The sequence below is a fragment of the Apium graveolens genome, chromosome 6 (assembly GCF_009905375.1).
Source record: "Apium graveolens cultivar Ventura chromosome 6, ASM990537v1, whole genome shotgun sequence".
In the NCBI taxonomy this organism is placed as follows: domain Eukaryota; kingdom Viridiplantae; phylum Streptophyta; class Magnoliopsida; order Apiales; family Apiaceae; genus Apium; species Apium graveolens.
The window spans coordinates 24,287,706-24,359,794 of NC_133652.1; the positions used below are offsets into that span (position 1 = coordinate 24,287,706).

Sequence of the window (72,089 nt, forward strand, 5' to 3'; positions counted from 1 at the left end):
TGACCTTAATTACTGTGATATTTTGTTAGCATAATAAATGTCCTTATAATCATGATACAAATTGTATAGTTTAAGTACATGACTTGAACTTGAGATTATATAATATATCATATTCTTAAAGGTCCCTAGTCGAGTATTATTATATAGGACAATAATAATACATAGATAGACTAGTATGTTGTTTGACAAGATAACCACATCTCATTGGTTATAAGTATGGGGATACTAAAGTCAATACATAGGTACATGTGAGAGTACATGGTACTGGACAGACCCACAGTGAGATTCTTCATGTTTAATAAAGTCATAAGAAAGACTCACAGTGATAATGGTGTACCGATCCTTTGACTTGAAATCATTATATTTCTATACGAGGATTAATATACTTTGACTACATTAAAAGTTACTTTTGATCGGGTGATGATAAAAGTGGACATCGGGTATATCATGAGTCGTATGAGAAATATGAATGATAGATAAATGATTTAACCCTCCTATAATTAGGAGAGATATTATTGGCCTCTTGATTGAGTGAGATTATAAAAGCATGGCCATGCTCAAATAATGATTTGTCTCGATAATCTACTCATGGATCAAGTAAACCCGGATTAAATGTTGAAGAGGATGACTAAATACATGCCTCGAGTTTAATCTATAATATGTATGGTTAAAGGGATTATATTACACGAAAAACATTAATCACGAAAGGTTTTATCTAATCACGATTTAATTATTGTTTAATTGGGTAACAATGATGTATTACTAAATACCGCTCATTGTTTATAATTTTATTAGAGAATAAAATTATTGCCAATTAAATAATAGCCTATAGGGTCGCACAAATAGAGCACTTAATGGAATAGTTAATTTAAATTATGGATTTAAATTAATTGATGATTATTTGAATTTTATTATAATTAAGTAAGACTTAATTGAGATAATATAAATTCGAATTAAAAGGAATGTTTTTGCCCATAATAATTAAGTATGACTTAGTTATTAATTAAATAATAGAAATTTATTTTTATTATTTAAACCAATACCTACTAGGGTTGGGCTTTGCTATTATGGGCCTTTTTAATCAGTCATTATAAATAGATAATGAGAGGTTAAAGAGGCTTGTACGTTTTTTAAGAAAACCCTAGCAGTAAGGAGAGGCAGAGGCAATTCAGATCGTCAAGAAGGAGGCTAGTACATCCATTCCGTAGTCAAGTTCGTGAGACGTTCTTGAAGGTGCTCGTGTGGATACCATAGAGGTGTTTCTCCGAGAGGTAGACACAAAGCGTGATAGCTAGGATCTCCGTTGAGTTCGTGAAAGTTAATCTCTTGAAAGGTATGATTCGTTATCTCCATAATCTGCCCATAATTATGCTTAGGGTTTCGTTTTTAATTTGTGCTTATTATATATGCTTTACTTATTTATTATTCTTGATTGGATCATGATAAGTGATAAATAGTATGTCATCTTTATATGATCTATCATGTTTTTTAATGGTTACTTGAGCATGGTGCATAGTTATGGCCTTAAGACCTTAGTTGTAATGGTTTATTCTTTTGGTTTGTAATAAATACGACTTGCATGTCGTTTTTTATTTGTAGTTGTTTTATCTCGAATATAACTCGAGTTCTTTTGTAAGTTCATTAGTATAATTCTTAATGTAACATCCAAGAAGGACAAGGGAAAGAGGAGGCATCCTATGGAGGCCAAGGAGACAATGGAAGTAATAGAGAAGACATATGTAATAGTTATTTTTACACCATAGATTGACCTTGATCTTTTCATTAGCCTGAAAAGATCACATAGGATTGGGCCATAACTATTGCACGTTTGCTTTACGTACTTTTCATATGATGTATAAATAGTATGTGTAGAGTAGAAAATACATGTTTTAATTAGATTAATGATGCATGTATGTATTAGATACATCACCCATGCCATGCCTTTAAACAAGATAAAATCTGTAACGACTCAAGATTTAAAATTAACAAACGATCATGAGATTCTCGTGTTTATGAAACACAGAATAAAATACGAATTTTCTTTATTTCTGACATGGGGCGATTTTGTCAACAACGGGTTCATAGAACTTGTAAGGCTGTGGGTTTTAAGCGAGACCGATGTGACTCCTCCACTACCTGGAAATCAAACCATTGACAAGTATTGATTTGAAGTATTTTATTCAAGGAAAAATTGGGAATCTCTTTATAATGGGATCATGATCGTTCTAAATTAAAAATCCCTAAGTAAAAATATTAAGTTTTAATCAGATGCTTTCCAATGAATGAACACTCATTAAATCCTAGATCGATAAGGGGAAGGGATGTCAGTGGCAGGGGACTCCTATCTATCATGGTGAAATGTGACGAATATAAACGGTTATATTCGGACGTTGTATCATTGGGTCTAACTTAACTGAGTCATCATAATAAGGTGAATATAAACGGTTATATTCAACTATTATGAACTTAGAAGCATAGAGTTTGGTTAAAAATCTATTAGATAGATAAGGTCAATTGTTGTTCACCAAATTATCCAAGAATTATATATGATATAATTGACAACTGTTGTCTACCTAAATAATCATGTTTTAAGGATACCAGTGGTTGACTTAGAACATGACGAAATATGGATCTTGGCTCACTAGAAAGATTTATAGGATATACTTTCCTAATTAATAGTTAGGGCTATTAATTTGATAAAAAAAATAGTGGGAGATATATTACGAATATATCATAATCATATGAACATAAAATTTTAACTCAGACAATCTAATGTTTATTTTGCGCTTTTATTATTGTAGATACTGAGTAATGGCAAACAACACAAACACACTATCTGTACGTTCAGTCCTTGAGAAGGACAAGCTGACAGGAGGAAACAACTTCCTAGACTGGCAGAGGAATTTGAGGATTGTCCTCAGGCAGGAGCGCAAGCTCCATGTCATTGATATTCCTCCTTCAGGCCCCCTTCCTGAGGGTGCTACTGCTGATGAACAAGCAGCACGCACAAGGGATGAGAATGATACAAATGATGTTGCATGTCTTATGTTGGCAACTATGAGTGCTGAGCTTCAAAGACAACATGTGCATATGGATGCATATACTATCAATGAGCACTTGCAAAGCATGTTTGCAAGCTAAACTCGTCAAGAAAGGTTCAACACGAGTAAGTCACTTTTTAATTGCAAACAAGGGGCGAGTGAACCAGTTGGCCCACATATTCTGAAGATAATTGGTTACATTGAGTACCTTGAAACTTTGGGTTTCCCGATTGGTCCGGAAACTAGTATTGACCTAATCATGAATTCTTTGAACAACAAATTCACTCAGTTTGTTGTGAACTACAATATGAATGAATTTGACAAAACACCTACTCAATTGTTGCATATGTTGAGAACATATGAGACCAACATGAAGACAGCTGAACCTGCTCCCATACTGATGGTGGGAAATAAAGGTAAGGCCAAAGGGAAGGGCAAATGGAAGGGTAAGAAGAAGATTGGATCTGATTCTACACCCAAGCCAAAGTCAGGTCCCAAACAGGCTTTAAAGCCTAAAGGTGGTGTGGCCAAGGGTGAATGTCACTACTGTAAGAAAGATGGTCACTGGAAGAGAAACTGTCCAATTTACTTGGAGGATCTGAAGAAAAAGAAAGCAGTTCAGATTTCTGGATCAGGTATTTATGTTAGAGAAGTCAATTTGTCTATTTCTACATCTTGGTTATTTGATACTGGATGTGCTTCTCACATTTGTATAAATGTGCAGGGCCTGCAGAGAAGTAGAACTTTGGCTAAGGGAGAAGTGGACCTAAGAGTAGGCAATGGAGCAAAAGTTGCTGCTTTAGCTGTAGGGACTTATTATTTATCAATGCCCTCTGGGCTTGTTTTAGAACTAGAAGACTGTTTTTACGTGCCTATGATTCGCAGAAACATTATTTCTGTTTCTTGTTTGGACAAGAAAGGTTTTTCGTTTACAATAAAGAACAACAGTTGCTCTTTTGCTTTGAATGATTTAACCTTTGGTGTTGCGCATTTATTTAATGGTTTATATGTTCTTGATTTAGATAACCCTGTCTGTAATATAGAAAACAAACGACTTAAAATGAATGACTCAAATCAAACATACCTCTGGCATTGTCGTCTAGGCCACATAAATGAGAAACGCATATCCAAATTACATAAGGATGGATACTTGGATAAGTTTGATTTTGAATCATACCAAGAATGCGAATCTTGTTTGCTTGGTAAGATGACTAAATCCCCTTTCACTGGTAAGGGTCAAAGGGCCACTAAACGTTTGGAGCTAATACATAGTGATGTATGTGGCCCAATGCGTGTAATGGCTAGAGGAGGCTACTACTACTTCATCACATTTATTGATGATTTCAGTAGATATGGATATGTATATCTTATAAAGAACAAATCCGATTCTTTTGAAAAATTTAAAGAATACAAGGTTGAAGTAGAGAAGCAAATTGGCGGAGATGCAAGTATTAAGATCTTACGATCCGATCGTGGGGGTGAATACTTAAGCACCGAATTTAGAGAGTATTTGAAAGAGTGTGGTATTGTATCACAACTCACTCCGCCAGGAACACCTCAATGGAATGGAGTTTCAGAGAGGAGAAATCGCACCTTGTTGGACATGATGCGATCGATGATGAGTCATGCAGATCTTCCAATTAGTTTATGGGGTTACGCTCTAGAAACAGCGGCTTTCACACTTAACCGTGTTCCTACTAAGAAGGTTCAAAAGAATCCATATGAGATATGGAAAGAGAAACGGTCAGGCTTGAACTTTATGAAAGTTTGGGGATGTAAGGCGTTTGTGAAACGTCAAGAATTTGACAAGCTGGGACCTAAATCCGAAGAGTGCATTTTTGTAGGATACCCTAATGAAACAAAGGCGTATTATTTTTATAGTCCTTCTGAGCAGAAAGTGTTTATTGCTTGAGATGCTGTCTTCATGGAAAGAGATTTTGTTTCCAAAAGAAACAGTGGGAGAACTATAGATCTCGATGAAGATCGAGAACCGCAAAATAGCATTGAACCTGAAGTGGAACAAGAGCAGAATAATGATAATGCTCAACAAACACAGGTTGTTCGTAGATCTGGTAGATTTCGCCATGAGCCAGAGAGATATGGATTTCTCATGACTCGGTGTGGTGATTTGATGCTCATAGATGAAGATGTGCCTCTCACATACCAAGATGCTATGAACAGTCCAGACTCTAAGAGATGGCTTGAAGCCATGAAATCCGAGATAGATTCCATGTATGAAAACCAAGTATGGACTTTGGTTGATCCACCTGAAGGGGTAAAACCCATAGGGTGCAAATGGGTTTTTAAGAAGAAAAAGGGCATGGATGGAAATGTTCAGACCTATAAAGCTAGGCTGGTTGCAAAAGGTTTCAAACAAATTCATGGTATTGACTATGATGAAACTTTCTCATCAGTGGCTATGGTCAAGTCTATAAGGATTTTACTTGCCATTGCAGCATTCCATGATTATGAAATATGGCAAATGGATATCAAAACAGCCTTCCTTAATGGAAGCCTTGAAGAGGATGTGTACATGACACAACCTGAGGGTTTTATCGATCCAAGGAATGCTGGCAAGGTATGTAAATTGCGTCGATCCATTTATGGATTGAAGTAATCCTCTTGGAGATGTCAAATTTTGAATATTTTTAAAATCCAAAAAACAATGATGCACTTTCAGCGAAGTTAGTAATTTTAATACAACTAATTAATTGACTTGATCCTATAAAGACCTTAAACACATTAATTTATATAAAAATAAGATATTAAAAAATTTCACATTATTGGTAAGATTTCTCGCCGAACTTGTAATTTAAATTTACTAAAAGTAGAATGTGACGATATTTTTCAGCCGGGTCATGTAGTCAAATTTCGAGTATTTTTTGAATATTGGGCCAAGTTCTAATTTAAAATTCAAAATAAACTAAAATGCATTGAATTATTATAATTCAAACTTATCAAAATATGTAATACCAATATAGATTATTTATATATAAGCGAATATATTTTCAATATTTTCTTTAAAAATTATATATGTATATTTTAATTACTTTTTATAATAAAAATTATGTTAAAATTATATGAGATATATATTTAAACTAAAAAATGATTATTAAATAAGATAATAATACATTTATGTATTATGTCTAACTTTATATCTGAAATTCAATTATTTAAAATTAACTGTACAAATATTCAAGTAACTATCTTTTTTTTGCGGAATGCAAGTAGCTATCTTTAAAGTTATTTAAAATATTCATTTAGCACAGTAAAATATTCAATTAGCACACTTACATATTATGTGTATCATAAAAAGTACATTTGACAATATGGTGTAGTGGTATAAGGTTATATAGGTGAATAAAATATTTTGAGTTCGATTCCCACAAACTAAAGAAAATAAAATACTAAATATTATAAAATTATGTATTTGTAAAGGTTCGTACATGATGATTACAATACAATTAAATAGTTTTTTAATCAAATCGGCACTTTAGTACTATAAAATGTGTTTGAGTGGAAGTGTGTTCCCATTAAATAAATATTATAGATATAATTATATAGGTGTAGAGGTTCAAACCGGATATAATCATTTAAATTAAATTATGTAATGAAAATCATAATTTGTTACTTTGATACAACATGTGTTCCACCAAAAGTGTACTTACCTTATTATCAAATAATATAGATATAGTAATGTTGTTGTAAAAGTTTGAATCCATGAAATTAATTAAACTCAATAAAAAGTGTATTTATCTTATTATTAGATAGTATAAATATGATAAAGTGGTTGTAAGAGTTCCATGAAATCAATTAAATTTTATATTTTTTTTGGGATATTAAATTTCATACTTTTAAATTATAATCATTTTCCATCATTTCATTTAATGTAAAATATTACTCCTCCTACCCATTCATTTATTTACTTATTTACACTACATCTCTCGATTCTTTATGTTTCAAAGTTTTTCAAAATTAGTAAGGATATATAATATTAGAAGTTACACATTCTCTATATTACTTCATTATACTCTATTTATATATTTAACATTACATTAAAGTTTATTGGTTCACTTATGCCCAATTCCAATGTAAAGAATTTTATAGGAAAATTGGGTGGAAGGAGAGTATATATTTTAGAAAACATAAGTTAAGGGACATCACAACAAGAAAACCGGCTAAGTACGACTCGTCGAAAATCGGTCGGATTTAATAGTCAAGCCTCAGTTTGACTAGTACAGTTAGCTAACTAGTATTTATTCCTCAATTGGTGTTTCGATTTTTTAAAGGGGATTTATACAATCTGTCCCAAATTTATGAGTTACTTTACTGATATGTCCTTTTTTATTCAATAATTATAATTATGTCCTCTAGTTAATTTTAACTCATGTAAAACTCATATATATATATATAACTACTTTTTAAATAATACTAAATATGACTAGAATGCCCTATAATACAAATACTAAGCCATAAAACTAGATTTTAGGTTCTTAAAGATCACATAAAATGTTCAACATTAAAATATAATACATAATTAAGTTCAGTAGAATTGTCTCAAAAATCTAGTGTCCCGGGTCGGTTGTTATTGAAATTTTAGAATTAAGCAACGCCTGCAAATGTAAATACATATATATTTGATGTTGTTAAAAATCAAAATAAAAAGAATGATATAGCGAGTCTATGATATAGTGACAGAATGATTGTGTTAGCAAAACAAAATATTCTTTAAGTTTTGTCAGCAATCAACTACAACTATAATATCCTTCAAGTAAGGTTAAACAACACTCATGGTGTCCTTCGAGTAAGCCTAAGTTGGGAATGACGATTTCATCACTGAAAACAAGTCAAGCAAGCAGCCATGCAAGATTCGTAGTACTGGTACACCAATGTGTATATACATGTATATTTATATTTATTGATTGAGAAAGTTTTATACATTGATCTGCAAACTTAAGTCAGTGTGATGTTTCACTCTATTTGTTGCATCATAATTTGTTAAATTTTAGTTTTCATCATTTTCTAGAAGTTATGTGGTCTCCTGTATATATAAACACTTTTCGGATTAGATTTAACTCTTTTCATCAATAATATAATCATGCACATTAAGATATCACAATATAACGGTAGCGTAAAAAGATTATATATGACATTTGAAACTATTAAAGTTACCCATGATTACGCCCTTACTTTAACATGATCTGTTCTATAGTAATCGTACCTCTGTATCCTTGATTTCTAAGGAGACAGGTGACCAAGTCTGGTGGATGAATCATGACTGTAGGACCAGAGCGTGATTAACAGCCCTGCATGGTCAGTGCACCATTCAGAGCCGTAGAGGATCGTTCTCAGTTGGGTTCTTCCTGGCTGGGGTGGTCTTGCCGTTGTCTGACAAACCACTCAACTTTTATTTAGCGAAAAAAAAAAGTTAACCATGATTAATTACAAATTATAAAAAATCTGGTATATAGGATATATCTCTAAATATAATTAGAAATAGGACATATTTATAAATCAACTTTTAAAATGGGACATATTAGTAAAACACCCTTTTTTAACTAGTGTGTATTCCTGAATTGGTGTTTCGATTTTTTTAAAAATATTTTTCAACGATCCAACCTTGGATGTCAATATATATACATATATATTAGTGATATAACAAAAATTTCATATCAAAATAATTTTATTTGGTTAGCCATTTTAACAATCAAGTTTCAGTTTGACTAGTACAGTTAACTAGTGTTTATTCCTGAATTGGTGTTTCGATTTTCTTTAAAAAAAATTCAATGATCCAATAGTATGTCAAAGTGTATATATATATATATATATATTAGTGATATAACCACAGTTTCATATCAAAATAATTTTATTTGGTTTGTCATTTTAATAGTCAAGCTTCAGTTTGACTAGTACATCTAACTATTATTTAATCCTAAATTGTTGTTTCGATTTTTTTAAAAATACTTTTTAAATTATTATTTTTTGTGTGTTTTTTCGTTTACTAAATACAACCGCTTGCAATCAATTTAATTATTTCAATCGATTTCGGTTGAAATCATTTTTTTTTTTTGCATTTGGCTGTTTTGTTTTTTTTTTGCTATTTCAATAAATTCAAACAAAAAAAGCGGGAAAATATCCCTCCATTTGGTAAGGCTATATTGGACAGCTAGCGGTTGAATTTAGGAGCGTAAAAATAATTTAGTTGGCGGGAAAATTCCCTCCAGTTTTGGCAAGGCTAAATTCGACCGCACAAAAATACCAGTCGAATTTTTAACTAAATTCAACCGCACTATGTCAATCGAATTGAAATTCGACCGTTGGCGGTTGTATTTAGCCGTGGTTGACCATAAATTCGACCGAATTCGGTCGAATTTAGATCGGTTGAATTTGTTCGTTGTATTTAGCCTTATATTCTTGTAGTGGATGTTTTACTAATATTTGAAATAGATGAGATAAATCCCAAGATTGTTATTTAATAACATTTGATATTGCTCTCAAATATTTAGATTATTCTGAATTATTATATTTTAGATGGTAAACCAAAAAACAAAAGTTGTTAGAAAGCACAGCTGTTAAGTAGATTGAAATGTACGTGTAGTGGTATCGGATGCTAGAAAGAAATTATCAAGAAGCTCCTATTTTGGTTGTTTCCTCTTGATTACAAAATCAAATAAAAAAATGTAGGCCCCTTCTAAACGGAAATTAATTATGGAGACTTACTCGATATCATCTCCATTTTCTCTTTTCTCTTCCCAAAACATTTTTAACCTTATTTTCCGGTTCGACAAACCTTTCCATCTCTGCACCCCCTTCCTCTCTCCTCACAGATCTCTAACCTGCAGTCGAAAATTTTCTTGCAATGGACTCACAAAAACAACCTGCAGCTCTCTCTAATAAGCTTTCCCCTTTCTTTGGCATGAAAAAATCTGTTGGATACGAAGATCAACAAGCCTCTCACTCGAAATTATCTAGGCCGGGAAGGGATGCCACAAAATCGCTTATCGAGGAGCAAGCTAATGAATCTTCATTCACTTTTCATCCTGAGAATGTGGTTAACAAGAACAATGGTTATTTACTTGTCAAACCTTCACATGAATTTCTACAAAATGCTTGTGATTATTGGAAGAGTAGTTGCTTAGGTTACTTCGATAATAATGTGATTGCAAATACTGATAAAACTAAAATTAAGGATGCTCTTGTAGAGAAATATCATAAAGTTGGTCTTACCGATGTTTATTTCCATCAATTAGGTTATTTGGTTTTGAAATTTGAAAATACTCAATCTGCTTCCAAAGCCATTGAATGTAGTCCTTTGTACATTGATGGTCAGAGAATTCATGTGCACAAATGGTTTGAGCATTTTCAAACTGTTTATCCTTTGAACAAAGAAAATGTTTGGATTGAGATCTCTAATATTCCTTTCAGTTATTGGTCTGTTGAAGGGTTATGCTATATATGTAGTGCTATAGGTAGGCCTATAGCATTTCATACACAAACTCTTGTGAGTGCTAAGAATAAGTCCCCTTCTGATCAAGCTCTAGTCTGTGTGGAGATTGATGTGGGTGCAACTCGACCTACTGTTCTTATGACTGTGATTCCTGGTCATTCTAATAAATTTATGGCTAGGGTTAACATTATTTATCTGGAATCTCCTCAAAGCTGCCTTATGTGTCTTTCCGTTGATCATTCAACGGAAGCTTGTGAGGATGTACTGGAATTGGTTCCTTGTATGTACGATTCTGCAAGACAAGGAAAGGATATATTCAAGTGGAAGAAAGAATATTTATGTGATACAGATGATAGTATCCCCGAAGAGGAAGTTCAGGTTTCTGAGCCACAGGGTGAATCTAAAGGCAAGCTTGTGGCTGATGAAGGGGAGAGTCATGAGGGTACCTATTCTAGGATGGTGGTTATTGGCCTCCCAGCTAAACCTGAACAGTACTTCCAGCGGAAGCACATTCGCAGGGAAAGAAAGAGGTCAATATTGGAACAGGAACCTGAAAAGGGTGCAGAAGAAGCAGCTGCAGGGGGTCCTCCTGCTCAAGATATAGATTCAAGGGGTGTTCTACTGAATGCTACTAAAGACGCCGGCGGCAAGAAACGGACAAAATATGAGGCCCAAGACAGCTAAACTAGGCAACTCTGGTAGATGGAGAACTATGAGTAATTAATATTAGTGTACTTTCTATTTATATAAACTTCTATGTTAAGGTTTAGCCCACATCAAGTATGGTTTGTATGCTCCTATACAAGAGCTTAACTTTGCCGGATCCATGAAATTTATGGTGAGGTTTGATCAATTTTATTAGTCGGGTTTCTGCTCATTTTTTATCATTATCAACATTGTAAAGATTAAAGTTTTGAGTTTCTTATGGGGATATAATGTGATTGTATACTTCTTATTAATCTGTTGAATTGCCTTTTTTTAGCATGATAAATTGATACATCTATATATGTAGCTGATATTGGGAGTGATACTGTGTGCGCGTGTGTGTGTATATTAGTGATATAACCAAAATTTCAAATCAAAATAATTTTATTTGATTTGTCATTTTAACAGTCAAGCTTCAGTTTGACTAGTATAGCTAATTAGTGTGTATTACTGAATTGGTGTTCCGATTTTTTTAAAAATATTTTTCAACGATCCAACCTAAAATGTCAATATATATATATATATTAGTGATATAACAAAAATTTCATATCAAAATAATTTTATTTGGTTAGCCATTTTAACAATCAAGTTTCAGTTTGACTAGTACAACTAACTAGTGTTTGTTCTTGGATTGGTGTTTCGATTTTCTTTAAAATATTTTTCAATGATCCAACCGTATGTCAAAGTGTATATATATATATATTAGTGATATAACCAAAGTTTCGTATCAAAATAATTTTATTTGGTTTGCCATTTTAACAGTCAAACTTCAGTTTGACTAGTACAACTAACTAGTATTTAATCGTGAATTGTTGTTTCAATTTTTTTAAAAATACTTTTTAAATTATTATTTTTTGTGTGTTTTTTCGTTTACTAAATACAACCGCTTGCAATCAATTTAATTATTTCAACCGATTTTGGTTGAAATCATTTTTTTTTTGCATTTGGCTATTTTGTTTTTTTGCTATTTCAGTAAATTCAAACAAAAAAAGCGGGAAAATATCCCTCCATTTGGTAAGGCTATATTGGACAGCTAGCGGTTAAATTTAGGAGCGTAAAAATAATTTAGTTGGCGGGAAAATTCCCTCCAGTTTTGGCAAGGCTAAATTCGACCGCACAAAAATACCAGTGGAATTTTTAACTAAATTCAACCGCACTATGTCAATCGAATTGAAATTCGACCGTTGGCGGTTGTATTTAGCCGTGGTTGACCATAAATTTGACCAAATTCGGTCGAATTTAGATCGGTTGAATTTGTTCGTTGTATTTAGCCTTATATTCTTGTAGTGGATGTTTTACTAATATTTGAAATAGATGACATAAATCCCAAGATTGTTATTTGATAACATTTGATATTGCTCTCAAATATTTAGATTATTCTGAATTAATTATATTTTAGATGGTAAACCAAAAAACAAAAGTAGTTAGAAAGCACACCTGTTAAGTAAATTGAAATGTACGTGTAGTGGTATCGGATGCTAGAAAGAAATTATCAAGAAGCTCCTATTTTGGTTGTTTCCTCTTGATTACAAAATCAAATGAAAAAAATGTAGGCCGCTTCTAAACGGAAATTAATAATGGAGACTTCCTCGATATCATCTCCATTTTCTCTTTTCTCTTCCCAAAACATTTTTAACCTTATTTTTCGGTTCGACAAACCTTTCCATCTCTGCACCCCTTCCTCTCTCCTCACAGATCTCTAACCTGCATTCGAAAATTTTCTTGCAATGGACTCACAAAAACAACCTGTAGCTCTCTCTAATAAGCTTTCACCTTTCTCTGGCATGAAAAAATCTGTTGGATACGAAGATCAACAAGCCTCTCACTCGAAATTATCTAGGCCAGGAAGGGATGCCACAAAATCGCTTATCGAGGAGCAAGCTAATGAATCTTCATTCACTTTTTATCTTGAGAATGTGGTTAACAAGAATAATGGTATTTTACTTGTCAAACCTTCACATGAATTTTTACAAAATGCTTGTGATTATTGGAAGAGTAGTTGCTTAGGTTACTTCGATAATAATGTGATTGCAAATACTGATATCATAAAACTAAAATTAAGGATGCTCTTGTAGAGAAATATCATAAAGTTGGTCTTACCGATGTTTATTTCCATCAATTGGGTTATTTGGTTTTGAAATTTGAAAATACTCAATCTGCTTCCAAAGCCATTAACTGCAGTCCTCTATATATTGATGGTCAGAGAATTCATGTGCACAAATGGTTTGAGCATTTTCAAACTGTTTATCCTTTGAACAAAGAAAATGTTTGGATTGAGATCTCTAATATTCCTTTCAGTTATTGGTCTGTTGAAGGGTTATGCTATATATGTAGTGCTATATATAGGTAGGCCTATAGCATTTCATAGACAAACTCTTGTGAGTGCTAAGAATAAGTCCCCTTATGATAAAGCTCTAGTCTGTGTGGAGATTGATGTGGGTGCATCCCGACCTACTGTTCTTATGACTGTGATTCATGGTCATTCTGATAAATTTATGGCTAGGGTTAACATTGTTTATCTGGAATCTCCTCAAAACTTCCTTACGTGTCTTTCCGTTGATCATTCAACGGAAGATTGTGAGGATGTACTGGAATTGGTTCCTTGTATGTACGATTCTGCAAGACAAGGAAAGGATATATTTATAGAACTTTTATTTATATCTAACAGAGAAACAAAATATGAACCTAAGAAGGGAGAACAAAACTAGTGTGATGTTCTATTTTTAATGCAGAAGTAATATAAATAAATAGAAAGTGAACAACTAGAGTGGCTAAAAACAAGGGTCACGTTGAAAACTAACTCTCCTAATGCAACTACATGTTTGAGACTTATTCCTTCAGTTCCTACATTAACTCAACGACACAGAAGATCAGGTCAACAATCTAACTGATGCCTGACTATTACAAATAAACAAAACAATTTATTTAAAACAATTAAACAATTAAAACAAGTTTAAGATCATTTTTCCAACATTCACTCCCATAATCTTAAACTTATGAAGCACTTCTCTTCATTTTATGATGTACTTCTCACTAGCATCTCTTCATTTTGTGATGCACTTCTCACCACTATAAAGTTTGATTCACTTCTCATCAAAAACAATTTTGGAGTACTTCTCTCCAGGGTGCACTTCTCACCCACAACTCTACAGAAGTGGTTCTCCCTCGATCAAATGTGCCATGTCTTCTTCGTCCATTTGGGATCTACAATTCTTTTCCAGATGCCCGTATCTTTTGCATTTAAAACATTGTAGCTTTCCTTTGTGCCAGCAGTCTTTTTCTTCATGACCCATCTTATAACAATGGTTGTATTGAATTTTGTTGCCTGTGCCTTTTGAGGATGAAGCTTTAGCTAATAGGAGTCCCTCATTTCTTCCTCCAATATCTTCCTCCATCATTGATCTCCTTTGGTCCACGGCGTGAAGTGAATTGATCAATTCTGAAACAGTTAATTTCGAGAGATCTTTAGTATCTTCAAGTAAGGAAGTTTTAGTTTCATACCTCTCGGGAAGAGTCACTAAAAATTTGTCCACAACTCTTTGAGTTGAGAAGTCTTCACCAAGTAATTTGATTTGGTTAACGATGGACATCAATCTACTCACATATTCCTTGACGCCTTCATTATTTTTCATTCTCATCATCTCAAACTCTCTCTTAAGGTTCAGAATTTGCATCAGTTTGGTTTGTTCGTTGCCTTCAAATTCTTCCTTAATTTTTTTCCATGCTTCTTTAGGAGTATCACAACCCATAATAGTTGTAAAGATCTCTTCCGACACAGCCGAATGTAGACATGAAAGTGCCTTTACTTCTCTTGCCACTTCTTCATCATGTTTTTTGATTTGGGCTGCTGTTGGATTTTGTGGAAGAGGGATTGACTCAACATCACTCTCAATTGCTTCCCACAAACTCATAGCTTTCAAATATGATTTCATTTTGATAGCCCATGAATTATGATGATCTTCTTTGAACAATGGAATAGAGACTGAGAAGTTGTTTAAAGCCATGGAATATGAAAGATAATATATATATATAAGTGTATGTATAAAAATAACTCACAAGCCCTAGATCATGAGGCTCTGATACCAACTGTAGAACTTTTATTTATATATAATAGAGAAATAAAATATGAACCTGAGAAAGGAGAACAAAACTAGTGTGCTGTTGTATTTTTTAATACAGAAGTAATACAAATAAATAGAAAGTGCACAACTAGAGTGGCTAAAAACAAGGGTCACGTTGATAACTAACTCTCCTAATGCAACTACATGTTTGAGACTTATTCCTTCAGTTCCTACATTAACTCAACGACACAAAAGATCAGGTCAACAATCTAACTAATGCCTGACTATTACAAATAAACAAAACAATTTATTTAAAACAATTAAACAATTAAAACAAGTTTAAGATTATTTTTCCGACAATATTCAAGTGGAACAAAGAATATTTCTGTGATACAGATGATAGTATCCCCGAAGAGGAAGTTCAGGTGTCTGAGCCATAGGGTGAATCTAAAGGCAAGCTTATGGCTGATGAAGGGGAGAGTCATGAGGGTACCTATTCTAGGATGGAGGTTATTGGCCTCCCAGCTAAACCTGAACAGTACTTCCAGCGGAAGCACATTTGCAGGGAAAGAAAGAGGTCAATATTGGAACAGGAACCTGAAAAGGGTGCAGAAGAAGCAGCTGCAGGGGGTCCTCCTGCTCAAGATGTTGATTCAAGGGGTGTTCTACTGAATGCTACTCAAGACGCCGGAGGCAAGAAACGGACAAAATGTGAGCCCAAGATAGCTAAACTAGGCAACTCTGGTAGATGGAGAACTATGAGTAATATTTAATATTAGTGTACTTTCTATTTATTTAAACTTCTATATTAAGGTTTAGCCCACATCAAGTATGGTTTGTATGCTCCTATATAAGAGCTTAACTTTGCCGGATGCATGAAATTTATGGTGAGGTTTGATCAATTTTATTAGTCGGGTTTCTGCTCATTTTTTATCATTATCAACTCTGAAAAGATTAAAGTTTTGAGTTTCTTATGGGGATATAATATGATTGTATACTTCTTATTTATCTGTTGAATTGCCTTCTTTTTAGCATGATCAATTGATACATCTATATATGTAGCTGATATTGGGAGTGATGTGGGCTTTGAGATGAATTTCAGTTGGTCTTTTAGGGTTGAATTTGAACATTAATTGCAAAATTTCTTCCTACTGCCAGTGATAAAATGGGAACTCCAATAATCCTTACAGCTAGAGGAAACATGTAAAAAGAGTTTTATATCATTAAATAATTATTTTCTTTTTTTAAAATTTTTTACTAAATAAAAGGGAGTAAAGAAGTTTAACAATGTTTTTAGAAAATCCAGCTGTTGATCTAGGAATGGAATGACCATGTTTCCATTACACTGGTGAACTTGGTTTTTATATAATTAATTAACTATTTGATATATCTTCAAAATTTAGTACGTTTTTGTTATTGTGATTGTTTTATTTCAGAAAGAAATTAGTTCAATTTCTGAAATATAACATTTGAGATTCTAAGCATATACAACCCTCATCAAATTTATATTTATTTTGATTGTTTCAAAGGTTTGAAAGTGAAATCAATTGCAATACAGATTATTGTTCACTACTTATTTCCTCATTCTAAGGATTTAGTATATGTAAGTTTTTTTTATGTTTGTGTGTACTTTATGATTTCTTCCATTTGATTAAAAGATAAGAATACAATTATGTGAAAACATGGAGATGAGTTTTAATTGGACAGTAAATATCCAATCTTTATGAGTCAAAAATTTTGTTCTTTAAAATGATTAATATATTGGTCATTTTATAATCAATAGCAATTGAATTTTTTCCCACCTTTAAAGAAAAAATTTAAGGGTAAAAAACAAAAATACCCACCATTTGGGGGTCTAGTGCCCAAAATACCCACATGCGGAAAAACTTCCCATAATACCTACTGCATGCGCATTCATATCATGCGTACCCTTTTTTAAAAAAAAATTACAAAGGATACGCATGTCAGACATGCGTATCCACTCATGCGTATCCTTTGTAAATTTTCAAAAAAATAGGATACGCATGTTACAAATGCGCATTCAGTTGGTAAAAATGGCAGTTTTCCCGCATGTGGGTATTTTGGGCACTTGAAACCGGAAAGTAGTAAAAACCCAAAATACCCACCATTTGGGGGTCTGGTACCCAAAATACCCACATGCAGGAAAACTACCTATAATACCCACTGAATGCGCATTCATATCATGCGCACATTTTTTTAAAAAAATTACAAAGGATATGCATGTCTCTGCTATAGTAAACAGTGGATACGCACGTCTGACATGCGTATCCTTTGTAAATTTTCAAAAAAATAGGATACGCATGATAAAAATGCGCATTCAGTCGGTAAAAGTGGCAGCTTTCCCGCATGTGGTTATTTTGGGCACTTGAAATGCAAAATAGTGTATTTTGGGCATTCTTTCAAAAATTAACTCACAGCCTCGAGAAGGCCAGCAGCAGCAGACTAAACACCATTTCCATAATGTATACTCTTGATTATTTTGGTTTCCTCTCTATCAATTGTTTCCAAATAAAGCTCTTCCCAGGCCTATTTCCTTGACTAAACAATTGATTAAATATGTTTGGTCGGAAGCAATCCACCAGTCATTGAGCATACTAATTCCAGCACTTTTAAAGAAATAACCTTTAGTTCAAATTAGACTACCTACATGTTTATATTTTTCATTTGTATATGTTATATATTCTTTTAATGAAATTTTAGTATAAGCAATTAAGTATTAAAAATGATTACTATATAATTATAACCATAAGTCTCAGGAGCAAACAATATAAAATTATATATAATGGTGAGTCGTAACTTTAGAAATAATTATATAAATATTCACTAAGATATATTATTGGAGAGAATTGGAATGTTAGAATTTTGAGTAGTCTATTATTTAGTACAATCAACTTTATGTAAAAGATTTAACAATTCAAAACTGTATTATAAAAATTAAAGGTTAACATATTACATATTTTGGCTAAGTTTGCTTGTTATAATTTAGAATATATGAATACATTTTATTATCTATTAAATATATAGACCAGGAGCATAATATATAAGTATTCATAAACTTTAAAAATTATTAAATTTTTATTTAAAAAATGTTATTGATATTGTTCCCTTGAATGCTAAACAGAAATGAGTGTGTTTTACAATGATATACAAAGAGAAATTATATGATAATTATATGATGGAATCCCCATAAAGTAGTTATTATATGAATTTGCACATCATAGAAGTCTAATCTATTAACTAATATATATGGTGAACTATACGAAGCACGAGTGATTGCAAAGGAAGTTTCAACATGAACAAGGAACGGATTTTTCATAAATTTTCAGTCATTTCATAAAATCAGTCATAATTTGCATGATACTTACTCTTTTTCTATCATATGGATGTGCTTTTCATCAACTTGACATAAGTAATGCATTTCTTAATAGTATGCTCGATCATGAAGCGTTCAAGACACAACACTTTGTCTTTGTTCATCCCTATTGTCCCAGACATGTGTCGCCTATGTTAACTCAATTTACGGCCTCAAAAAAGCACCTCTTGTGTGGAACAAAAAGCTCAAAAGTTTTATGCTTAATTTTTATTTTTGCTACTCATTTGTTGATGCATCCTAGTTCATATATAACTCTTATAAAATTATTATCTTCTTAATTGTGCATGTTGATGATATTGGTCATTTTATAATCAATAGCAATTGAATTTTTTCCCACCTTTAAAGAAAAAATTTAAGGGTAAAAAACCAAAATACCCACCATTTGGGGGTCTGGTGCCCAAAATACCCACATGCGGGAAAACTGCCCATAATACCTACTGCATGCGCATTCATATCATGCGTACCCTTTTTTAAAAAAAAAATACAAAGGATACGCATGTCAGACATGCGTATCCACTCATGCGTATCCTTTGTAAATTTTCAAAAAAAATAGGATACGCATGTTACAAATGTGCATTCAGTTGGTAAAAATGGCAGTTTTCCCGCATGTGGGTATTTTGGGCATTTGAAACCGGAAAGTAGTAAAAACCCAAAATACCCACCATTTGGGGGTCTGGTACCCAAAATACCCACATGCAGGAAAACTGCCTATAATACCCACTGAATGCGCATTCATATCATGCGCACCTTTTTTTTAAAAAAATTACAAAGGATATGCATGTCTCTGTTATAGTAAACAGTCGATACGCACGTCTGACATGCGTATCCTTTGTAAATTTTCAAAAAAATAGGATACGCATGATAAAAATGTGCATATTGATGATATTGTAGTTACAAGTGACAACAATTTCATTCGATAAATTAGATAAAAAATTCTCTCTCAAGGAACTAGGCAAACTCACCACTTTTCTCGGGGTGGAAGTAATCCTTACTCCCAACCAAAATTTATATCTCACAAATAATGCATATATATGACTTACTAGCTTTATACAAAATGGATGGTTTTAAAGATACTGTTATACCTATGTGTTCTTCCCTCTTATTTACATAGATTAAGCATCTCAAATTGTGTTCCAATTCCTTATCGTCAACTTGTTGAAGGTTTGCGATACATATCCATTACACGTTCTGACATGTGCTTCACTGTGAACAATTTATCTCAGTAATGCATTCTCAACCTGTAACACATATTGGATTGATCTTAAATGAGTTCTGACATATTAGAAAGGTACTATCAATAATGATCTCTACCTAAATAAAAACTCAATCTTGAATAATATTTGATTAATATTGGGATGTAAATAATGATACATCTCTACCAACGGATATGTTTCCTATTTAGGCTCGAATCCTATCTCTTGAAAGTCCACTTAAAAATACAAAACTGAATACAAAACTGTTGCAAATGATGCAATTGATATTTTGTGAATTAAAAATTTACTTCATCAGCTAAGTGTTTCACTTTCATAACCACCATGATTTTTCATAACGACACATATGCATATTTAAATTTAAATTCAATCTTTATTCCTCGCCTAGAATTCTTAAATATATGTTACAAGATATAAGTCATCAATTGAGCTTGGAGTCTTTAAAGTGGATAATAGATGAAAATGGTACACCATTTAAACATGAAATGTTATACCTATTATAATAATGGTAATATGAGTTAGGGGATAATAGATTGGTAATAATTATACTATATCATTTAATCATTGAATATTATACATACTCCTGTCATATTAGTATTAAGTCCTAAAGTGATTAGGCATTTAATTCGAAACACCAACTTATAGGCAATTAGTATCATATATCATTATGATACTATCTATTCAGTTTTGGGCACAATGTCTCATATGTCATTATGAATCGGCACGATATACATATGACATGGCGAGACGCCAATTAGTAACTTTTGATGCTTAACTGACATATGCAAGTTCAAATATTGGCGGAATGAGATGGGATGTACTGTAGTTACCAAAGATTTTGTTAAAGTTCTTTAAATTAGACTTCCAGTCTTGTAGATCTAGGAGGAAGAGCTGAGGCCTCAATAAAAACATTATTAGTATGGGATGAATCATCGATAATTGATAACGATGGACTGTACAATGATATGGCGGGTGATAATGGGCTATTATTATATATCTCAAACCGGTGAGATACTTGTGAGATGGTGATTCTGGTGCTGGAGTTATAAATGGAGTCTATTATGGGCTGGTTGTAGAGGAATTCTAAAAGAGTAATGGAAAGTGGTATTAGATGAGATTGTGTAATTAGTTAGGATGTGTTGAAGTGTCTAGCATTGGATCTCGGTATTTTGTGATACAGTTGGAGCATAAAATGATGAAACCTCTCCACAAACCTGATATGTTGGAAAAAATAAAGCCATTAGGTTCTTGTTCTAAAATAATTACATGTAGATTTGGCACATTAGTAACTAAGAAATAGGAATGGAGTGAATTTAGAATAACAATATAGGCATACAAAAACTTTGAGACGGTTACAGGTTCGAGTTTGACAAAAATAATCTAATGGGCTGCAAGAGGGATTTAATTTTGATGACATGTGAATTGTTAGATAAACTAGATAAACAGCTAGAAAAAAAAGCATGAGACTAAAATCTTATGAGAGCAGAAACTTGATGAAGTTAAGTAAGTCCAGTTTGGATAACTTGGTCATGACGATAATAAGCGAGAACATTATGATCCGAGGTATGATGTGGTGTTGTAAAATGTGATATCTGAAAGAAAATTAAATAGAGTGAAGTGTTGTGTTAGGCCTTCATTGTTCGAATATACAGAAATAATAGACATTTGATATAATTTTTTGAAAATATTTTTTAATTGATAAAATGCATAAATATCAATTAAAATAATATATAGAGGATAAAGTCAGATGATGTACGATTATCAACATCAATAAAAATAATATATAGAGCACTTAGTATTGTCAACGGAAGTCAGCGATAGTTTAGTGTATAATAATTCAAAAGGTTTAGAGTTAGTCATGAAAGATGTACCCAACTTAAGCTTACAATCTTTATTTTAAAAACATGCATTACAGGTAGGGCTAAGCAAAAAAAATCAAACCTACCGAGCTGAACTGAATCAAACCGTTCAAACCATTTTTTCATATATTTTATCGGCTTGATTTAGTTTAGGTTGATTTAAATCAAACCTATTTTACGGTTCGATTTTCACATCCAAATCGACTATTTAAGACCTAATCAGACCATTTCAAAATATATTAACATATACATCAAACATATGTAACCTAACTTAAATTTATCTTATATCATATTTAGTCATTTTATTTTATACCTTACATATCATATTTTATTAAATATATTTCTATTTTACCAACTCTTAACTTGGCTAATAAATGTTCCTATATTGGACAAGAATCATAATATATATAAAAAATCTGATATTGTTTGATTATCAACAAAAATACAAAAGCGTAGTATCTATAGGTATTACAGTTGTAACACTTTATGTAACACCTAGTCACACATCGAGTAAATTTAGAACTTTTCTTCAATTTGTAAGGAAAAGTATTATTACTAAGTACACCAACAAATCATTATCTTTTGAGGATCAGTGGATGGATTCAGAACTACCCAAGAAGGTTTCGACTACTTATGTCAGACTTATAATCGATACTTTAGTTAATTTTTGTTAACACTCGGGATTTTACCCGAGTTATTACGTATGGTATCAGAGCCGGCTATGAAATATTGGAATCGTCAAGTTTCGGGAGGTGGGGACACGAAGGCTGGTGGTATTATCCCCTAATGGGAATCAGAGGTCTGGAGGGGGGAACACGAAAATTGCCGGTATTATTCCACAAGGCCAGAGAGATACAATCTTGGAACTATGGGTTGTCTCTTTTCGATTGACGAGGAAGTTAGAAGTTTAATTGGGGGAGTCTGTAATACCTCAGTCCCACATCTAGGAAGTCCAGTTTATAAAACAAAGTACTACTACTAAGTGCACCAATAAATCATGATATATTGAGGACATGTGGTGGGTTTGTAGACTACGAAAATTTACTACATTTGAGCCAATATATTTCGACTTATTGAAATCGGGGCTTGACATATTTTTTGAAAATTACTCGGAATTGACCCGGGTTGTCACACTTTATCCTTCTCTAGTCACGTCCACTATTTAAACCATAATATCCTTCTGCCTCTTGGTTCGTTGTACCTTTTATGTGACATATTCTCCGGTTGCCACGGTTTTTGCCATGTAATCCTCAAAATTCTAATTTTTGATTCCAATCTTACTGAGTTAAAAGCAGCCGATTCACATTATCTTTAACATGCCCATGAATCCTCTCTTAATGAGCTTTCAAATGCCATATTACCTCTTCTACTGACATCTTCTATTTAAGACCCTAAATTGCTCAATCATTAAAGCAATCTGTAGAAATTTGATGGGACTGGCCTTAATAATTTCTTCACAATATAAGCTTCCACCATCTTTTCTCTCAAGGCTTGTATATTGTATACTATTCGTTTAGTTTCATATTGTAATCTTCAAGTTACTCTTTCTCCTTCATTTTATATTCAAACTCATCTTTTAACGTTTGCATTTTTGCGACTTTCACTCAATTTTCTACCATGCACATCATTTTGATTACATCACAAGCTTCCTTGACGGATTTCTTCTCAGCAACAGACAACAGTATATATTTTGAGATGTCATGGTAATTTGCAACCATTTCAATCTTGTTCATTTTCACTTCAACAACTAGCTTCGGGTCGTAGGGTTTCATAGCCTCCCACAATCCTTGAGCTTGCATGAATGCTTTCATCTTCAATGAAGATGTTGTGTGGTTGTGTCTCGCGAACATCGGGTACATAGTTCAAGCCAGCAGTCCATTTATTGCCTTTTGGTGTATGTGTGGTTTGTTGATTGTTTGGGGGATCCTCAAGTTAAGTGTTTGGATCTGATATCAAGTGTATGATTTCAAGCTCATAGTTTGATCACACACATACTCAAAAAAATAAAGAACACTGAATTGTATGTATAAAAATGAGAAGATAAAAGAAAGATTAGTGTATTTTTTTACGTTCAAATACATTACATGCAGATATAGAAAATAGATAACAAACTGAAAAATAGCTTTAAGCAAAATACTGAGCCCATACTAAAGATACAGCTGAGTAGCTTATACTACGAAGTCAATAACTGCTAATATGTGTTCACAACAATGTTTATAACTAAATAAAAAAATTATAACAAATTTTTGGATTAATTCCGACATTGAGATCATAATAAATTGCAAGTTCTTGACATCTTTATCTATATTATGTATCTTTTCCCGCTTCATTTTTTTATCATTTAATTATTTTTGAATTTTCATTTCTTGTAAGCTCCTTCTATTACTAAATATAGTTCAATCAGCGACTATCGAGGCATATCGCATATTAATATTCCAATATTATGCTTACATATAATCAATGTTTAAGGACTGGATAAAGATAACTACTTCATTTCTTTCAATAATAATCACACTGTTCAACAAATGCCTCTTATGATACACAACTTTTTAATGTGATTGATAATTAGGTACAAACAAGGTGCAGTTTAGTGTTGCGTCTCTAATAATCATCTTTGTTTCTTTTTGTTTTTTTATAAAATCAAATGAACTTAAAAAGTCTTTAGTAATGATTATTTAGGTAATTAGATTAATTGTATTGATCACATCCCAATATTTTAGAGTTGCAAATAAAGTTTTCTCTAGAAAGTTGGGGAGAAAGTGACTTATATAAACGGCTCTTTACATTTGGAAATGCAATAAACAAACGGAGTTGATCTTGTGACAACTTCTTAAATCTCTATATTATAATATTACTGACTCTAACCATGTTATCAATTATGTTATTGATTATGTAGTTGGGGAATTAGGAAAGAACTAGTATAATAACCTATATGAAGCACGGGTCATTTTCAAGAGTTTTTATATGCATCATGCAATTATAATATTTTCAATTAATTTTTTATTTGTAAATGTTGTATAATGTCTAATGTATATCAAATACAAGTTGATTGTTTATCAATGTGTATTATTTTCATACAAGACATTATCAAATTACACAACATTTCTAATATAACTCATCAAGCAAAATATATATATATTCTTGTTTGTGTTATATAATTTATATTTAATTAATGAATATAAATAGGGTAGTTAGTGTATGATTAAAACGAAATAATTAAACTTAATATGTAGAATGCCGTTAATATGTTTACAAAAAAAAGCTAAAAATTAACATATATATGTTGATACAGAGTTGACTAAAAATTTTGATTTTTTTTAAAAAAATTATGTGTATTGGTCTGTATTATTACCGAGTTTATTACTAACTTACAATTAACTTCTTCAATTTAAAAAGATAAAAATTGCATAACTGAAGTCAGAATGACTTGCAATCATAATATACAATAATGTAAAATTTACCCTACTATTAATATAAAAGTTGATTTTAATGAAAAATGTTAGTTTCTGAAATTCAACATATGTATGCATGAAAAAATATTAATTTTTTATTTACACTAATGTTAAGAAAATAAGATTAAGTTATATGTGTGTGTCAGCATGTAAATTATCATATGTTACATTTATTAGTAAATTACGATGGTTTCAATTATTACATGCTAAATATCTAATTTATGTACATGTATATTCATTATTAACATCTAGTGAGGCAATTGATTACTTAAATAACATGCATTTATATTTATTCAAAAATTAAAATTATGTAATAAATAAATTGTAATAATTTATATATGGTATTCACATTATCATTTACAAACCATCCATATCTATTGTTTTAATATAAAAATAAATTATATATTATAAAGACTTAATATTGATATTCATGATTTTTTGAAGAATTTGAAGAAATAAAATGTAATTTATTGTTATTTAAACCATTTTTAAATTTGTTTCATTACGACTATAATATTTCTTCATATAATAATTTGATAACATTGTATACTATTCTCCTAAAATTAAATATTTTTCAATTCGATAAAGTTTCATAAATATCATTTAAAATGGTTAATTCATTCAAATTATTGAACAATATATATATTTTCTTTAAATAATAAAAAATATATTGAATCAAATACTACAATATAGTATAGATATAACTTTTATTTGAATAATTCAAAATATAAAATTAATTCAAAATTTTTGCACTATCTTACCTTCATCAATGAATATTGAGTATCTAAAATAGTTATTTTTTAAGAAGCTAGTTTTTTTAAGTGAAAAATAAAAAATAAATCGATTTAATATATCATCGTAGTTTTAACAAATCTCGTGAGATCTCATGTCAAATTTTGAATATTTTTAAAATCCAAAAAACAATGATGCACTTCCAGCGAAGTTAGTAATTTTAATACAAGTAATTAATTGACTTGATCCTATAAAGACCTTAAACACATTAATTTATATAAAAATAAGATATTAAAAAATTTCACATTATTGGTAAGATTTCTCGCCGAACTTGTAATTTAAATTTACTAAAAGTAGAATGTGACGATATTTTTCAGCCGGGTCATGTAGTCAAATTTCGAGTATTTTTTGAATATTGGGCCAAGTTCTAATATAAAATTCGAAATAAACTAAAATGCATTGAATTATTATAATTCAAACTTATCTAAATATGTAATACCAATATAGATTATTTATATATAAGCGAATATATTTTCAATATTTTCTTTAAAAATTATATATGTATATTTTAATTACTTTTTATAATAAAAATTATGTTTTAAATTATATGAGATATATATTTAAACTAAAAAATGATTATTAAATAAGATAATAATACATTTATGTATTATGTCTAACTTAATATCTGAAATTCAATTATTTAAAATTAACTGTACAAATATTCAAGTAACTATCTTTTTTTTACGGAATGCAAGTAGCTATCTTTAAAGTTATTTAAAATATTCATTTAGCACAGTAAAATATTCAATTAGCACACTTACATATTATGTGTATCATAAAAAGTACATTTGACAATATGGTGTAGTGGTATAAGGTTATATAGGTGAATAAAATATTTTGAGTTCCATTCCCACAAACTAAAGAAAATAAAATACTAAATATTATAAAATTATGTATTTGTAAAGGTTCGTACATGATGATTACAATACAATTAAATAGTTTTTTAATCAAATCGGCACTTTAGTACTATAAAATGTGTTTGAGTGGAATTGTGTTCCCCTTAAATAAATATTATAGATATAATTATATAGGTGTAGAGGTTCAAACCGGATATAATCATTTAAATTAAATTATGTAATGAAAATCATAATTTGTTACTTTGATCCAACGTGTGTTCCACCAAAAGTGTACTTACCTTATTATCAAATAATATAGATATAGTAATGTTGTTGTAAAAGTTTGAATCCATGAAATTAATTAAACTCAATAAAAAGTGTATTTATCTTATTATTAGATAGTATAAATATGATAAAGTGGTTGTAAGAGTTCCATGAAATCAATTAAATTTCATATTTTTTTTGGGATATTAAATTTCATACTTTTAAATTATAATCATTTTCCATCATTTCATTTAATGTAAAATATTACTCCTCCTACCCATTCATTTATTTACTTATTTACACTACATCTCTCGATTCTTTATGTTTCAAAGTTTTTCAAAATTAGTAAGGATATATAATATTAGAAGTTACACATTCTCTATATTACTTCATTATACTCTATTTATACATTTAACATTACATTAAAGTTTATTGGTTCACTTATGCCCAATTCCAATGTAAAGAATTTTATAGGAAAATTGGGTGGAAGGAGAGTATATATTTTAGAAAACATAAGTTAAGGGACATCACAACAAGAAAACCGGCTAAGTACGACTCGTCGAAAATCGGTCAGATTTAATAGTCAAGCCTCAGTTTGACTAGTACAGTTAGCTAACAAGTCAAGCAAGCAGCCATGCAAGATTCGTAGTACTGGTACACCAATGTGTATATACATGTATATTTATATTTATTGATTGAGAAAGTTTTATACATTGATCTGCAAACTTAAGTCAGTGTGATGTTTCACTCTATTTGTTGCATCATAATTTGTTAAATTTTAGTTTTCATCATTTTCTAGAAGTTATGTGGTCTCCTGTATATATAAACACTTTTCGGATTAGATTTAACTCTTTTCATCAACAATATAATCATGCACATTAAGATATCACAATACAACCGTAGCGTAAAAAGATTATATATGACATTTGAAACTATTAAAGTTACCCATGATTACGCCCTTACTTGAACATGATCTGTTCTATAGTAATCGTACCTCTGTATCCTTGATTTCTAATGAGACAGGTGACCAAGTCTGGTGGATGAATCATGACTGTAGGACTAGAGCGTGATTAACAGCCCTGCATGGTCAGTGCACCATTCAGAGCCGTAGAGGATCGTTCTCAGTTGGGTTCTTCCTGGCTGGGGTGGTCTTGCAGTTGTCTGACAAACCACTCAACTTTTATTTAGCAAAAAAAAAGTTAACCATGATTAATTACAAATTATAAAAAATCTGGTATATAGGATATATCTCTAAATATAATTAGAAATAGGACATATTTATAAATCAACTTTTAAAATGGGACATATTAGTAAAACACCCTTTTTTAAAATTATTTTTCAATGATCCAACCGTATGTATGTCAATATATATGTGTGTGTATTAGTGATATAACCAAAATTTCAAATCAAAATAATTTTATTTGATTTGTCATTTTAACAGTCAAGTTTCAGTTTGACTAGTATAGCTAACTAGTGTATATTCCTGAATTGGTGTTTCGATTTTTTTAAAAATATTTTTCAACGATCCAACCTTGGATGTCAATATATATACATATATATTAGTGATATAACAAAAATTTCATATCAAAATAATTTTATTTGGTTAGCCATTTTAACAATCAAGTTTCAGTTTGACTAGTACATCTAACTATTATTTAATCCTAAATTGTTGTTTCGATTTTTTTAAAAATACTTTTTAAATTATTTTTTTGTGTGTGTTTTTTCGTTTACTAAATACAACCGCTTGCAATCAATTTAATTATTTCAACCGATTTCGGTTGAAATCGTTTTTTTTTTCGCATTTGGCTGTTTTGTTTTTTTTTTGCTATTTCAATAAATTCAAACAAAAAAAACGGGAAAATATCCCTCCATTTGGTAAGGCTATATTGGATAGCTAGCGGTTGAATTTAGGAGCGTAAAAATAATTTAGTTGGCGGGAAAATTCCCTCCAGTTTTGGCAAAGCTAAATTCGACCGCACAAAAATACCAGTCGAATTTTTAACTAAATTTAACCGCACTATGTCAATCGAATTGAAATTCGACCGTTGGCGGTTGTATTTAGCCGTGGTTGACCATAAATTCGACCGAATTCGGTCGAATTTAGATCGGTTGAATTTGTTCGTTATATTTAGCCTTATATTCTTGTAGTGGATGTTTTACTAATATTTGAAATAGATGAGATAAATCCCAAGATTGTTATTTAATAACATTTGATATTGCTCTCAAATATTTAGATTATTCTGAATTATTATATTTTAGATGATAAACCAAAAAACAAAAGTTGTTAGAAAGCACAACTGTTAAGTAGATTGAAATGTACGTGTAGTGGTATCGGATGCTAGAAAGAAATTATCAAGAAGCTCCTATTTTGGTTGTTTCCTCTTGATTACAAAATCAAATAAAAAAAATGTAGGCCCCTTCTAAACGGAAATTAATTATGGAGACTTACTTTATATCATCTCCATTTTTTCTTTTCTCTTCCCAAAACATTTTTAACCTTATTTTCCGGTTCGACAAACCTTTGCATCTCTGCACCCCCTTCCTCTCTCCTCACAGATCTCTAACCTGCAGTCGAAAATTTTCTTGCAATGGACTCACAAAAACAACCTGCAGCTCTCTCTAATAAGCTTTCCCCTTTCTTTGGCATGAAAAAATCTGTTGGATACGAAGATCAACAAGCCTCTCACTCGAAATTATCTAGGCCGGGAAGGGATGCCACAAAATCGCTTATCGAGGAGCAAGCTAATGAATCTTCATTCACTTTTCATCCTGAGAATGTGGTTAACAAGAACAATGGTTATTTACTTGTCAAACCTTCACATGAATTTCTACAAAATGCTTGTGATTATTGGAAGAGTAGTTGCTTAGGTTACTTCGATAATAATGTGATTGCAAATACTGATAAAACTAAAATTAAGGATGCTCTTGTTGAGAAATATCATAAAGTTGGTCTTACCGATGTTTATTTCCATCAATTGGGTTATTTGGTTTTGAAATTTGAAAATACTCAATCTGCTTCCAAAGCCATTGAATGCAGTCCTCTGTACATTGATGGTCAGAGAATTCATGTGCACAAATGGTTTGAGCATTTTCAAACTGTTTATCCTTTGAACAAAGAAAATGTTTGGATTGAGATCTCTAATATTCCTTTCAGTTATTGGTCTGTTGAAGGGTTATGCTATATATGTAGTGCTATAGGTAGGCCTATAGCATTTCATAGACAAACTCTTGTGAGTGCTAAGAATAAGTCCCCTTCTGATCAAGCTCTAGTCTGTGTGGAGATTGATGTGGGTGCAACCCGACCTACTGTTCTTATGACTGTGATTCCTGGTCATTCTGATAAATTTTTGGCTAGGGTTAACATTGTTTATCTGGAATCTCCTCAAAGCTGCCTTATGTGTCTTTCCGTTGATCATTAAACGGAAGCTTGTGAGGATGTACTGGAATTGGTTCCTTGTATGTACGATTCTGCAAGACAAGGAAAGGATATATTCAAGTGGAAGAAAGAATATTTCTGTGATACAGATGATAGTATCCCCGAAGAGGAAGTTCAGGTTTCTGAGCCACAGGGTGAATCTAAAGGCAAGCTTGTGGCTGATGAAGGGGAGAGTCATGAGGGTACCTATTCTAGGATGGTGGTTATTGGCCTCCCAGCTAAACCTGAACAGTACTTCCAGCGGAAGCACATTAGCAGGGAAAGAAAGAGGTCAATATTGGAACAGGAACCTGAAAAGGGTGCAGAAGAAGCAGCTGCAGGGGGTCCTCCTGCTCAAGATATAGATTCAAGGGGTGTTCTATTGAATGCTACTAAAGACGCCGGCGGCAAGAAACGGACAAAATGTGAGGCCCAAGACAGCTAAACTAGGCAACTCTGGTAGATGGAGAACTATGAGTAATTAATATTAGTGTACTTTCTATTTATATAAACTTCTATGTTAAGGTTTAGCCCACATCAAGTATGGTTTGTGTGCTCCTATACAAGAGCTTAACTTTGCCGGATCCATGAAATTTATTGTGAGGTTTGATCAATTTTATTAGTCGGGTTTCTGCTCATTTTTTATCATTATCAACATTGTAAAGATTAAAGTTTTGAGTTTCTTATAGGGATATAATGTGATTGTATACTTCTTATTTATCTGTTGAATTGCCTTTTTTTAGCATGATCAATTGATACATCTATATATGTAGCTGATATTGGGAGTGATACTGTGGGCTTTGAGATGAATTTCAGTTGGTCTTCTAGGGTTTAATTTGAACATTAATTGCAAAATTTCTTCCTACTGCCAGTGATAAAATGGGAACTCCAATAATACTAACAGCTAGAGGAAACATGTAAAAAGAGTTTTACATCATTAAATAATTATTTTCCTTTTTTAAAAATTTTTACTAATTAAAAGGGGGTAAAGAAGTTTAACAATGTTTTTAGAAAATCCAGCTGTTGATCTAGGAATGGAATGACCATGTTTCCATTACACTGGTGAACTTGTTTTTTATATAATTAATTAACTATTTGATATATCTTCAAAATTTAGTACTTTTTTGTTATTGTGATTGTTTTATTTCACAAAGAAATTAGTTCAATTTCTGATATATAACATTTGAGATTCTAAGCATATACAACCCTCATCAAATTTATATTTATTTTGATTGTTTCAAAGGTTTGAAAGTGAAATCAATTGCAATACAGATTATTGTTCACTAATTATTTCCTCATTATAAGGATTTAGTATATGCAAGTTTTTTTTATGTTTGTGTGTACTTTATGATTTCTTCCATTTGATTAAAAGATAAGAATACAATTATGTGAAAACATGGAGATGGGTTTTAAATGGACAGTAAATATCCAATCTTTATGAGTCAAAAGATTTTGTTCATTAAAATGATTAATATATTGGTCATTTTATAATCAATAGCAATTGAATTTTTTCCCACCTTTAAAGAAAAAATTTAAGGGTAAAAAACCAAAATACCCACCATTTGGGGGTCTGGTGCCCAAAATACCCACATGCGGGAAAACTGCCCATAATACCTACTGAATGCGCATTCATATCATGCGTACCCTTTTTTAAAAAAAAAATTACAAAGGATACGCATGTCAGACATGCGTATCCACCCATGCGTATCCTTTGTAAATTTTTAAAAAAATAGGATACGCATGTTACAAATGCGCATTCAGTTGGTAAAAATGACAGTTTTCCCGCATGTGGGTATTTTGGGCACTTGAAACCAGAAAGTAGTAAAAACCTAAAATACCCACCATTTGGGGGTCTGGTACCCAAAATACCCACATGCAGGAAAACGCCTATAATACCCACTGAATGCGCATTCATATCATGCGCACCTTTTTTTAAAAAAAATTACAAAGGATATGCATGTCTCTGCTATAGTAAACAGTCGATACGCACGTCTGACATGCGTATCCTTTGTAAATTTTCAAAAAAATAGGATACGCATGATAAAAATGTGCATGTTGATGATATTGTAGTTACAAGTGACAACAATTTCATTCGATAAATTAGATAAAAAAATTCTCTCTCAAGGAAATAGGCAAACTCACCACTTTTCTCGGGGTGGAAGTAATCCTTACTCCCAACCAAAATTTATATCTCACAAATAATGCATATGTATGACTTACTAGCTTTATACAAAATGGATGGTTTTAAAGATACTGTTATACCTATGTGTTCTTCCCTCTTATTTACATAGATTAAGCATCTCAAATTGTGTTCCAATTCCTTACCGTCTCCTCCTTTGAAGGTTTGCGATACATATCCATTACACGTTCTGACATGTGCTTCACTGTGAACAATTTATCTCAGTAATGCATTCTCAACCTGTAACACATATTGGATTGATCTTAAATGAGTTCTGACATATTAGAAAGGTACTATCAATAATGATCTCTACCTAAATAAAAACTCAATCTTGAATAATATTTGATTAATATTGGGATGTAAATAATGATACATCTCTACCAACGGATATGTTTCCTATTTAGGCTCGAATCCTATCTCTTGAAAGTCCACTTAAAAATACAAAACTGAATACAAAACTGTTGCAAATGATGCAATTGATATTTTGTGAATTAAAAATTTACTTCATCAGTTAAGTGTTTCACTTTCATAACCACCATGATTTTTCATAACGACACATATGCATATTTAAATTTAAATTCAATCTTTATTCCTCGCCTAGAATTCTTAAATATATGTTACAAGATATAAGTCATCAATTGAGCTTGGAGTCTTTAAAGTGGATAATAGATGAAAATGGTACACCATTTAAACATGAAATGTTATACCTATTATAATAATGGTAATATGAGTTAGGGGATAATAGATTGGTAATAATTATACTATATCATTTAATCATTGACTATTATACATACTCCTGTCATATTAGTATTAAGTCCTAAAGTGATTAGGCATTTAATTCGAAACACCAACTTACAGGCAATTAGTATCATATATCATTATGATACTATCTATTCAGTTTTGGGCACAATGTCTCATATGTCATAATGAATCGGCACGACATACATATGACATGGCGAGACGTCAATTAGTAACTTTTGATGCTTGACTGACATATGCAAGTTCAAATATTGGCGGAATGAGATGGGATGTACTGTACTTATCAAAGATTTTGTTAAAGTTCTTTAAATTAGACTTCCAGTCTTGTAGATCTAGGAGGAAGAGCTGAGGCCTCAATAAAAACATTATTAGTATGGGATGAATCACCGATAATTGATAACGATGGACTGTACAATGATATGGCGGGTGATAATGGGCTATTATTATATATCTCAAACCGGTGAGACACTTGTGAGATGGTGATTCTGGTGCTGGAGTTATAAATGGAGTCTATTATGGGCTGGTTGTAGAGGAATTCTAAAAGATTAATGGAAAGTGGTATTGGATGAGATTGTGTAATTGGATAGGATGTGTTGAAGTGTCTAGCATTGGATCTCGGTATTTTATGATACAGTTGGAGCATAAAATGATGAAACCTCTCCACAAACCTGATATGTTGGAAAAAATAAAGCCATTAGGTTCTTGTGCTAAAATAATTACATGTAGATTTGGCACATTAGTAACTAAGAAATAGGAATGGAGTGAATTCAGAATAACAATATAGGCATACAAAAACTTTGAGACGGTTACAGGTTCGAGTTTGACAAAAATAATATAATGGGCTGCAAGAGGGATTTAATTTTGATGACATGTGAATTGTTAGATAAACTAGATAAACAGCTAGAAAAAAAGCATGAGACCAAAATCTTACGAGAGTAGAAACTTGATGAAGTTAAGTAAGTCCAGTTTGGATAACTTGGTCATGACGATAATAAGCGAGAACATTATGATCCGAGGTATGATGTGGTGTTGTAAAATGTGATATCTGAAAGAAAATTAAATAGAGTGAAGTGCTGCGTTAGGCCTTCATTGTTCGAATATACAGAAATAATACATATTTGATATAATTTTTTGAAAATATTTTTTAATTGATAAAATGCATAAATATCAATTAAAATAATATATAGAGGATAAAGTCAGATGATGTACGATTATCAACATCAATAAAAATAATATATAGAGCACTTAGTATTGTCAACGGAAGTCAGCGATAGTTTAGTGTATAATAATTCAAAAGGTTTAGAGTTAGTCATGAAAGATGTACCCAACTTAAGCTTACAATCTTTATTTTAAGAACATGCATTACAGGTAGGGCTAACCAAAAAAAATCAAACCTACCGAGCCGAACAGAATCAAACCGTTCAAATCATTTTTTCGTATATTTTATCGGCTTGATTTAGTTTAGGTTTGATTTAAATCAAACCAATTTTACGGTTCGATTTTCACATCCAAATCGACTATTTAAGACCTAATCAGACCGTTTCAAAATATATTAACATATACATTAAACATATGTAACCTAACTTAAATTTATCTTATATCATATTTAGTCATTTTATTTTATACCTTACATATCATATTTTATTAAATATATTTCTATTTTACCAACTCTTAACTTGGCTAATAAATGTTCAAATATTGGACAAGAATCATAATATATATAAAAAATCCGATATTGTTTGATTATCAACACAAACACAAAAGCGTAGTATCTATAGGTATTACAGTTGTAACACTTTATGTAATACCTAGTCACACATCGAGTAAATTTAGAACTTTTCTTCAATTTGTAAGGAAAAGTATTATTACTAAGTACACCAACAAATCATTATCTTTTGAGGATCAGTGGTTGGATTCAGAACTACCCAGGAAGGTTTCGACTACTTATGTCAGACTCATAATCGATACTTTAGTTAATTTTTGTCAACACTCGGGATTTGACCCGAGTTATTACATATGGTATGAGAGCCGGCTATGAAATGCTGGAATCGTCAAGTTTCGGGAGGTGGGGACACGAAGGCTGGTGGTATTATCCCCTAATGGGAATCAGAGGTCTGGAGGGGGGAACACGAAAATTGTCGGTATTATTCCACAAGAGAGATAAAATCTTGGAACTATGGGCTGTCTCTTTACGATTGACGAGGAAGTTAGAAGTTTAATTGGGGGAGTCTGTAATACCTCAGTCCCACATCTAGGTAGTCCAGTTTATAAAACAAAGTACTACTACTAAGTGCACCAATGAATCATGATATATTGAGGACATGTGGTGGGTTTGTAGACTACGAAAATTTACTGCATTTGAGCCAATATATTTCGACTTATTACAGGCTCGAAATCGGGACTTGGCACATTTTTTGAAAAGTACTCGGAATTGACCCGGGTTGTCACACTTTATCCATCTCTAGTCACGTCCACTATTTAAACCATTATAGCCTTCTGCCTCTTGGTTCGTTGTACCTTTTATGTGACATATTCTCCGGTTGCCACGGTTTTTGCCATGTAATCCTCCAAATTCTGATTTTTAATTCCAATCTTACTGAGTTAAAAGCAGCCGATTCACATTATCTTTAACATGCCCATGAATCCTCTCTTCATGAGCTTTCAAATGCCATATTACCTCTTCTAGTGACATCTTCTATTTAAGACCCCATATTGCTCATTCATTAAAGCAGTCTGTAGAAATTTGATGGGACTGGCCTTAATAATTTCTTCACAATATAAGCTTCCACCATCTTTTCTCTCAAGGCTCGTATATTTTATACTATTCATTTAGTTTCATATTGTAATCTTCAAGTTGCTCTTTCACCTTCATTTTATATTCAAACTCATCTTTTAACGTTTGCATTTTTGCGACTTTCACTCAATTTTCTACCATGCACATCATTTTGATTACATCACAAGCTTCCTTGACGGATTTCTTCTCAGCAACAGACAGCAGTATATATTTTGAGATGCCATGGTAATTTGCAACCATTTCAATCTTGTTCATTTTCACTTCAACAACTAGCTTCGGGTCGTAGGGTTTCATAGCCTTTCACACTCCTTGAGCTCGCATGAATGCTTTCATCTTCAATGAAGATGTTGTGTGGTTGTGTCTCGCGAACATCAGGTACATAGTTCAAGCCAGCAGTCCATTTATTGCCTTTTGGTGTATGTGTGGTTTGTTGATTGTTTGGGGGGATCCTCAAGTTAAGTGTTTGGATCTGATATCAAGTGTGTGATTTTAAGCTCATAGTTTGATCACACATATAATCAAAAAAATAAAGAACACTGAATTGTATATATAAAAATGAGAAGATAAAAGAAAGATTAGTGTATTTTTTTACGTTCAAATACATTACATGCAGATATAGAAAATAGATAACAAACTGAAAAATAGCTTTAAACAAAATACTCAGCCCATAATAAAGATACAGGTGAATAGCTTATACTACGAAGTCTATAACTGCTAATATGTGTTCACAACAATGTTTATAACTAAATAAAAAAAATTATAACAAATTTTTGGATTTATTCCGACATTGAGATCATAATAAATTGCAAGTTCTTGATATCTTTATATATATTATGTATCGTTTCCCGCTTCATTTTTTTATCATTTAATTATTTTTGAATTTTCATTTCTTGTAAGCTCCTTCTATTACTAAATATAGTTCAATCAGCGACTATCGAGGCATATCGCATATTAATATTCCAATATTATGCTTACATACAATCAATGTTTAAGGACTGGATAAAGATAACTACTTCATTTCTTTCAATAATAATCACACTGTTCAACAAATGCCTCTTATGATACACAACTTTTTAATGCGATTGATAATTAGGTACAAACAAGGTGCAGTTTAATGTTGCGTCTCTAATAATCATCTTTGTTTCTTTTTGTTTTTTTATAAAATCAAATGAACTGAAAAAGTCTTTAGTAATGATTATTTAGGTAATTAGATTAATTGTATTGATCACATCCCAAGATTTTAGAGTTGCAAATAAAGTTTTCTCTAGAAAGTTGGGGAGAAAGTGACTTATATAAACGTCTCTTTACATTTGGAAATGCAATAAACAAACGGAGTTGATCTTGTGAGAACTTCTAAAATCTCTATATTATAATATTACGGACTCTAACCATGTTATCAATTATGTTATCGATTATGTAGTTGGGGAATTAGGAAAGAACTAGTATAATAACCTATACGAAGCACGGGTCATTTTCAAGAGTTTTTTTATGCATCGTGCAATTATAATATTTTTAATTAATTTTTTATTTGTAAATGTTGTATAATGTGTAATGTATATCAAATACAAGTTGATTGTTTATCAATGTGTATTATTTTCATACAAGAGATTATCAAATTACACAACATTTCTAATATAGCTCATCAAGCAAAATATATATATATATTCTTGTTTGTGTTGTGTAATTTATATTTAATGAATGAATATAAATAGGGTAGTTAGTGTATGATTAAAACCAAATAATTAAACTTAATATGTAGAATGCCGTTAATATGTTTACAAAAAAAAGCTAAAAATTAACATATATATGTTGATACAGAGTTGACTAAAAATTTTGATTTTTTTTAAAAAAAATTTGTGTATTGGTATGTATTATTATCGAGTTCATTACTAACTTACAATTAACCTATTCAATTTAAAAAGATAAAAATTGCATAACTGAAGTCAGAATGACTTGCAATCATAATATACAATAATGTAAAATTTACACTACTATTAATATAAAAGTTGATTTTAATGAAAAATGTTAGTTTCTGAAATTCAACATATGTATGTATGAAAAATGTTAATTTTTTATTTACACTAATTTTAACAAAAAAAGTTTAAGTTATATGTGTGTGTTAGCATGTAAATTATCATATTTTACATTTATTAGTAAATTACGATGGTTTCAATTATTACATGATAAATATTTAATTTATGTACATGTATATTCATTATTAATATCTAGTGAGGCAATTGATTACTTAAATAACATGCATTTATATTTATTCAAAAATTAAAATTATGTAATAAATAAATTGTAATAATTTATATATGGTATTCACATTATCATTTAAAAACCATCCATATCTATTATTTTAATATAAAAATAAATTATATATTATAAAGACTTAATATTGATATTCATGATATTTCGAAGAATTCGAGGAAAAAAATTGTAATTTATTGTTATTTAAACCATTTTTAAATTTGTTTCATTACGACTATAATATTTCTTCATATAATAATTTGATAACATTGTATACTATTCTCCTAAAATTAAATATTTTTCAATTCGATAAAGTTTCATAAATATCATATAAACTGGTTAATTCCTTAAAATTATTGAACAATATATATATTTTCTTTAAATAATATAAAATACATTGAATCAAATACTACAATATAGTATAGATATAACTTTTATTTGAATAATTGAATATATAAAATTAATTCAAAATATTTGCACTATCTTACCTTCATCAATGAATATTGAGTATCTAAAATAGTTCTTTTTTAAGAAGCTAGTTTTTTAAGTGAAAAATAAAAAATAAATCGATTTAACATATCATCGTAGTTTTAACAAATCTCGTGAGATCTCATGTCAAATTTTGAATATTTTTAAAATCCAAAAAACAATGATGCACTTCGAGCGAAGTTAGTAATTTTAATACAAGTAATCATTTTCCATCATTTCATTTAATGTAAAATATTACTCCTCCTCCTACCCATTCATTTATTTACTTATTTACAATACGTCTTTCGATTCTTTATGTTTCAAAGTTTTTCAAAATTAGTAAGGATATATAATATTAGAAGTTATATATTCTCTATATTACTTCATTATACTCTATTTATACATTTAACATTACATTAAAGATTATTGGTTCACTTATGCCCAATTCCATTGTAAAGAATTTTATAGGAAAATTGGGTGGAAGGAGAGTATATATTTTAAAAAACATAAGTTAAGGGAGATCACTACAAGAAAAACGGCTAAGTATGACTCGTCGAAAATGGTCGGATTTAATAGTCAAACCTCAGTTTGACTAGTACAGTTAGCTAACTAGTGTTTAAACCTGAATTAGTGTTTCGATTTTTTAAAGGGGATTTATACAATCTGTCCCAAATTTATGAGTTACTTTACTGATATGTCCTTTTTTATTCAATAATTATAATTATGTCCTCTAGTTAATTTTAACTCATGTAAAACTCATATATATATAACTACTTTATAAATAATACTAAATATGACTAGAATGCCTTATAATACAAATACTAAGCCATAAAACTAGATTTTAAGTTCTTAAAGATCACATAAAATATCCAACATTAAAATATAATACATAATTCAGTGCAGTAGAATTATCTCACAAATCTAGTGTCCCGGGTCGGTTGTTATTGAAATTTCAGAATTAAGCAACGCCTGCAAATACATATATATTTGATGTTGTCAAAAATCAAAATAAAAAGAATTATATAGCGAGTCTATGATGTAGTGACAGAATGATTGTGTTAGCAAAACAAAATATTCTTTAAGTTTTGTCAGCAATCAACTACAACTATAATATCCTTCAAGTAAGGTTAAACAACACTCATGGTGTTCTTCCAGTACGCCTAAGTTGGGAGTGACGATTTCATCACTGAAAATAAGTCAAGCAAGCAGCCATGCAAGATTCGTAGTACTGGTACACCAATGTGTATTTACATGTATATTTATATTTATTGATTGAGAAAGTTTTATACATTGATCCGCAAACTTAAGTCAGTGTGATGTTTCACTCTATTTGTTGCATCATAATTTGTTAAATTTTAGTTTTCATCATTTTCTAGAAGTTATGTGGTCTCCTGTATATATAAATACTTTTCGGATTAGATTTAACTCTTTTCATCAACAATATAATCATGCACATTAAGATATCACAATATAACGGTAGCGTAAAAAGATTATATATGACATTTGAAGATGTTAACTATTAAAGTTAACCATGATTACGCCCATACTTGAACAGGATCTGTTCTATAGTAATCGTACCTCTATATCCTTGATTAGTAATCGTACCTCTATATCCTTGATTTCTAAGGAGACAGGTGACCAAGTCTGGTGGATGAATCATGATTGTAGGACCAGAGCGTGATTAACAGCCCTGCACGGTCAGTGCACCATTCAGAGCCGTAGAGGATCGTTCTCAGTTGGGTTATTCCTGGCTGGGGTGGTCTTGCAGTTGTCTGACAAACCTCTCAACTTTTATTTAGCAAAAAAAAAAGTTAACCATGATTAATTACAAATTATAAAAAATCTGGTATACAGGATATATCTCTAAATATAATTAGAAATAGGACATATTTATAAATCAACTTTTAAAATGGGACATATTAATTTAGCAAAAAAAAAAATGGGACATATTTGTAAAACACATTTTTTTAAAATTATTTTTCAATGATCAAACCGTATGTATGCCAATATATATATGTTATATATATGTGTGTGTATTAGTGATATAACCAAAATTTCAAATCAAAATAATTTTATTTGATTTGTCATTTTAACAGTCAAGTTTCAGTTTGACTAGTATAGCTAACTAGTGTGTATTCCTGAATTGGTGTTTCAATTTTTTTAAAAATATTTTTCAACGATCCAACCTTGGATGCCAATATATATACATATATATTAGTGATATAACAAAAATTTCATATCAAAATAATTTTATTTGGTTAGCCATTTTAACAATCAAGTTTCAGTTTGACTAGTACATTTACCTAGTGTTTATTCCTGAATTGGTGTTTCGATTTTCTTTAAAAAAATTCAATGATCCAACAGTATGTCAAAGTGTATATATATATATTAGTGATATAACCAAAGTTTCGTATCAAAATAATTTTATTTGGTTTGTCATTTTAACAGTCAAGTTTCAGTTTGACTAGTACAGCTAACTATTATTTAATCCTAAATTGTTGTTTCGATTTTTTTAAAAATACTTTTTAAATTATTATTTTTTGTGTGTTTTTTCGTTTACTAAATACAACCGCTTGCAATCAATTTAATTATTTCAACCGATTTCGGTTGAAATCGTTTTTTTTTTTGCATTTGGCTGTTTTGTTTTTTTTGCTATTTCAGTAAATTCAAACAAAAAAAGCGGGAAAATATCCCTCCATTTGGTAAGGCTATATTGGACAGCTAGCGGTTGAATTTAGGAGCGTAAAAATAATTTAGTTGGCGGGAAAATTCCCTCCAGTTTTGGCAAGGCTAAATTCGACCGCACAAAAATACCAGTCGAATTTTTAACTAAATTCAACCGCACTATGACAATCGAATTAAAATTCGACCGTTGGCGGTTGTATTTAGCCGTGGTTGACCATAAATTCGACCGAATTCGGTCGAATTTAGATCGGTTGAATTTGTTGGTTGTATTTAGCCTTATATTCTTGTAGTGGATGTTTTACTAATATTTGAAATAGATGAGATAAATCCCAAGATTGTTATTTAATAACATTTGATATTGCTCTCAAATATTTAGATTATTCTGAATTATTATATTTTAGATGGTAAACCAAAAAACAAAAGTTGTTAGAAAGCACAACTGTTAAGTAGATTGAAATGTACGTGTAGTGGTATCGGATGCTAGAAAGAAATTATCAACAAGCTCCTATTTTGGTTGTTTCCTCTTGATTACAAAATCAAATGAAAAAAAATGTAGGCCCCTTCTAAACGGAAATTAATAATGGAGACTTCCTCGATATCATCTCCATTTTCTCTTTTCTGTCCCAAAACATTTTTAACCTTATTTTCAGGTTCGACAAACCTTTCCATCTCTGCACCCCCTTCCTCTCTCCTCACAGATCTCTAACCTGCAGTCGAAAATTTTCTTGCAATGGACTCACAAAAACAACCTGCAGCTCTCTCTAATAAGCTTTCCCCTTTCTTTGGCATGAAAAAATCTGTTGGATACGAAGATCAACAAGCCTCTCACTCGAAATTATCTAGGCCGGGAAGGGATGCCACAAAATCGCTTATCGAGGAGCAAGCTAATGAATCTTCATTCACTTTTCATCCTGAGAATGTGGTTAACAAGAACAATGGTATTTTACTTGTCAAACCTTCACATGAATTTCTACAAAATGTTTGTGATTATTGGAAGAGTAGTTGCTTAGGTAACTTCGATAATAATGTGATTGCAAATACTGATAAAACTAAAATTAAGGATGCTCTTGTAGAGAAATATCATAAAGTTGGTCTTACCGATGTTTATTTCCATCAATTGGGTTATTTGGTTTTGAAATTTGAAAATACTCAATCTGCTTCCAAAGCCATTGAATGCAGTCCTCTGTACATTGATGGTCAGAGAATTCATGTGCACAAATGGTTTGAGCATTTTCAAACTGTTTATCCTTTGAACAAAGAAAATGTTTGGATTGAGATCTCTAATATTCCTTTCAGTTATTGGTCTGTTGAAGGGTTATGCTATATAAGTAGTGCTATAGGTAGGCCTATAGCATTTCATAGACAAACTCTTGTGAGTGCTAAGAATAAGTCCCCTTCTGATAAAGCTCTAGTCTGTGTGGAGATTGATGTGGGTGCAACCCGACCTACTGTTCTTATGACTGTGATTCCTGGTCATTCTGATAAATTTATGGCTAGGGTTAACATTGTTTATCTGGAATCTCCTCAAAGCTGCCTTATGTGTCTTTCCGTTGATCATTCAACGGAAGCTTGTGAGGATGTACTGGAATTGGTTCCTTGTATGTACGATTCTGCAAGACAAGGAAAGGATATATTCAAGTGGAAGAAAGAATATTTCTGTGATACAGATGATAGTATCCCCGAAGAGGAAGTTCAGGTTTCATAGCCACAGGGTGAATCTAAAGGCAAGCTTGTGGCTGATGAAGGGGAGAGTCATGAGGGTACCTATTCTAGGATGGTGGTTATTGGCCTCCCAGCTAAACCTGAACAGTACTTCCAGCGGAAGCACATTGGCAGGGAAAGAAAGAGGTCAATATTGGAACAGGAACCTGAAAAGGGTGCAGAAGAAGCAGCTGCAGGGGGTCCTCCTGCTCAAGATGTTGATTCAAGGGGTGTTCTACTGAATGCTACTCAAGACGCCGGAGGCAAGAAACGGACAAAATGTGAGGCCCAAGACAGCTAAACTAGGCAACTCTGGTAGATGGAGAACTATGAGTAATTAATATTAGTGTACTTTCTATTTATTTAAACTTCTATGTTAAGGTTTAGCCCACATCTAAGTATGGTTTGTATGCTTCTATATAAGAGCTTAACTTTGCCGGATGCATGAAATTTATGGTGAGGTTTGATCAATTTTATTAGTGGGGTTTCTGCTCATTTTTTATCATTATCAACTCAGTAAAGATTAAAGTTTTGAGTTTCTTACGGGGATATAATGTGATTGAACACTTCTTATTTATCTGTTGAATTGCCTTTTTTTAGCATGATCAATTGATACATCTATATATGTAGCTGATAGTGGGAGTGATAATGTGGGCTTTGAGATGAATTTCAGTTGGTCTTCTAGGGTTTAATTTGAACATTAATTGCAAAATTTCTTCCTAGTGCCAGTGATAAAATGGGAACTCCAATAATCCTTACAGCTAGAGGAAACATGTAAAAAGAGTTTTACATCATTAAATAATTATTTTCTTTTTTTAAAAAAAATTACTAATTAAAAGGGAGTAAAGAAGTTTAACAATGTTTTTAGAAAATCCAGATGTTGATCTAGGAATTAAATGACCATGTTTCCATTACACTGAAATAGATATTGGTGAACTTATTTTTTATATAATAATTAACTATTTGATATATCTTCAAAATTTACTTTTTTGTTATTGTGATTGTTTTATTTCAGAAGAAATTAGTTCAATTTGTGAAATACAACATTTGAGATTCTAAGCATATACAACCCTAATGAAATATATATTTATTTTGATTGTTTCAAAGGTTTGAAGGTGAAATCAATTGCAATACAGATTATTGTTCACTAATTATTTCCTCATTCTAAGTATTTAGTATATGTAAGTTTTTTTTTATATTTGTGTACTTTATGATTTCTTCCATTTGATTAAAAGATAAGAATACAATTATGTGAAAACATGGTGATAAGTTTTAATTGGACAGTAAATATCCAATCTTTATGAGTCAAAAGATCTTGTTAATTAAAATAATTAATATATTGGTCATTTTATAATCTATAGCAATTAAATTTTTTCCCACCTTTAAAGAAAAAAAAAATTAACTCACACCCTTAAGAAGGTCAGCAGCAGACAAAACACCATTTCTATAATGTATACTCGTCATTATTTTGGTTTCCATTCTATCAATTATTTCTGAAAAAAGCTTTTCCCAAGCCTATTTCCTTGACCAAACAATTGATTAAATATGTTTGGTCGAATCAATCCGCTAATCCGCTAGTCATTCAACATACTAATTCCAGCACTTTTAAACAAATAACCTTTAGTACAAATTAGACTACCTACATGTTTATATTTTTCATTTATATATGTTATATATTCTTTTAATTAAAATTTTATTATAAACAATTAAATATTAAAAATGATTACTATATAATTATAACCATAAGTCTCAGGATCAAACAGTATAAAATTATATATAATGGCGAGTCGTAACATTAGAAATAATTATGTAAATATTCACTAAGATATATTATTGGAGAGAATTGGAATGTTAGAATTTTGAGTAGTATATTATTTAGTACAATCAACTTTATGTAAAATATTTAACAATTCAAAATTGTATTATAAAAATTAAAGGTTAAGATATTACATATTTTTGCCAAGTTAATTTGCTTGTTATAATTTAGAATATATTAATACATTTTATTATCTATAAAATATATAGACCTGGAGCATAATATATAAATATTCATAAACTTCAAAAATTAATATTTTTTTATTTAAAAAATATTATTTATATTATTCCCATGAATGTTAAACTGAAATGAGTCTGTATTTTACAATGATATGTAAAGAAAAATTATATGATAATTATATGATGGAATCCCCATAAAGTAATTATATATGAATTTGCACATCATAGAAGTCTAATCTATTAACTAATATATATGGTGAACTACCTTATATGCCTAACCACTTTAGGACTTAATATTAGGACTTAATATTAATATAATAAGAGTTTGTATAATAGTCAGTGATTAAATGGTATAGTATAGTTATTACCAATCTATTATCCCGTAACTCATATTATGATTATTAGAATAGGTATCCGCTTTCATCTATTATCCACTTTAAAGACTCCGTGCTTAATTGATGACTTATATCTTCTAACATATATTTAAGAATTCTAGGCGAGGAAGAAAGATTGAATTTAAATTTAAATATGCATATGTGCCGTTATAAAAAATAGTGGTGGTTATGAAAGTGAAACACTTAGCTCATGAAGTAAATTTTTAATTCACAAAATTTCAATTGCATCATTTGCAACAATTTTGTATTCAGTCTCGCTAATAGAGAAGAAATTTTTAAATGGACTTTCAAGAGATGGGATTCGAGCCTAAACATGAAACATATCCGTTGGTATAGATACACGTATCATTGTTTACATCCCAATATTAATCAAATAATATTCAAGATTGAGTTTTTATTTAGGTAGAGATCATTATTGATAGCAGTTGGAGAATGCAATACTGAGATAACCGGTTCACAGTGAAGCACATGTCAGAACGCGTAATGGATAGGTATCACAAACCTTCAACAAGTTGACGATAAGTAATTGGAACAATTTGAGAAGCTTAATCTCTGTAAATAAGAGGGAAGAACACATAAGTATAACTGTATCGTTAAAACCATCCATTTTGTATAAAGCTAGTAAGTCATACATATGCATTATTTGTGAGAGAATTTTATTTGGGAGTAAGGATTACGTCAACCCACAGAAAAGTGTTGAGTTTTCCTAGTTCCTTGAGAGAGAATTTTTTTATCTAATTACCGAATGAAATTTTGCAGGAAGTCATGGTTGTCACTTGTAACTACAATATCATTAACATGCACAATTAAGAAGACAATAATGTCATAAGAGTTATATATGAACTAGGAGGCATCAACAAATGAGTTGCAAAAATAAAAATTAAGCATAAAACTTTTGAGCTTTTTGTTCCACACAAGAGGTACTTTTCTGAGGCTGTAAATTGAGTTAGCATAGGCGATACATTTTTGGGATAATAAGAATGAAAAAAGACAAAGTGTTGTATCTTGAAAGCTTCATCATCGAGCATACTATTAAGAAATACATTACTTATGTCAAGTTGATGAAAAGCACAACCATATGATAAGGAAAAGAGTAAGTATCATGCAAATTGTGACTCGTTTTATGAAATGACTGAAAATTTCTGACAAATCCGTTCCTTGTTGCTTTTGAAAACCCCCTTGCAATCACTCGTGCTTTGTATTTTTAGACTACACTATCTGCATTTCTTTTAATTCAAAACACCAACTTACATGCAATTAGTATCATATATCATTATGATACAATCTATTTAGTTTTGGGCACCATGTCTCATATGTTATTATGAATAGGCGTGCCATACATATGACATGGCGAGATGCCAATTAGTATCTTTCAAATATTGGCGGAATGAGATGAGATGTACTGTAGTTAACAAAGAAGTTGTTAAAGTTGTAGAGATTTAATCAACACACACCTTTGAACACACACACACCTTTGAACACAATACACACGCACACTCTAGTGTATATTTAAACTGGGAATAAAACAAGCTATATTATTCATTCTTTAGAGAACATAGTACAGGGATATATATATAGAACGACACAACTGTGAAAGCTAGCAATCAAGAGCTAAAAAATCGGGAAGTACCAAACAGACTCAATCAATCTCTTATCAAGTCTGTACTCCCTTTATTCATTCCTATAACTACGTTGCCCATAGAACCAAATCCATTTTCCCCCTTGACACACGCTATTAATAATACTATCTAAAAATAAACATGTTTGGATTAAAGGAAAGTCCAACATATTCCCCCCTAATCTCAACATGTTTATTTTTTTTTTATTATTCAGACCACAAATTCAGTTTGCTGCAGCAAGATCTTCAACACCTATCATCTTTCTCATTTCTTCAAACTTAACCCTTCCTAATGCCTTGGTTAAGATATCCGCCCTCTGTTCTTGAGTAACCACATGCTTAACTATTAGTTCACCTCGTTCAATGTATTCGCGAATGAAATGAAACCGGACATCTATATGCTTGCTCCTACCATGTAGTACTGGATTCTTCATTAACTCTATAGCAGACCTATTATCTATGTGGAGCACAACTGGACCAACTGGTTGTCTTGAGATTTCACTCAGCAAACCACGAAGCCATATGCTCTGTGTGGCTGCTGCCGTGGCTACCATATATTCTGCCTCGCACGAAGATAAAGCAACTACCCTTTGTTTCTGTGAAGACCAGGATATTAAACTCCTGTTGAGATAGAAGCACATCCCTCCAGTACTTCTTCTATCGATGACATCCCCAGCCAAGTCACTGTTAGAAAACCCGTACAGGATCCTGCTATTCATTTCATTTGCATATACTAAACCATAATCAATCGTTCCTCTTATGTACCTTAAGATGTGCTTCACAGCTTGTTGGTGTTTAACCGTGGGATTCTCCATAAACCTGCTTACCACACCCACAGCATACGCAATGTCTGGTCGAGTATGCGTTAAGTAACGCAAGCTCCCAACAATGCGTCTATACTCAGTAGCATCCACCAAAGTGCCCTCTTCATCTTTGTCCAGTTGCAGTTTATGTTCCATAGGAAACCTTGACGAGTTGCAGTCCATCATCCTGGATTTATCCAATAGTTTCTTAGCATATGCCGACTGTTTCAACGTCGTACATTTTTCTCCTTGATTTACTTCTATACCTAAATAGAATGACAACAAACCCATGTCACTCATTTCGAACTGCCTATTCATCTGCTCTTTGAATTCCTCGATTTCCCGTTTATCTGACCCAGCTACCAGTAAATCATCAACATATACTCCTATTACGAATACACTCCCATTTTTGCACTTTGTATATACAGCTTGTTCGTGTAAGCATCTGTTAAATCCCAATTTTTTTAAACATTTATCCAGCTTTGCATTCCAGGCCCTAGGAGCTTGACGCAGTCCATACAGAGCCTTTGTCAGTCTATACACCATCTGTTCCTGACCTTTCTTCACGAACCCTTCGGGTTGAGTAACATACACTTCTTCAAGGAGTTCCCCATTTAGAAATACTGCTTTAACGTCAAGATGATGAACTCCCCATCCTTCTTTCGCTGAGAGTGTTATCAATAGTTGAACTGAATCAAGACGGGCCACTGGTGCGAAAGCTTCATCATAATCTATCCCTTTTCTCTGGACGTAACCCTTCACAACAAGGCGTGCCTTATGCTTTACCACATTCCCTTCCGGATCCTTCTTCTGTTTATACACCCATTTCAAGCCTATTGGTTTATGTCCAGGTGGCAAATTTGTTAAGGTCCAGGTCTCATTCTTCTCTATTGTTTTAAACTCTAACTCCATTGCTTCCTGCCACTCTTTTTCTTCCTTTGCTTCGTGATATGATATTGGTCCTTCTATTTTTACCAACATCAGTTCATCAATCATGTCGATAATCTCAGTATCATTATAAATATCCGTTAATAGCTTGAATCTCCTGGGCTCAGTGCTAGTTGCAGATGATGCGTTAGTAGTTCCAGCAGATGACATACCAGAGGTTGCAGTATTACTTGGAGTCTGCGGAGAAGATGGCTGCGATGGCGACTGTTGAACCGGAGATTGCAGGGGTGTTGCAACCTCTTGTTCTGTATCTATAGATTCTCTTATCTCAATATAATTCCCAGGAAATGCAACTCCGCTATCCTCTCCCTGTTCCCATGGCTAGAAAACTTTCTCCTGCATTACAACATCTCGACTAACATGCACAACCCCTGTTCTTGGATCATATAAGCGATTCCCTTTTGTTCCTGGTTCCTTACCGAGGTATATAACCAATTTACTTCGATCATCCAGCTTCCTTACATGTACTGATGGAATTTTCATGAATGCAGTGCATCCAAATACCCTCAGATGTGTCAAATCCGGTTTATCTCCACTCCATGCCTCATATGGAGTTCTGCCCTTCAAACACCGAGTAGGTAATCTATTCAAAACATAAATCGAGTGGCGCACCGCTTCGCCCCATAGATATGCTGGTAGTTTTGAGCCCTTCAAGAAGTTTCTCGTCATGGCAGCAACGGTCCTATTTCTTCGTTCAACCACCCCATTTTGTTGTGGGGTGTAGGGTGTTGTGTAGTGCCTTAAAATCCCAGCCCTCTCATAATACAGTGTAAACTCTTTGGAACAGAATTCACCACCCCTATATGTTCTTAAAATTTTTATGTTTCTCTCCTTTCCATTCTCAACCAATGCTTTAAATTTTTTAAACATCTCAAAGGCATCTCCTTTTTCTTTTAACAGATAAACCCACATTTTTCTACTAAAATCATCAACAAATAACAAGAAGTACCGATTACCTCCAGGTGTCATTGGTGTGATTGGTCCACAAATATCGGCGTGTACTATTTCCAGTGCTTTCTTTGCAAGAAAGCTAGCATATTGCGGGAAAGGCTTTCTGGATTGTTTTGTCATCAAGCATCCTTCGCACTTCTTCACAGGTTGAACCATGGTTGGGATTCCGTATGCCATTTTCTCTCTCGACATTAGTTCCAATGCTTGAAAATTTACATGGCCAAGTCGGGCGTGCCATAGCCAAGTATCCTCCTCCAGCTTTGTAAATAAACATGATGCTTTACTTTCCTCGAGACTGATTTTATATAAGCAATTTTCAGTTCTTTTCACCTTCATTAATAGCTTGTCACTGGCCTCATGAACCCACAAATAATCTCCATCAAGAATAACTTTATTCCCTGCTTCAGACAATTGACCTAGGCTTATGATATTATTACACAAGTCTGGAATGTAGTACACCTCCTTGAGAGTCCTTTCTTCACCATTTTTGCACTGAAATGTAATCGTCCCCTTTCCTTTGATAGTTACTGTTGACCCATCTCCGAATTTAACCTTCCCTGTCACACGTTCATCCAACTCCCTAAATTTCCCACGTTGCCCGGTCATGTGGTTGCTTGCACCATTATCCAAGTACCATACTTGTGATTCCCTTCGTTCTTCAGTGTTTGTCCGTAATTTTGGAACCACTGCATCCTCCCTCAAAAGCATTGACTGAATTTCAATTTTCCCCGCCTCAACCATCAGTAAGGCTGGTTCATCTTCTTGAACCTGTGAAAGATTCGCTTCCCTTGATGTGTCTCTCTCCTTTCGTGGTCTGCGACATTCTGCAACGAAATGTCCATGTCCCTGACAATTGTAACACCTTACTCTGCTCTTGTCCCGAATGCCGCGGTCACCACCTCGTGTCCCTTCTCTGCTGGTCTTCTTCAACCATTCCTCTCGAGTTAATAACAACTGCCCCTCGTTATTCTTTTTCTTTCTCCACTCTTCCTCTGTCAGTAGCAACTGTTCTTGATTTGTCTCTGTTGTGCCTCGCAGCCTCTCCTCGTGGACTTTCAACGAACCAACAACCTCTTCCACCGACAATGTTTCCAAATTTCCAAATTGTTCTATAGCCGATGCAATTTGTAGAAACTTGGAAGGGACAGCTCTGAGAAGTTTCTTTACCACGTACGCTTCCTCAATTTTCTCTCCAAGGGCTCGAATGTTGGTAACCAGGCTGTTCAATTTCAGATAAAACTCATCCAACTGCTCGTTTTCTTTCATACGCAATACTTCGAATTCGCTCTTGAGTGTCTGTGCTCTAGCCGCTTTCACCTTATACGCTCCCTGGAACATGATTTTGACAGCCTTCCAAGCATCTTTAGATGTCTGTTTTTCTGCAAGTGACAACAATACATCGTCTGGAACTCCTTGATAAATAATGGCCAAAGCCCGCTTGTCAATCTTATCATCCACAGCGGCGGTTGTCTGAGAATCCTTGGGCTCAATTGCTTCCCACACGCCATGAGCCTGCATAAAGACCTTCATTTTGAGGGCCCATATGGTGTAATTAGTTTTTGTGAGCATCGGGTAACTCAGGCCAAACGAGCTCTCCTTGTTCTTATTTGTCGTCATCTGGACCGGGGTCGTGGTTGTCTCTTGTCTCCTGTGCTCTGATACCAAGTGTAGAGATTTAATCAACACACACCTTTGAACACACACACACTTTTGAACACAATACACACGCACACTCTAGTGTATATTTAAACTGGGAATAAAACAAGCTATATTATTCATTCTTTAGAGAACATAGTACAGGGATATATATATAGAACGACACAACTGTGAAAGCTAGCAATCAAGAGCTAAAAAATCGGGAAGTACCAAACAGACTCAATCAATCTCTTATCAAGTCTGTACTCCCTTTATTCATTCTTATAACTACGTTGCCCATAGAACCAAATCCATTTTCCCCCTTGACACACGCTATTAATAATACTATCTAAAAATAAACATGTTTGGATTAAAGGAAAGTCCAACAAAAGTTCCTTAAATTAGACTTCCAGTCTTGTAGATCTAGGAGGAAGAGCTGAGGCCTCAATAAAAACATTATTAGTATAGGATGAATCACCGATAATTGATAATGATGGACTGTGCAATGGTGTGGCGGGTGATAATGGGCTATTATTATATATTTCAAACTGGTGAGATATTTGTGAGATGTTGATTCTGGTGCCGGAGTTATAAATGGAGTCTGTTATGGACTGGTTGTAGAGGATTTCTAAAAGAATAATGGGAAGTGGTATTGGATCAGATTGTGAAATTGGATAGGATGTGTTAAAGTGTCTAGCAATGGATCTCGGTATTTTTTGATACAGTTGGAGCATAAAATGATGAAATCTCTCCACAAACCTGATATGTTGGAAAAAATAAAGCCATTGAGTTCTTGTGCTAAAATAACTACATGTAGACTTGACACATTAGTAACTAAGAAATAGGAATGGAGTAAATTCAGAATAATTATATAGGCATACCAAAAATTTGAGACGGTTACAGGTTGGAGTTACAAAAATAATCTAATGGGCTGCAAAGGGATTTAATTTTGATGGCATGTGAATTGTTAAAAAAACTAGACAAACAGCTAGAAAAAAAAAAAGATGAGACCAAAATTTTACGAGAGTAGAAACTTGATGAAGTTAAGTAAGTCAAGTTTGGATAACATGGTCATGCCCATAATAAGCGAGAACATTATGTTTTGAGGTATGATGTGGTGTTGTATAATGTGATATCTCAAAGAAAATTAAATAGAGTGAAGTGTTGCGTAAGCCCTTCATTTTCCAAATATACAAAATTAATAGACATTTGATATAATTTTTTCAAAATATTTTTTAATTGATAAAATGCATTTTTTATATATTATTTATATTTTAGAGGATAAAGTCAGATGATGTATGATTATCAACATCAATAAAAATAATATATAGAGCACTTAGTATTGTCAACGGAAGTCAGCGATATTTTAGTGTATAATAATTCAAAAGGTTTGGAGTTAGTCATGAAAGATGCGCACCAAACCTAAACTTACAATCTTTATTTTAAAAACATGCATTACAGATGGGGCTAAGCAAAAAAAATCAAACCTACCGAGCCGAACCGAATCAAACCGTTCAAACCATTTTTTCGGATATTTTGCAGCTTGATTTAGTTTAGGTTTGATTTAAATCAAACTTGTTTTACGGTTCGATTTTCATATCCAAATTGACTATTTAAAACTTAATCAAACCGTATTAATATATATACTCCCTCTGTCCTTTTCATTACTTTGCATTTTCCTTTTTGGGATGTCCCATTCATTTATTTACATTTCAAAACTTAACAAAAATTAATAGTCAATGGGTCCCACTATTTCCTCACTTTACCTCCTTTTTACACTACTCTTATCCCACTATCTTCCTTTTATACATTAAAAATCAATGGGTTCCACCACTTCACCCACTTTTCTTTCTCTTTTTCACTACTTTATACATAGCTCAATCATTTTGATGACATATCAAAAGGACGGAGGGAGTATTAAACATATGTAACCTAACTTAAATTTATCTTATATCATATTTATTCATTTTAGTTTATACCTTACATGTCATATTTTATTAAATATATTTCTATTTTACCCACTCTTAACTTGGCTAACGCATGTTGCTATATTGGACAAGAATCATAATATATAAAAAAAATAGGGTAATGTTTGATTATCAACACAAATACAAAAGTGAACAATGTTTAACTATGCCCATTGAAATTTGAATTAATGGTAAATTATTTATAAGTTGTTTTTCATGCTTTAATAATTTTTTATTCATATTTTACTACCTGTAGTAAATACATTAAAGTTTAGGTGATATCAATATTTTTTTACCAATTCGTTTAGAAACTCATGTATTTAGTTTGGTTTAAACTAAAACCAACCAAACCAAAATGTTTAATTATGGTCTGGTTTAGGTTGATCGCAATTTTCCAACTATCTAGCTAGCCTGGTATGATATCTAATTAAACCGACATATATGGTCTGATCCTGTTTGATTGTTGAAAATTGACCATTGCATTACCCAAATTACAAGATAATGTAAAGTTTGAAGATAAATTATCTACTAATTTATTTGAGGATAGAATGGACCTAAGAAAAGATAATGTTGGATGGCCGAGATGATTGTGCCATGAGGCCAGAATGGAGATTCTAATAGAATAGATTTGTGTGAAATTTGAACTTGAATGATGCCTAGTAATATTTGTTCCCCCTACTTAGAACCACCCGTATTTGAGATCCTTGACTTGAAATGTGCAAGGAAAAAATCAATAGACACTTGATTAGTAGAACTCAACTTAGCTAATGAAATTAAAACTCGAGTCAGAGAAGGTACATATAAAACAATGCTCAATTTTAATAATTTTCAATGAAATGTAACCGAGATGTACTTCCGTGTGTAATTTTTTAAATCTAAACCATTTGGTATTTCAGCTGGCCAGCCGTGATCAGAAAAGCTTATATACGTTAAAGGATCATCGGTAATGTGATGAGAAGCACCACGGGTAACAACCCCTGTTGAGATGCCTGGGGAAATTAGTAACATTATTGTTTACCGTGGGAGGTGGAGTAGATATGTTATTGTCTTTGAGAAATTTCACAAGTTTTCTAATATTGGCCTTAATAATATGATTTGGACGTTGACATAAATGATAATATTTGTTGAAGATTATTTCCTTAACAATTTGAGAGAATTGCATTTTGCACCCTTATATATGGCCAAAAATCAATTTTGTATACCTATTTTCATAAATTGCAGTTTGCATCCCCTACTTTGAAATCCGCTTCAAGTTGCAACATTTTTGCCAAATTTTGTCAATTTTTTCCCCAAATTATTGTCTTCAACAACATATATAATCTATTATTGAAGAAAGATATGAGATATATTGTCGGAGACATCAATTTGGGCTAAAAAAGAGTATATGTTGAAGCAAATTTTAAAGTAGGGGATGCAAACTTCAATCTATGAAAATAGCTATACAAAATTGAGTTTTGGCCAAATATAAGGGGTGCAAAATGCAATTCTCTCTAGCTATTTTGATAACAATTTGCATGACTATTATTCTGTTGATATATAAGAGTTGGCGATGCTTCAGTTAGTATACTGAGAATGATTTATACCTCTATGACTGGATTGGCCTTTTAGGTGAAGTTGGTAGTGACTTTTGTTCAGGAGATTTAGTTCTCAACCCTCTTTCACATTCAATTAGTTTCTCGTGAAACTCTCTGAAAGTCATCTGATCAGATTCTCATATTTTGATGACAGTACGTATATCTTTGTAGTCATCTTCAAGACCTATGAGGACATGGAGTACAAATCATAGTTTGGATTAGGATGTCCAGCAAGTGCAAGTTGAACCTTATATCTTGAAGATTAGTTTCAATTGACCTGGAGTTACATAGGTCATTATGTATGTAACTTACAAATTATTATTGATCGTGATTTGTTTGTAATAGTATTACAAGACAGCCTCACATCTCCCTTGATGTCTCAGAGGTAGCAATCAGCATGTGAATTGCTTCGTGGTAGCTTCCGAGCTGCTCAAAACAATCTTGTCTTGGCAATTCGAAATTGAAAAGGGTGGACTAAATTTTCCATCTACTTGGTGTTTGTTAGTGGCAATGATTTTTCCATCAAGATAGCCTAGAATATCCGGTAATTATGTTAATTTTTCTCCAAGCCTAACTAAATATTTATTAAGTGTTGATCAATTGGCAAAAAAAGGATAAATTGTTAAATTTGAATGAGATCACTGTCTACTCATTGACAAAAAGACAAAATTAGTTGATTACTAAAATCAAGATGACATCTAACAAGATTTATCCTTTAAAATTGCCTTAGGTTGAAAATTATTCTCTAAAGCTGATAGTGATGAGTCCCTAATAATATGGCTACTCAGCTTCGACCATCTTCATTTTAATGGCTTAAAATTATTAAAATAAAAAGAAACGTTTCTTTGCATGCCCATAATTGTTTTCTTTGGAAAACAATATCGTTTGCCATTTTCTAAGTCACTATGTAGAGTTAAAGCCCCACTTGAACTTGTACATACAACGTTTCTCTACCTGCACCTTGAACTTGTACATACAACGTTTCTCTACCTGCACTAGTTACTTCTCTTTCTGAATAAAAAAGATATTTTCTAGTATTTACACCCGCATCACTTGGATATATTTTCTGGAGTACATATCTGAAGCATTTTATTTTTACCTTGTTTAAAACTCTAGAAGAAAAAAATATGTGACTATTCTATAAAAATTTTAAGATCTGATCATGGAAGTGAATTCACCAGTAATGAATTCCAAAATTCTGCAAAGAACATGGAATGAAAAGGGAGTTGACCGTACATCCTACGCTATAACAAAAAGGTGCCGCCGGATGGAAAAATAGGACCATTGTTTAGATGGCCAGAAGATACTCCAAGGTAACAAAAATTGCTTAAAAATTTATGGGCACCAGCTGTTAATAGAATAATTTACATTTTGAATAGATATTCTACAAAAATCGTGAGAAATAGAATACCTTATGAAGCATAATTTAAAGAAAAATACAAGATTGATCATTTTAAAATATTTGACAACATCGTGTATGCTCATGTTCCTAAAGAAAACCGAGACAAAATAGTGTTAGTATAGGTGCCCTAGAGGCAATACATTATTCTTTAATCTTTATGTCAGTTGATCATTCAATAAATGTATTTATTATGACCTTAATTACTGTGATATTTTGTTAGCATAATAAATGTCCTTAGAATCATGATACAAATTGTATAGTTTAAGTACATGACTTGAACTTGAGATTATATAATATATCATATTCTTAAAGGTCCCTAGTCGAGTATTATTATATAGGACAATAATAATACATAGATAGACTAGTATGTTGTTTGACAAGATAACCACATCTCATTGGTTATAAGTATGGGGATACTAAAGTCAATACATAGGTACATGTGAGAGTACATGGTACTGGACAGACCCACAGTGAGATTCTTCATGTTTAATAAAGTCATAAGAAAGACTCACAGTGATAATGGTGTAACGATCCTTTGACTTGAAATCATTATATTTCTATACGAGGATTAATATACTTTAACTACATTAAAAGTTACTTTTGATCGGGTGATGATAAAAGTGGACATCGGGTATATCATGAGTCGTATGAGAAATATGAATGATAGATAAAGGATTTAACCCTCCTATAATTAGGAGAGATATTATTGGCCTCTTGATTGAGTGAGATTATAAAAGCATGGCCATGCTCAAATAATGATTTGTCTCGATAATCTACTCATGGATCTAGTAAACCCGGATTAAATGTTGAAAAGGATGACTAAATACATGCCTCGAGTTTAATCTATAATATGTATGGTTAAAGGGATTATATTACACGAAAAACATTAATCACGAAAGGTTTTATCTAATCACGATTTAATTATTGTTTAATTGGGTAACAATGATGTATTACTAGATACCGATCATTGTTTATAATTTTATTAGAGAATAAAATTATTGCCAATTAAATAATAGCCTATAGGGTCGCACAAATAGAGCACTTAATGGAATAGTTATTTTAAATTATGGATTTAAATTAATTGATGATTATTTGAATTTTATTATAATTAAGTAAGACTTAATTGAGATAATATAAATTCGAATTAAAAGGAATGTTTTTGCCCATAATAATTAAGTATGACTTAGTTATTAATTAAATAATAGAAATTTATTTTTATTATTTAAACCAATACCTACTAGGGTTGGGCTTTGCTATTATGGGCCTTTTTAATCAGTCATTATAAATAGATAATGAGAGGTTAAAGAGGCTTGTACGTTTTTTAAGAAAACCCTAGCAGTAAGGAGAGGCAGAGGCAATTCAGATCATCAAGAAGGAGGCTAGTACATCCATTCCGTAGTCAAGTTCGTGAGACGTTCTTGAAGGTGCTCGTGTGGATACCATAGAGGTGTTTCTCCGAGAGGTAGACACAAAGCGTGATAGCTAGGATCTCCGTTGAGTTCGTGAAAGTTAATCTCTTGAAAGGTATGATTCGTTATCTCCATAATCTGCCCATAATTATACATGGATCCTGTTTTTGGGTTTCGAAATTTTTTGTTTTATTTACGTTTATCCGCTGCGTTTTATGCCTTCGGAACCCAACAATGGCATCAGAGCTACGTGTATAAGGGGCTGATTTGGTTACGTGTTTACTGTATTTTTACAAGTATGCATGTGTGATGAGTCTGCCATGATAACAGTTATGTTATATGAGTCTGCCATAATAACAGTTATGTTATATGAATGATATGATGAATCTGTTAATGATCTATATGATGATACTAGTATGTTTAAGATCTGCCATAACTCATATGTATGCGATCTCTTAAAATATGTATACTGATACACGTTTTTGGTAACTGGGATATGGATCGTGTGTATACTGATATATGCTTCTGGAATAGTATTCGGATACATGTTTTTCTAGGTCGATCTGCGTGCTTAGGGTTTCGTTTTTAATTTGTGCTTATGACATATGCTTTACTTATTTATTATTCTTGATTGGATCATGATAAGTGATAAATAGTATGTCATCTTTATATGATCTATCATGTTTTTTAATGGTTACTTGAGCATGGTACATAGTTATGGCCTTAAGACCTTAGTTGTAATTGTTTATTCTTTTGGTTTGTAATAAATACGACTTGCATGTCATTTTTTATTTGTAGTTGTTTTATCTCGAATGTAACTCGAGTTCTTTTGTAAGTTCATTAGTATAATTCTTAATGTAACATCCAAGAAGGACAAGGGAAAGAGGAGGCATCCTATGGAGGCCAAGGAGACAATGGAAGCAATAGAGAATACATATGTAATAGTTATTTTTACACCATAGATTGACCTTGATCTTTTCATTAGCCTGAAAAGATCACATAGGATTGGGCAATAACTATTGCACGTTTACTTTACGTACTTTTCATATGATGTATAAATAGTATGTGTAGAGTAGAAAATACATGTTTTAATTAGATTAATGATGCATGTATGTATTAGATACATCACCCATGCCATGCCTTTAAACAAGATAAAATCTGTAACGACTCAAGATTTAAAATTAACAAACGATCATGAGATTCTCGTGTTTATGAAACACGGAATAAAATACGAATTTTCTTTATTTCTGACATGGGGCGATTTTGTCAACAACGGGTTCATAGAACTTGTAAGGCTGTGGGTTTTAAGCGAGACCGATGTGACTCCTCCACTACCTGGAAATCAAACCATTGACGAGTATTGATTTGAAGTATTTTATTCAAGGAAAAATTGGGAATCTCTTTATGATGGGATCATGATCGTTCTAAATTAAAAATCCCTAAGTAAAAATGTTAAGTTTTAATCAGATGCTTTCCAATGAATGAACACTCATTAAATCCTAGATCGATAAGGGGAAGGGCTGTCAGTGGCAGGGGACTCCTATCTATTATGGTGAAATGCGACGAATATAAACGGTTATATTCGGACGTTGTATCATTGGGTCTAACTTAACTGAGTCATCATAATAAGGTGAATATAAACGGTTATATTCAACTATTATGAACTTAGAAGCATAGAGTTTGGTTAAAAATCTATTAGATAGATAAGATCAATTGTTGTTCACCAAATTATCCAAGAATTATATATGATATAATTGACAACTATTGTCTACCTAAATAATCATGTTTTAAGGATACCAGTGGTTGACTTAGAACATGACGAAATATGGATCTTGGCTCACTAGAAAGATTTATGGGATATACTTTCCGAATTAATAGTTAGGGCTATTAATTTGATAAAAAAAATAGTGGGAGATATATTACGAATATATCATAATCATATGAACATAAAATTTTAACTCAGACAATCTAATGTTTATTTTGCGCTTTTATTATGGTAGATACTGAGTAATGGAAAACAACACAAACACACTATTCGTACGTTCAGTCCTTGAGAAGGACAAGCTGACAGGAGGAAACAACTTCCTAGACTGGCAGAGGAATTTGAGGATTGTCCTCAGGCAGGAGCGCAAGCTCCATGTCATTGATATTCCTCCTTCAGGCCCCCTTCCTGAGGGTGCTACTGCTGATGAACGAGCAGCATGCACAATGGATGAGAATGATACAAATGATGTTGCATGTCTTATGTTGGCAACTATGAGTGCTGAGCTTCAAAGACAGCATGTGCATATGGATGCATATACTATCAATGAGCACTTGCAAAGCATGTTTGCAAGCTAAACTCGTCAAGAAAGGTTCAACACGAGTAAGTCACTTTTTAATTGCAAACAAGGGGCGAGTGAACCAGTTGGCCCACATGTTCTGAAGATAATTGGTTACATTGAGTACCTTGAAACTTTGGATTTCCCGATTGGTCCGGAAACTGGTATTGACCTAATCATGAATTCTTTGAACAACAAATTCACTCAGTTTGTTGTGAACTACAATATGAATGAATTTGACAAAACACCTACTGAATTGTTGCATATGTTGAGAACATATGAGACCAACATGAAGACAGCTGAACCTGCTCCCATACTGATGGTGGGAAATAAAGGTAAGGCCAAAGGGAAGGGAAAATGGAAGGGTAAGAAGAAGATTGGATCTGATTCTACACCCAAGCCAAAGTCAGGTCCCAAACAGGCTTTAAAGCCTAAAGGTGGTGTGGCCAAGGGTGAATGTCACTACTGTAAGAAAGATGGTCACTGGAAGAGAAACTGTCCAATTTACTTGGAGGATCTGAAGAAAAAGAAAGCAGTTCAGATTTCTGGATCAGGTATGTATGTTAGAGAAGTCAATTTGTCTATTTCTACATCTTGGGTATTTGATACTGGATGTGCTTCTCACATTTGTATAAATGTGCAGGGCCTGCAGAGAAGTAGAACTTTGGCTAAGGGAGAAGTGGACCTAAGAGTAGGCAATGGAGCAAAAGTTGCTGCTTTAGCTGTAGGGACTTATTATTTATCTATGCCCTCTGGGCTTGTTTTAGAACTAGAAGACTGTTTTTACGTGCCTACAATTCGCAGAAACATTATTTCTGTTTCTTGTTTGGACAAGAAAGGTTTTTCGTTTACAATAAAGAACAACAGTTGCTCTTTTGCTTTGAATGATTTAACCTATGGTGTTGCGCATTTATTTAATGGTTTATATGTTCTTGATTTAGATAACCCTGTCTGTAATATAGAAAACAAACGACTTAAAATGAATGACTCAAATCAAACATACCTCTGGCATTGTCGTCTAGGCCACATAAATGAGAAACGCATATCCAAATTACATAAGGATGGATACTTGGATAAGTTTGATTTTGAATCATACCAAGAATGCGAATCTTGTTTGCTTGGTAAGATGACTAAATCCCCTTTCACTGGTAAGGGTCAAAGGGCCACTAAACGTCTGGAGCTAATACATAGTGATGTATGTGGCCCAATGTGTGTAATGGCTAGAGGAAGCTACTACTACTTCATAACATTTACTGATGATTTCAGTAGATATGGATATGTATATCTTATGAAGAACAAATCCGATTCTTTTGAAAAATTTAAAGAATACAAGGTTGAAGTAGAGAAGCAAATTGGCGGAGATGCAAGTATTAAGATCTTACGATCCGATCGTGGGGGTGAATACTTAAGCACCGAATTTAGAGAGTATTTGAAAGAGTGTGGTATTGTATCACAACTCACTCCGCCAGGAACACCTCAATGGAATGGAGTTTCAGAGAGGAGAAATCGCACCTTGTTGGACATGGTGCGATCGATGATGAGTCATGCAGATCTTCCAATTAGTTTATGGGGTTACGCTCTAGAAACAGCGGCTTTGACACTTAACCGTGTTCCTACTAAGAAGGTTCAAAAGACTCCATATGAGATATGGAAAGAGAAACGGTCAGGCATGAACTTTATGAAAGTTTGGGGATGTAAGGCGTTTGTGAAACGTCAAGAATCTGACAAGCTTGGACCTAAATCCGAAGAGTGCATTTTTGTAGGATACCCTAATGAAACAAAGGCGTATTATTTTTATAGTCCTTATGAGTAGAAAGTGTTTATTGCTCGAGATGTTGTCTTCATGGAAAGAGATTTTGTTTCCAAAAGAAACAGTGGGAGAACTATAGATCTCGATGAAGATCGAGAACCGCAAAATAGCATTGAACCTGAAGTGGAACAAGAGCAGAATAATGATAATGCTCAACAAACACAGGTTGTTCGTAGATCTGGTAGATTTCGCCATGAGCCAGAGAGATATGGATTTCTCATGACTCAGTGTGGTGATTTGATGCTCATAGATGAAGATGAGCCTCTCACATACCAAGATGCTATGAACAGTCCAGACTCTAAGAGATGGCTTGAAGCCATGAAATCCGAGATAGATTCCATGTACGAAAACCAAGTATGGACTTTGGTTGATCCACCTGAAGGGGTAAAACCCATAAGGTGCAAATGGGTTTTTAAGAAGAAAAAGGGCATGGATGGAAATGTTCAGACCTATAAAGCTAGGCTGGTTGCAAAAGGTTTCAAACAAATTCATGGTATTGACTATGATGAAACTTTCTCATCAGTGGCTATGGTCAAGTCTATAAGGATTTTACTTGCCATTGCAGCATTCCATGATTATGAAATCTGGCAAATGGATATCAAAACAGCCTTCCTTAATGGAAGCCTTGAAGAGGATGTGTACATGACACAACCTGAGGGTTTTGTCGATCCAAGGAATGCTGGTAAGGTATGTAAATTGCGTCGATCCATTTATGGATTGAAGCAATCCTCTAGGAGATGGAATATCCATTTTGATGAAATAGTCACAGAGTATGGCTTTGTTCAAAATGAAGATGAACCGTGTGTTTACAAGAAGGTTAGTGGGAGCTATGTGGCATTCATAGTACTATATGTTGATGATATACTATTAATGGGGAATGACATACCTTCTCTAAAGGCTGTTAAGACTTGGTTAGGGAGCAATTTCTCCATTAAAGACTTAGGAGAGGCATCCTACATTCTAGGAATGAGGATCTATAGAGAAAGATCTAGAAGGATGATCGGTCTAAGTCAGAGCACATACATTGATAAGGTTTTGCATCATTTTGGAATGCAAAATGCAAAAAGGGGATATGTCCCCGTGTCTCAAGGGATAACGATCTCTAAGGACCAGTGTCCGAAATCATTGGATGAGAAGGACCACATGAATAAAGTTCCATATGCTTCAGCAGTTGGATCTATCATGTATGCAATGGTATGTACTCGCCTAGATGTCTCGTATGCTTTGAGCATGACGAGCAGATATCAGTCTAATCCGGGTGAAGGTCACTGGACGGCAGTTAAGAATATTCTTAAGTACCTGAAAAGAACTAAAGATTCATTCTTGGTGTATGGAGGAGAAGAGAAACTCGTTGTAAAAGGTTACACCGATGCAAGTTTCCAAACAGACAGAGATGATACTGTATCACAGTCTGGTTTTGTGTTTTGTCTAAATGGAGGTGCTATAAGCTGGAAGAGTTCAAAGCAAGAAACAGTAGCTGATTCTACAATGGAGGCTGAGTACATTGCAGCTTGTGAAGCAGCTAAGGAGGCCGTTTGGATTCGAAAGTTCATTTCTGATTTGGGAGTGGTTCCATCGATCGCAGATCCCATTGATCTATACTGCGATAATAATGGAGCCATTGCACAGGCTAAAGTACCTATATCACACTCGCGGGCTAAACATATACTCAGGAGATTTCACCTTATTCGAGAGATTAATGAACGGGGTGATATACACATATGTAAAGTGCACACAAATGATAACATTGCAGACCCACTGACCAAAGGCTTGTCACAGCAGAAGCACGATGGTCACACTAGTTCCATGGGTATTAGATATATGGGTGATTGGCTCTAGTGCAAGTGGGAGATTGTTAGTGTAGGTGCCCTAGAGGCAATACATTATTCTTTTATCTTTATGTCAGTTGATCATTCAATAAATGTATTTATTATGACCTTAATTACTGCGATATTTTGTTAGCATAATAAATATCCTTAGAATCATGATACAAATTGTATAGTTTAAGTACATGACTTGAACTTGAGATTATATAATATATCATATTCTTAAAGGTCCCTAGTCGAGTATTATTATATAGGACAATAATAATACATAGATAGACTAGTATGTTGTTTGACAAGATAACCACATCTCATTGGTTATAAGTATGGGGATACTAAAGTCAATACATAGGTACATGTGAGAGTACATGGTACTGGACAGACCCACAGTGAGATTCTTCATGTTTAATAAAGTCATAAGAAAGACTCACAGTGATAATGGTGTAACGATCCTTTGACTTGAAATCATTATATTTCTATACGAGGATTAATATACTTTGACTACATTAAAAGTTACTTTTGATCGGGTGATGATAAAAGTGGACATCGGGTATATCATGAGTCGTATGAGAAATATGAATGATAGATAAAGGATTTAACCCTCCTATAATTAGGAGAGATATTATTGGCCTCTTGATTAAGTGAGATTATAAAAGCATGGCCATGCTCAAATAATGATTTGTCTCGATAATCTACTCATGGATCAAGTAAACCCGGATTAAATGTTGAAGAGAATTACTAAATACATGCCTCGAGTTTAATCCATAATATGTATGGTTAAAGGGATTATATTACATGAAAAACATTAATCACGAAAGGTTTTATCTAATCACGATTTAATTATTGTTTAATTGGGTAACAATGATGTATTACTAGATACCGCTCATTATTTATAATTTTATTAGAGAATAAAATTATTGCCAATTAAATAATAGCCTATAGGGTCGCACAAATAGAGCACTTAATGGAATAGTTAATTTAAATTATGGATTTAAATTAATTGATGATTATTTGAATTTTATTATAATTAAGTAAGACTTAATTGAGATAATATAAATTCGAATTAAAAGGAATGTTTTTGCCCATAATAATTAAGTATGACTTAGTTATTAATTAAATAATAGAAATTCGTTTTTATTATTTAATCCAATACCTACTAGGGTTGGGTTTTGCTATTATGGGCCTTTTTAATCAGTCATTATAAATAGATAATGACTGAAGTCATTATCTATTGCATAACTGAAGTCAGAATGACTTGCAATCATAATATACAATAATATAAAATTTACCCTACTATTAATATAAAAGTTGATTTTAATGAAAAATGTTAGTTTCTGAAATTCAACATATGTATGTATGAAAAAATATTAATTTTTTATTTACACTAATGTTAACAAAATAAGATTAAGTTATATGTGTGTGTCAGCATGTAAATTATCATATGTTACATTTATTAGTAAATTACGATGGTTTCAATTATTACATGCTAAATATCTAATTTATGTACATGTATATTCATTATTAACATCTAGTGAGGCAATTGATTACTTAAATAACATGCATTTATATTTATTCAAAAATTAAAATTATGTAATAAATAAATTGTAATAATTTATATATGGTATTCACATTATCATTTACAAACCATCCATATCTATTGTTTTAATATAAAAATAAATTATATATTATAAAGACTTAATATTGATATTCATGATATTTTGAAGAATTCGAAGAAATAAAATGTAATTTATTGTTATTTAAACCATTTTTAAATTTGTTTCATTACGACTATAATATTTCTTCATATAATAATTTGATAACATTGTATACTATTCTCCTAAAATTAAATATTTTTCAATTCGATAAAGTTTCATAAATATCATTTAAAATGGTTAATTCATTCAAATTATTGAACAATATATATATATTTTCTTTAAATAATAAAAAATACATTGAATCAAATACTACAATATAGTATAGATATAACTTTTATTTGAATAATTCAAAATATAAAATTAATTCAAAATATTTGCACTATCTTACCTTCATCAATGAATATTGAGTATCTAAAATAGTTATTTTCTAAGAAGCTAGTTTTTTTAAGTGAAAAATAAAAAATAAATCGATTTAATATATCATCGTAGTTTTAACAAATCTCGTGAGATCTCATGTCAAATTTTGAATATTTTTAAAATCCAAAAAACAATGATGCACTTCCGCGAAGTTAGTAATTTTAATACAAGTAATTAATTGACTTGATCCTATAAATATCTTAAACACATTAATTTATATAAAATTAAGATATTAAAAAATTTCACATTATTGGTAAGATTTCTCGCCGAACTTGTAATTTAAATTTACTAAAAGTAGAATGTGACGATATTTTTCAGCCGGGTCATGTAGTCAAATTTCGAGTATATTTTGAATATTGGGCCAAGTTCTAATTTAAAATTCGAAATAAACTAAAATGCATTGAATTATTATAATTCAAACTTATCTAAATATGTAATACCAATATAGATTATTTATATATAAGCGAATATATTTTCAATATTTTCTTTAAAAATTATATATGTATATTTTAATTACTTTTTATAATAAAAATTATGTTAAAATTATATGAGATATATATTTAAACTAAAAAATGATTATTAAATAAGATAATAATACATTTATGTATTATGTCTAACTTTATATCTGAAATTCAATTATTTAAAATTAACTGTACAAATATTCAAGTAACTATCTTTTTTTTGTGGAATGCAAGTAGCTATCTTTAAAGTTATTTAAAATATTCATTTAGCACAGTAAAATATTCATTTAGCACACTTACATATTATGTGTATCATAAAAAGTACATTTGACAATATGGTGTAGTGGTATAAGGTTATATAGGTGAATAAAATATTTTGAGTTCGATTCCCACAAACTAAAGAAAATAAAATACTAAATATTATAAAACTATGTATTTGTAAAGGTTCGTACATGATGATTACAATACAATTAAATAGTTTTTTAATCAAATCGGCACTTTAGTACTATAAAATGTGTTTGAGTGGAAGTGTGTTCCCCTTAAATAAATATTATAGATATAATTATATAGGTGTAGAGGTTCAAACCGGATATAATCATTTAAATTAAATTATGTAATGAAAATCATAATTTGTTACTTTGATACAACATGTGTTCCACCAAAAGTGTACTTACCTTATTATCAAATAATATAGATATAGTAATGTTGTTGTAAAAGTTTGAATCCATGAAATTAATTAAACTCAATAAAAAGTGTATTTATCTTATTATTAGATAGTATAAATATGATAAAGTGGTTGTAAGAGTTCCATGAAATCAATTAAATTTCATATTTTTTTTGGATATTAAATTTCATACTTTTAAATTATAATCATTTTCCATCATTTCATTTAATGTAAAATATTACTCCTCCTACCCATTCATTTATTTACTTATTTACACTACGTCTCTCGATTCTTTATGTTTCAAAGTTTTTCAAAATTAGTAAGGATATATAATATTAGAAGTTACACATTATCTATATTACTTCATTATACTCTATTTATACATTTAACATTACATTAAAGTTTATTGGTTCACTTATGCCCAATTCCAATGTAAAGAATTTTATAGGAAAATTGGGTGGAAGGAGAGTATATATTTTAGAAAACATAAGTTAAGGGACATCACAACAAGAAAACCGGCTAAGTACGACTCGTCAAAAATCGGTCGGATTTAATAGTCAAGCCTCAGTTTGACTAGTACAGTTAGCTAACTAGTGTTTATTCCTCAATTGGTGTTTCAATTTTTTAAAGAGGATTTATACAATCTGTCCCAAATTTATGAGTTACTTTACTGATATGTCCTTTTTTATTCAATAATTATAATTATGTCCTCTAGTTAATTTTAACTCATGTAAAACTCATATATATATATAACTACTTTATATATAATACTAAATATGACTAGAATGCCCTATAATACAAATACTAAGCCATAAAACTAGATTTTAGGTTCTTAAAGATCACATAAAATATTCCACATTAAAATATAATTCATAATTCAGTTCAGTAGAATTGTCTCAAAAATCTAGTGTCCCGGGTCGGTTGTTATTGAAATTTTAGAATTAAGCAACGCCTGCAAATGCAAATACATATATATTTGATGTTGTTAAAAATCAAAATAAAAAGAATGATATAGCGAGTCTATGATATAGTGAAAGAATGATTGTGTTAGCAAAACAAAATATTCTTTAAGTTTTGTCAGCAATCAACTACAACTATAATATCCTTCAAGTAAGGTTAAACAACACTCATGGTGTCCTTCGAGTAAGCCTAAGTTGGGAATGACGATTTCATCAATGAAAACAAGTCAAGCAAGCAGCCATGCAAGATTCGTAGTACTGGTACACCAATGTGTATATACATGTATATTTATATTTATTGATTGAGAAAGTTTTTTACATTGATCTGCAAACTTAAGTCAGTGTGATGTTTCACTCTATTTGTTGCATCATAATTTGTTAAATTTTAGTTTTCATCATTTTCTAGAAGTTATGTGGTCTCCTGTATATATAAACACTTTTCGGATTAGATTTAACTCTTTTCATCAACAATATAATCATGCACATTAAGATATCACAATATAACGGTAGCGTAAAAAGATTATATATAACATTTGAAACTATTAAAGTTACCCATGATTACGCCCTTACTTGAACATGATCTGTTCTATAGTAATCGTACCTCTGTATCCTTGATTTCTAAGGAGACAGGTGACCAAGTCTGGTGGATGAATCATGGTTGTAGGACCAGAGCGTGATTAACAGCCCTGCATGGTCAGTGCACCATTCAGAGCCGTAGAGGATCGTTCTCAGTTGGGTTCTTCCTGGCTGGGGTGGTCTTGCAGTTGTCTGACAGACCACTGAACTTTTATTTAGCAAAAAAAAAAGTTAACCATGATTAATTACAAATTATAAAATATCTGGTATATAGGATATATCTCTAAATATAATTACAAATAGGACATATTTATAAATCAACTTTTAAAATGGGACATATTAGTAAAACACCCTTTTTTAAAATTATTTTTCAATGATCCAACCGTATGTATGTCAATATATATGTGTGTGTGTATTAGTGATATAACCAAAATTTCAAATCAAAATAATTTTATTTGATTTGTCATTTTAACAGTCAAGTTTCAGTTTGACTAGTATAGCTAACTAGTGTGTATTCCTGAATTGGTGTTTCGACTTTTTTAAAAATATTTTTCAACGATCCAACCTTGGATGTCAATATATATACATATATATTAGTGGTATAACAAAAATTTCATATCAAAATAATTTTATTTGGTTAGCCATTTTAATAATCAAGTTTCAGTTTGACTAGTACAGTTAACTAGTGTTTATTCCTGAATTGGTGTTTCAATTTTCTTTAAAAAAAATTCAATGATCCAACAGTATGTCAAAGTGTATATATATATATATATATTAGTGATATAACCAAAGTTTCATATCAAAATAATTTTATTTGGTTTGTCATTTTAACAGTCAAGCTTCAGTTTGACTAGTACATCTAACTATTATTTAATCCTAAATTGTTGTTTCGATTTTTTTAAAAATACTTTTTAAATTATTATTTTTTGTGTGTTTTTTCGTTTACTAAATACAACCACTTGCAATCAATTTAATTATTTCAACCGATTTCGGTTGAAATCGTTTTTTTTTTTTTGTATTTGGTTATTTTGTTTTTTTTGCTATTTCAGTAAATTCAAACAAAAAAAGCGGAAAAATATCCCTCCATTTGGTAAGGCTATATTGGACAGCTAGCAGTTGAATTTAGGAGCGTAAAAATAATTTAGTTGGCGGGAAAATTCCCTCCAGTTTTGGCAAGGCTAAATTCGACCGCACAAAAATACCAGTCAAATTTTTAACTAAATTCAACCGCACTATGTCAATCGAATTGAAATTCGACCGTTGGCGGTTGTATTTAGCCGTGGTTGACCATAAATTCGACCGAATTCGGTCGAATTTAGATCGGTTGAATTTGTTCGTTGTATTTAACCTTATATTCTTGTAGTAGATGTTTTACTAATATTTGAAATAGATGAGATAAATCCCTAGATTGTTATTTAATAATATTTGATATTGCTCTCAAATATTTAGATTATTCTGAATTATTATATTTTAGATGGTAAACCAAAAAACAAAAGTTGTTAGAAAGCACAACTGTTAAGTAGATTGAAATGTACGTGTAGTGGTATCGGATGCTAGAAAGAAATTATCAAGAAGCTCCTATTTTGGTTGTTTCCTCTTGATTACAAAATCAAATAAAAAAATGTAGGCCCCTTCTAAACGGAAATTAATAATGGAGACTTACTCGATATCATCTTCATTTTCTCTTTTCTCTTCCTAAAACATTTTTAACCTTATTTTCCGGTTCGACAAACCTTTCCATCTCTGCACCCCCTTCCTCTCTCCTCACAGATCTCTAACCTGCAGTCGAAAATTTTCTTGCAATGGACTCACAAAAACAACCTGCAGCTCTCTCTAATAAGCTTTCCCCTTTCTTTGGCATGAAAAAATCTGTTGGATACGAAGATCAACAAGCCTCTCACTCGAAATTATCTAGGCCGGGAAGGGATGCCACAAAATCGCTTATCGAGGAGCAAGCTAATGAATCTTCATTCACTTTTCATCCTGAGAATGTGGTTAACAAGAACAATGGTTATTTACTTGTCAAACCTTCACATGAATTTCTACAAAATGCTTGTGATTATTGGAAGAGTAGTTGCTTAGGTTACTTCGATAATAATGTGATTGCAAATACTGATAAAACTAAAATTAAGGATGCTCTTGTAGAGAAATATCATAAAGTTGGTCTTACCGATGTTTATTTCGATCAATTGGGTTATTTGGTTTTGAAATTTGAAAATACTCAATCTGCTTCCAAAGCCATTGAATGCAGTCCTCTGTACATTGATGGTCAGAGAATTCATGTGCACAAATGGTTTGAGCATTTTCAAACTGTTTATCCTTTGAACAAAGAAAATGTTTGGATTGAGATCTCTAATATTCCTTTCAATTATTGGTCTGTTGAAGGGTTATGCTATATATGTAGTGCTATAGGTAGGCCTATAGCATTTCATAGACAAACTCTTGTGAGTGCTAAGAATAAGTCCCCTTCTGATCAATCTCTAGTCTGTGTGGAGATTGATGTGGGTGCAACCCGACCTACTGTTCTTATGACTGTGATTCCTGGTCATTCTGATAAATTTATGGCTAGGGTTAACATTGTTTATCTGGAATCTCCTCAAAGCTGCCTTATGTGTCTTTCCGTTGATCATTCAACGGAAGCTTGTGAGGATGTACTGGAATTGGTTCCTTGTATGTACGATTCTGCAAGACAAGGAAAGGATATATTCAAGTGGAAGAAAGAATATTTCTGTGATACAGATGATAGTATCCCCGAAGAGGAAGTTCAGGTTTCTGAGCCACAGGGTGAATCTAAAGGCAAGCTTGTGGCTGATGAAGGGGAGAGTCATGAGGGTACCTATTCTAGGATGGTGGTTATTGGCCTCCCAGCTAAACCTGAACAGTACTTCCAGCGGAAGCACATTCGCAGGGAAAGAAAGAGGTCAATATTGGAACAGGAACCTGAAAAGGGTGCAGAAGAAGCAGCTGCAGGGGGTCCTCCTACTCAAGATATAGATTCAAGGGGTGTTCTACTGAATGCTACTAAAGACGCCGGCGGCAAGAAACGGACAAAATGTGAGGCCCAAGACAGCTAAATTAGGCAACTCTGGTAGATGGAGAACTATGAGTAATTAATATTAGTGTACTTTCTATTTATTTAAACTTCTATGTTAAGGTTTAGCCCACATCAAGTATGGTTTGTATGCTCCTATACAAGAGCTTAACTTTGCCGGATCCATGAAATTTATGGTGAGGTTTGATCAATTTTATTAGTCGGGTTTCTGCTCATTTTTTATCATTATCAACATTGTAAAGATTAAAGTTTTGAGTTTCTTATGGGGATATAATGTGATTGTATACTTCTTATTTATCTGTTGAATTGCCTTTTTTTAGCATGATCAATTGATACATCAA

General features: G+C 32.0%; 1 protein-coding gene, 3 non-coding genes and 1 pseudogene across 4 annotated transcripts; 4 read left to right on the plus strand and 1 right to left on the minus strand.

Moving 5' to 3' along the window:
• Positions 1-8,221: 8,221 nt before the first annotated feature.
• Positions 8,222-8,439, plus strand: LOC141669852 (small nucleolar RNA U3). Its single transcript, XR_012554105.1, has one exon. It is a non-coding gene; the product is annotated as a small nucleolar RNA U3 (small nucleolar RNA).
• A 5,900-nt stretch (positions 8,440-14,339) lies between these two features.
• On the minus strand, positions 14,340-15,197 carry LOC141664789 (uncharacterized). Its single transcript, XM_074470743.1, has one exon. The coding sequence runs from the start codon at positions 15,195-15,197 to the stop codon at positions 14,340-14,342; it is 858 nt and encodes a 285-aa protein (XP_074326844.1).
• A 12,818-nt stretch (positions 15,198-28,015) lies between these two features.
• LOC141669849 (small nucleolar RNA U3) lies at positions 28,016-28,233 on the plus strand. The gene has a single exon (XR_012554102.1). It is a non-coding gene; the product is annotated as a small nucleolar RNA U3 (small nucleolar RNA).
• A 12,231-nt stretch (positions 28,234-40,464) lies between these two features.
• Positions 40,465-40,709, plus strand: LOC141669858 (small nucleolar RNA U3; annotated as a pseudogene).
• Positions 40,710-68,680: 27,971 nt separating this feature from the next.
• On the plus strand, positions 68,681-68,898 carry LOC141669843 (small nucleolar RNA U3). The gene has a single exon (XR_012554096.1). It is a non-coding gene; the product is annotated as a small nucleolar RNA U3 (small nucleolar RNA).
• Positions 68,899-72,089: the final 3,191 nt, after the last annotated feature.

What these genes read in the sequence shown, in the direction of transcription:
- LOC141664789 (XM_074470743.1), bottom strand. Translation starts at nt 15,197, where the DNA reads ATGGCTTTAAACAACTTCTCAGTCTCTATTCCATTGTTCAAAGAAGAT.